At 45.6% G+C, this 63,572-nt stretch overlaps 2 protein-coding genes across 3 annotated transcripts in view; one reads left to right on the forward strand and one right to left on the reverse strand.

The window, feature by feature from the left end:
* The first annotated feature begins 4,578 nt into the window (after positions 1-4,578).
* On the forward strand, positions 4,579-43,373 carry LOC119168680 (ATP-binding cassette sub-family C member 2). The gene is made up of 7 exons (XM_075867660.1): positions 4,579-4,869; positions 6,384-6,629; positions 22,213-22,422; positions 25,034-25,192; positions 26,180-26,346; positions 31,260-31,454; positions 42,617-43,373. The coding sequence occupies exons 1-7, from the start codon at positions 4,594-4,596 to the stop codon at positions 42,771-42,773; spliced, it is 1,410 nt and encodes a 469-aa protein (XP_075723775.1). The 5' UTR covers positions 4,579-4,593; the 3' UTR covers positions 42,774-43,373.
* A 10,919-nt stretch (positions 43,374-54,292) lies between these two features.
* The window catches only part of LOC142764778 (uncharacterized), an 18,787-nt gene continuing 9,507 nt past the window's right edge, over positions 54,293-63,572 (reverse strand). For both annotated transcript variants that reach the window (XR_012883873.1, XM_075865306.1), the window contains 2 exons: positions 59,428-59,514; positions 54,293-54,445 (listed from right to left, as the gene is read on the reverse strand). Coding sequence is in view for 1 of the 2 variants with exons in the window: in XM_075865306.1 (XP_075721421.1) it covers positions 54,294-54,445; positions 59,428-59,514 (239 nt within the window). In the remaining variant the exon portion in view is untranslated. The remainder of the gene's footprint in view (positions 54,446-59,427; positions 59,515-63,572) is intronic.

Below are 63,572 nucleotides of genomic sequence, written 5' to 3' on the forward strand. Positions count from 1 at the left end.
CCATTACTACGTGTCTTCTTGCCGGATAGCCAAATAAACCAAGGTCCCCAATCAACTGAATTACCATCTTTGTATCGAGCCCTTCTGGCATTTCACCGACGTTTGGAAGCTACGTGCCCAGAGATAGAGGTGGCCGATTCTAAAGTGGTGGACACAATGGCCGCCCTTCTACGGTCTTTGGTGCCCCAGCATCGTCAATCTGTAATGAATCGCGCTTGGAAACCAATAACTGCCGCAGTGTTGCCAGGGCATCTCAGAGACTTTGTGTGGAGGTTGGGCTGTGGCTTGGTCCCCACGCGAGATCGGTTGCTGCGATGGAAGGTGATTCGCACATCCACTTGCCCCAACTGCATCATGGTAGAGACCAATCGACATGCGACGATTGAATGCGTGGTTTCCGCCTTTTTTGGCGTGCGGTTAATGCTGAATTTCGGGGACAGGGTGTGCGAACTGTCGTGTCCAATGGCCGATTTCCGCGTAGCCGCTTCTCCGCTCTGTTAATAGTTGCGGGGCTGCACAGACTTTGGAGAAACCGATGTGTGGCCGTAGCTGCCCATTGCCGCCGGCGTGCTTTGTGGCCGATACTGGTGAGAATGAGACGCGAGATCCTCGCGTTCCTCTCCGAGGAGCTTTTTTTCCTCGGGGAGCAAGAGTTTTTGCGGCATTGGTCGTGCCCTTTCGGCAAGGTGGAACACGAGAGGATACAACTCATCTTTCGATCGACTTGGTGCTAATCAGCACCCGTTGAGTTCTTCTATATGATTTAGTTTGTTACATATCGTGTTTCATTGCATCTATTGTAGTGTTTTACCATTGTATCATGATATCGCATTGATTTCTTGTGTACATATATGCCAACATTGTCTTGTATAATAGAGCGAACGTCTTCACTGTAACGTAGCGATGTTAGTCGTGAAATATAGATGTGCCGAAGTGTATGTGCCCTGTTACTGGAATGGTATGAAGCCTTTGTGTTCTGTACATGCTGTAAATAAATTTTTTCTAAACAAAATTTTTGCGTCGAGGTACCCCAAGATATACTATCGTCTCTGGTACAGTGTGCTCTCGTATCGTCTTTACTAGGGCAAATAAGAACACGGACACAGGAGTATTCGAACCAGGGTCCCCCGCGTACCAGCTTAGTATTCTTCCGCAGCGTGACGCTGGTGCTCGAAACTCGGTTGCAAACTTGCCTTAGGCAGGCTTGATGTCGGGAAAGACATCGCGTCAGTATGCGTGATAAAGCGCTTCAGAACTGCAAAGGAACAACAAGGCGTCATACAATGTGAATTACGTAGCGACTGGGTCACCCAATGCTCCGAGCAATTACAAGAGCTTGTTCTTTATCACCTGTTAACTGATGCGCATATCCACTTCGAGCATAATTTTTCATCGTCATCAGCCACTGCACAAGAGAGTTGCACAAAATACCTTGCGATTGTGTAGCGGGTACCACGCTTCCCCGAAGAATGAAGAAGGATAACACAGTGAATGCTCCATACCACACAAAAATTATGATTATTTATAGCGTAGTGGGCACTCTGCAAGTTTTCTTGTACCTTTTACCGAAAGCGTGTTCAGAAAATTATCTGAAATGTTGGTCTTTCAGCTTTCGTTGTTACTCTCCGGTGCGTGCCGCGCAGGCCTGTTTTTTTTTTTTTTGCTCTCCAAAAGCAAACTATGTATGCATCGGAAGCAATTGCTGTCGTTATCTAAGTCTGAACGCAAGGAAGAAAAGATCACGAGATGAAGCAGGAATATAGCAACCTGCCTACCTCCTATGACTGCATCACTTAAACAATGTGAGACTGAAATTTCACGGCCTTATTCCGGTAGTGTTATGAGATTTGTAGCCCTCCCTAGGACTTACGGGGCAATATAGCTATTTTTCATCATTTATTACAGCGATTGGTCACAGAAAGAAAAGAAAGAAGCAGTCGCGGATACAGTCACAGAGGATGAAGTCGAAACGTCAAACTTGGTACGTAAAGGTGATGACGGACCACAGGTTTTGTTCCTGCTGCTTATGGATCGGCGATAATGGGCGATGCTGAACGGATCTAAATTTTTTGCCTTACTCGAGCAAATATAGCCTGTGTATGCATGATTACATTGTGTAGGCTCAATTTAAACAATATGCTCCCCCACTTGCTGCTTCTCCCGTTTTAATTATTTCAAGGTTCCAGTGTATTTTACCTTCAGTATGCACAGCTTATTGCAGGGAGGATGGGCTATGCAAGAATACATCACTATATTAGTGGGAAGAAATGTCAAAATGTACAACAGGAGTTACAGAACATACCGGTACTACATAACCTACGCATAGGTAGATTACCGTACCAAGTAAATGCTTAACGCAGTTTGAAGTAGTGTATTACAAGCCTTCTACTACGAGCCTTATGGCCACAACTATTGGGCCACAAAAACATTGCAGAAAGCGCTTTATGATTGAGTGGCACGGCGTTCAAATATAGATAGTGAAAACCACCTACTGCATTCCAGGACAGTATGGACTTATTTTGGTCAATGGTGCGAATATGTGGACCCTGGATTACAGTATCCTGCTTGTGCTTCATGGCACGCGCATGCGCCGTCGGCACTTACTTGGTCTGGATGAAGGAGTGGACTGACGCAAGTAGCTCGCAGTGGAATACATCGCTCTGGGTTGGAGGACTTGCCGCTATTTGCATTTCTGACGGTTAGTATTCAGACGCGCTGCACATTACCTAACTATACATGCCTCAAATTTGTAGTTTGACACAATCTTGAGCATAGGAGCTCTGCATTAAATTATTTGTTTATCTTCACAGGGAAGCATGGATGTTATGAGTTCAACATTAGTCGGGGGTACCAGATCAACCTCGAGCACTTGGGGATTCTTTATTATCATGTAAATATATCTAAAGCTAGTGTTCTTCTACGTAGCACACTCTGATACATGCCTAGGCCCCTCTAATATAAGGATATTTATTGTGATAGTAATTGTATTGACCATTTCAGCGGTTCTTCGAGGTCACCGTCTTGTATGTATGTATGTATGTATGTATGTATGTATGTATGTATGTATGTATGTATGTATGTATGTATGTATGTATGTATGTATGTATGTATGTATGTATGTATGTATGTATGTATGTATGTATGTATGTATGTATGTATGCATGCATGCATGCATGCATGCATGCATGCATGTATGTATGTATGTATGTATGTATGTATGTATGTATGTATGTATGTATGTATGTATGTATGTATGTATGTATGTATGTATGTATGTATGTATGTATGTATGTATGTATGTATGTATGTATGTATGTATGTATGTATGTATGTATGTGTATAGAAAACTTGTGCATCCAGGACACAAAGCCAGTTGATTATCAAAAACGGTCATCCAAATAATTCAGATTTAATAATGAACTCTTTACTGACAAAGATAAGCAGACACTCTTGTATTGAAAAGCTGGATGCAGTCGTTTTCTGCACAGTCAAACTTGAAAGAATCCTTCTAGCATAGAGGTTTTGAGACATCCCACAGCAAAGTTTTCTTGCGGTTAACATGATTACGCACGCAAGACAATCAGCGATGGCTCAAATGACCTCCCCTTAGCGCCGTGGCAGCTACGTGCGTTTTTTATTTGGGCGACGTGCCCAAGGGCCAGGCATAGGTGCTAACCATTATCATTTTACTACCAGCTGGCGATAGCAAGCAATGACTGTTCATCGCATCAGCGAGAAAGAATGCTCGAATCGATTACATTTCTATAATTTATCTATTACTTTCCTGACACTGTTACTGACTGCTTGGATTGATTGCATTTCAAAGGTAGTAATTGTAACTGTAATCATTGTCTTATTTTTCGTAACATGTAAATGTCTATAAACGAAGTTGTTGAGCTAGTTTGTTGCTGATTTTTAGAAACAACATTAAAGCACAAAACCACGGCACAATCACACAGGCGCGCACCTAAGCACCAAATACGAACAGCGCCATTCGGAAGCGCTGTTCGTGTTTGGTGTCTGGGTGTGTGCTTGTGTGAATGTGTTGTGTGTCTGCGTTCTGATTATATTTTTAAAAGCGTACAAGTCTGTACAAAAGGCACCAAGTCTGGCGCGCGAATGTGCCCCGGCAGATTGTACAACACACCCCACTGTTTTCTATACTTCCTTTGGAGTAAGTATACAATGCAAACTCTCCAAAAACTCTACAATGCAAAATAAGTGTCCACATCTGAGTCATACAACAAGTATCGATATGATTGTTGAAGCGTGGCGTCTCATACGCTTCAGAACTGACGCATATATAGGATGTGAGAAAGGTCATTTTTCAAATCACAACGTTATCAGGCATTTTGTTCAAGATTTAAACAAACTTGTTCAATTTTCAAGCCCTTGCGGTAGACTGAAATTTCGTGTCAGCAAACCACTATGTGAGGTCTGCTCGGGACTCCTGCACTAGATTAACCAACTCGCTCAAATCAACAAGTCGGCATCAAATAACGTTTGTACTTGAATGCGAAAACCAGTACTCTGACCCTCTCTCAACATTCCTTCCCAGTGATCTTCGGTTGCCTAGGCGCCTTCACCCTCGCGATGAGCGCGCACAACCTGTCCTACCGACTGCACAATGCGATGGTCGCTCGGGTACTCGGCAGCCCTGTGGGATTCTTCGACGCCACTCCGAGAGGCCGGGTTCTCAACCGCCTTTCCGTTGAACTGGATGCCATTGACTCGCGCCTTTTTACGGGTTCCAAGCAGCTGCTGCAGTCGCTCACGGCGGGCGTCGCCAGGATTATTGTCACAGGACTAGAGCTGCCGACGGCAGCCATCCTGGCAGCGCTGGCCGTCACCTTCTATATTTTTACCATGGTACTGCCTCGTGCCATTTTTGTTGTTATTGCTATATTTTGTAAAAAATATGCAGAAGTACTTAGCACAAAGTATACTTACCAATAGTTGCTGAGAGTCTACCAGAGCCATATGCATCCTGCACTAACAGGAATTCAATGGTCGACATCGCGGTGTCTTGGTTCACGAGAGTTGATCAACAACAAAGTGCCTTAGGTACTAGCATTTGAGCACCGCATAGTTGCTCAGAGAACTGGAAGAATACCTCCTTCGTGTCTATTGTCTGCTAAGAATGCTCCCCCCACCCCAAAAAAAAAACAGCAGCTACAGTGGTCTCAAAATGTTGTAATATCTCCATAGGGTTGTTTTTAGTACCACGCTTTCACGTTATGAAATAATCTAGTGATTTACACTTTGACTTGTGGTAGAAAGCGTGAAAAAAGCATGTGCTTTTTGTTTCTAAATTTTTATGGTGATGCCGCGCACAGATATTTCACAGAAATTGGCTAGGCCTACTGCTCACTACTAGCCCACAAAAAAAAAGTTGCAAAACAGAGAATGTCACAAAAAGACGCATGCTGACGAAATGGCTGCTGAAGACTTGTGGACAAAATGCCAAGCAAATGCGGCAACTCAGAATACGCTGTGCACCTCTTTTTCCCATAAGAGCGGTTTGAAGTGAGCAAATCACAAGCTCTTTCGGAATCAGAATTTGGAAAAAAAAACAAATGACGGAGTAAGGGTGCTTGATTTTCCGAACATATCATTACGGGGCCAATGTTTTACCTCAAACAACCTTGAGGATCGAAACATCTGGAGCCCATGTGACTGTGTGCCGTGATTAGAGTGTTACTGGATATTAGACGAATTTAGATTAAATAATATGCCTTTTCAAGAGTACTGATTATCACTCAAAAAGTTTATGCTCTACTAATGTTGATGTTTGTTTATACGAAAAAGGAATGTCTTCACAAGCACTAAACGGTGGCTGGAGACCCTCTGGTGAGATGTAACAGGAGGTTGTAAGGCTGAGTAGCGGCAGCACTCCATCCATAGGACAGTTTGCAATATGCCATGACATGTGTATGGTTCTCGACGTGCGTGCAGCTGCTATGCAGATATAATCCTTTCCGTATGCCTTAACTGGTAGACTTTATGCCACATGGCTTCTCACTGAGAAGGGTGGAGTATTTTGCTGCAAAATAGGGTTATCGGGAGTATTGAGAAACCGGTGCTTCACAATTTAAGAAACATGTGTGATAACGCATCATCAGCAGCCAAGTATCAGTTGAGGCTGAAGTTCTTAATTGATCCGTATACAGATTTGTATGTGTTGTCGTGATGCGCAAATTTGTGAAATTACAGCTTTCATTTCAATTCACTCCCATCCGCTGACGATGCATATGTAAGTGTGGGGTGGGTGGTGTGCATGCAAAGCGTGCGTGCATGCGCGCGTGTGTGTGTGTTTGTAGACACAGTTATTGAAGCGTTTGTTCCTTCTGCATTACTCGTGGATACATATTCTTTTTTTGCAGCGAATTACGGCGAAAGCTTCCAATGCGGCGCGGAGGTTCGAGAGTGCCCACCTATCTCGCCTCCTCCAACACGTGGCCGAGACACGTGATACGCTGAGTGTGGTGCGCTCGTATGGCGCCGAGCACCGCTTCACCGCGCACTGCCACCGCCTCGTAGACACGGCGACTACGGGGTTGCTGACGTACGTCGACTGCCTCCGGCTCTCCCGATTCCTGGGAGGACTGTGCGGCTTCGTAGTCATTCTGGTATCCGTGATTTGCGCGATTTCTCCATCTGGTCGGACGGCCAACGTTGTTGACGAAGGAAGCTCGGTTGGGCTTGCTCTAAGTTCATCCATGGGGGTAAGCCACAGTTCCTTTATTCAAGCGTAAAATTGCATTATTCTTAATTAGAGATATAATCAGTCATCCGCTACACCCATTCTTGCACGCCGCAGCAAGTTAGCAGGTTACTTTTGTACCACACGAAGAAAACAGACGCACTGCAGAGACACACGTTGATTCTCGGGTGCCCGCGCCTAATTAACGCTTTAGCAGGGGCAAGAGATCAAGTGGAGAATAGATTATTCACGAGCTACACCTACATACAACAACTCAACATAACATCACAGCTTACGACTTAAACTGCGCTTAGGAATATAAATTCTGCTCGCACGGTAACCAATAAGTAGATTCCCTTCCCTTTGTTGCAAATAGATTCATCACACAACGAACGCTTCGGGCTAAACATAACAATTGCTGCTAAGGTGCGTCAAAAAAGCAGGATATGATTATGAATTAATCATCATCATCATCATGATCATCATCGTGGTCGTCGTCGTCGTCATCATCATGATCATCATCAGCATCACCACCACCACCACCACCATCATCATCATCATCATAATCATCATCATCATCATCATCATCATCATCAGCAGCAGCAGCAGCAGCAGCAGCATGAATATGTCTACTGCAGGACAAAGGCCTCTACCATGTTCTGCCAGTTAACTCAGTCCTGTGCTTGCTGCTGCCAATTTATACCCGCAAACTTTTTAATCTCATCAGCCTACCTAACCTTCTGTCTCCCCCTAACCTGCTTGCCTTCTGTGGGAATTCAGTCGGTAACCCTTAATGACCAGCAGTTATCCTGTCTACGCGCTACATGCCCAGCCCATGTCCAATTCCTCTTTTTGATTTCAACTATGATATCCTTAACCTCCGTTTGTCCGCTAATCCACTCTGCTCTCTTCTGGTCTTTTAAGGTTACACCTACCATTTTTCTTTCCATTGCTCGTTGCGTCGTCTTCAATTTAAGCTGAACCCTCCTTGTAAGTCTCCAGGTTTCTGCTCCGTAGCTAAGTACCGGCAAGATACAGCTGTTATATACCTTCCTCTTGAGGGATAGTGGCAATCTACCTGTCATAATTTGAGTGTGCTTGCCAAATGTGCTCCACCCCATTCTTGTTCTTCTAGTTACTTCGATCTCGTGGTTCGGCCCCACGGTTATTACCTGCCCTAAGTAGACATAGTATTTTACAACTTAAAGTGCACTATTACCTATCTCGAAGCGCTGCTCTTTTCCGAGGTTGTTGTACATTACTTTCGTTTTCTGCAGATTAATTTCAAGACCCACCTTTCTGCCCTCCTTGTCTAGCTCCGTAATCCTGAGTTGCAATTTGTTCCCTGAGTTACTCAGCAATGCAGTGTCATTGGTGAAGCGCAGGTTACTAAGGTACTCTCAGGTAATAGAGATATGCTCAGAATATAGCCAACCACTATACATAGGCTTCATTGATTACGAGAAGGCGTTTAATTCAATACAAACATCAGCAGTCATGCAGACACTGTGGAATCAGGGCGTCGATGATTATGAATTACGCCGTAATAAAGGGACCTAGAAATTTCGAGCACATGGGGCTCTTTAACGTGTACCTTAATCGAAGCACATGGGCCTCATGCATTTAGAGTTCATTGTAATGCAACCGCCGCGACGGATTCGCATTCCGGTGACCAGCGGCTCCGCATTCAGTCAAAGCAACCGTTACACCACCCGGAGGTTGGAAAGCAGAAGAGTGTCGGCAAGGCCAATGTGTGGGAGCAACCTCCTATGGAACTAAGGCCGATGTATAAAAGCTCACGGGCACTGCTCGTGCTTTAGTGTGCTTTGAGGAGACCCTGAGCAATTTCGCCATCTTCGTGATTGAACATTTGTCGGTATACTCTCTAACTGCGGTCTAGGTGGCACAACTCGGCGTACTCATTAGAAACTTGTCCACAGAAATCCCGACTAAAAAAAGCTGACGTTAATCTCTTCAGGCACCTGTGTAAACGAGAATGCTTCTAGCGATGTACTAGTCGCCAGGTCGTGCAAACTGCTCGTTTGTTTTGCCGCGTGCCCGTGGTAAATGTTTTCGCATATTGTTTTCTTTTTATTCTGCGATCAAAAAAAAAATATACGCTCGTACAACCGCCACTGCTGTGAAAATCCAGGCCAAAGTTTTAAGCCATGCGCGGAGTTGACCAGAAATGCGCGAAGAGAGCTTCTTCTGAAGACTTCCGATTTTAAACGGGACTGATAAGCTGTTTTCAAGCTACAGGAGACAATAATGAGATGTGTACAGCGCTGTCCCTATCTTCAGTTATTTTGTTTTTCGATTATATATAGCGTCACACTGTTAGCGAAATTGCTTCTGTAACTTTGTCAATTTTCAACACCTATAAACTTAGGCGTAGGTAAAGTGTGCTATGGGGTGCCTTTCAGTGTGAGCGGGTGTTAGCAGAATGCACAAAAGATGCGCATCAGGGCGTGGTCACTTTGGGCAGTTTCTGGCTGTAGAACAAGGCACATATAATTTTCACTTGACTGATTGCTATCGCTTCTAGGTACACAATTATGTACATAGCAAGACCAGCCCGCCTCCGAATATAGTAAGTTGGAGCCCAACTGTAGCACGTGAGCGCGAGGTGCGCTTACCAGTCGCTTACCGCGAGGTGCGCTTACCAGATATGCCGCAGCAGTGCACTGCCGAAGCTGCATGTTCTGATCGGTCTGAAAAATTTACATGGTTTCAAGCCCATGAGCACGTGCACCAGCGTGAGCGCGTGCAGAAAATTCGCTGTCGACTTGAAGAGATTGTGACATTTTTAATGCCTTAAATTTTGATAAGCAACTAGGAAACCTTTTGAACACGTTGCCACTCTCCGGGTGTGTTGGTAAACGTATCTCGAAAACAAATTCTGCGCTAACATCGACGTAACGGAGACGACAACATAATGTGATAACTTGAACAATTTACAGCACCAAACTATTCGTCTGTGGACAGTGACAACGCCAGTCTACTCACTAGCCAAACAAAAAAGCCCTCTTCCAACCAAAATGTCAATTGAAGGTGCACTCACACAAGCGTCTCTAATTCGAGAGATAGCTTGGATTCTATTGTCTGTCTCAAGTTTTTATTGTTATGATTCGCCTGCACCGCGTAAGAACCATACATTAGAGCAATGCCACATTCGAAACAATGACTGGTTTCCTAGTGAGTGGACAGGTGGCGCTATATACTGTGCATGAAAAAAATGGTTCTGTGTTTTCTTGAAGTAAAATTGTTGAACTTAGCGCATTTTTTTTTGTCGTCTCTCTTACTTACCTTCTTGACAGCACTCAATATGTTTCAACGCGAGTCAGTAGCGCAGTTTATACCTTTGCTGGACCGGTAAGTGCGCTGTAGAAATACGTCAACACGTAAAGCTTCAGCCTGGATGTCGTTATCAAAGTTATGCAGAACATATCAAAGCATCACCTGTGCGTGTTTAGGGCAATACACGCACATACATAGCTGAGTTGGAGCGAGAGAGGTTGGCAGCTGAAAGGGCGAAAGAAGAAAGAGAGGCAAAGGAGCGACAGCTGAAAGAAGAAAGAGAGGCAAAGGAGCGACAGCTGAAAGAAGAAAGAGAGCAGCAGTTGAAGTTGGAGCTGGAGAGAGAAAAGCTGGCCGCTGAGAGGGCGAGAGAAGAAAGAGAGGCAAAGGAGCGACAGCTGAAAGAAGAAAGAGAGCAGCAATTGAAGTTGGAGTTGGAGAGAGAAAAATTGGCAGCCGAAAGGGCGAGAGAAGAAAGAGAAGCGGAGATGGCTGAAAGGGAACGGCAGCGGCAGCACGAAATTGAACTCGAGCGGCTGCGTTTGCAACAGCGAAGTGAAGTTCCCGTCCAACCTAGAGTTGAAAGCAGCGAACGGGAGGATCATGGCTTCCGCTTGAACCCAAGCAAGTTGCTCGTGGCGTTTGATGAAAGGAAGGACGACCTTGACGCGTACCTTCACCGATTTGAGACGATTGCGAAGAGCCAGAATTGGCCGGAACATCAATGGGCAACTGCTTTGAGTACTTGCTTGAGTGGTGAAGCGCTCAGTGTGTACGGTAGGCTGACGCCGACCGATGCAGCCAACTATGCAAAGGTGAAAGCTGCTTTGCTGAAGCGATTTAGATTTACTGTAGAAGGATTCCGGGACAGATTTCGGACAGGAAAGCCAGCTGATGGTGAGACGGCTACGCAGTATGCCGCCCGACTTTGTCATTATTTCGACAGATGGATTGAACTTTCGTGGACAGCGCAGGAGTACGATGAGCTTAGAGAGCTCCTTATTAGGGAGCAATTTCTTACTGGTTGCCACCCAAGCCTGTCACTGTACTTGAAAGAGAGGAAGGCTGAGTCACTTGAAGGAATGCTTCAATTGGCTGATCAATTCTTGGAAGCGCAAGGTGGCACTAATTTGGCCAAAATCAAGAAGGATTGTCCCGATTATTCGAAGAAATTCGCTCCCGAAGAAAAGAAGCGTGCACCAGAGAGCATTCCGCGATGTTTTCTGTGCAACCGAGTGGGTCATCGCGCGAAAAACTGTCGAACGATCTTTACGAGCCCTACGGCAGTAAAATGTTTCAAGTGTGGTCAGACTGGGCACAAAGCAGACGCTTGTCGGAACGGAGTGAGTCAAACTCACCAGGTATCTTGTGTGCAAGCGGCACCGAAATCTGATAATAATGCCGTCACCGATGGATTCGTAGAGTTGAAGAATGGGGAGAAAATTCCTATTGTGGGTGCTGTAATGTCAAAACAGCCAACCGGTGTTATGAAGGGAATGCCAACGCTGCCTGGAAAGGTTGCAGGCAAGAAGATTACGGTTCTAAGAGACACCGGTAGCTCCACGGTTATCGTGCGGAGAAATTTGGTACGGGAAAGTGAGTTGACAGGCAGAACGAAACCGGTTTGCCTAATTGACCGTACGATTCGGATGCTTCCCGAAGCAGAGATTGAGGTGGAAACTCCGTACTTCAGCGGGAAGGTTACTGCTTTATGCATGACGACCCCACTTTACTACCTTGTCATCGGAAACATCGCCGGGGCGCGAGGACCGAATGATCCGGAATGTTTGGGAGAAGACCCTAAGATAGAGCCCTCACCAACCCAGCGACCGCGAGATACAGTGGAGGAGCATCCCGTGACGGATCTCACTAGAGCCCAAGGTGAAGCCGCGGCGCAAGAGACAGCGAATGAGAAGACGATCGTGTTGAATGAGTTCACGCGCTGGGCAGCTGGACGTACGTCGGCACGACCCCAACCGACCGACAGTGTAAAGGAGACGGAGTCAGCCAGCCAGGCCAAATGTAGAGACATGAACAAGCTGGTAAATAAACCGACCGGACCCGTCGAACCTCATGACCCGTTAGCAGGGTCGGAAGTGACAACGATGGCTGAGACGCTGCCTCAGATACCGTCGTTGGAAAAGGCTCGCCGAAAAAGAACAAGGAAAAACAAGAAGAGATCGAGCGAGCACCGCAAGAAAGGACGCAAGCGCAGCTCGAAATACACAGGATAGGTGCTGAGGTCAAATCAGAATGTGTTTGGCAGTGCAGAGTGCCATATGTTGTGTTAATGTTGTGTTATCCTGTGTCACAAGTGTCAAAGTGCCTGTGCTGTGATGTGATGTATAGTGTTGTCTGATGGTTGTAATGAGAGAACTTTGTACGTTTGTATTGTTTGGAATGTGTGATGAAGTGTTGTAGTCATGTACCTGTGGCTATATTTCATGTGTTGTGGAATTGAACTACAATGTATGATTGTATTGAGCGATCTATTGCGAATGTGAAGTGTCATGAGCGACAGTTTGTGTTACAGTCTTTCAGAGTGTGGGGTGACTGTTCGCGCTCGTTTGTGTGGTTTTGAATATTATGAGATAATATTCTTAAAGTGGGGGGCAGTGTCACAGAACGAGCGCTAAAAATGGGCGCGCCGCCAAATTCTTGCCGTAACGCGCGGAAAAGACGCCGGGAGGTCAAAAGAAAAAAAAAAGAAAACAAACATCCAAGGCTCCCCGGGCGCGCGCTCTCCCCTTGGAAGCGTGGCTTCGCCGACGAACCTCCTCACCCCACATCGGCCGCCGAGATAGGCCGCGAAAGTTCTAGAACGAAATAGGCGTGGTCATACCGACCTGAGTCATCTGCCGCGGAGGGCGTTCCAACCGTCTCGCCCTCTTCCCAGCCTTCGCTGCGTATCGCGCCGACGAAATGACGAGAACCGTCTGGAATGTCGCGCGCAAGGTATTTAAACAAGCAGCCGAGATGAGAGATCAGGAGAAGACGGAAGTTGCGCCAGAGTGTGAAGGGATCCCGCCGTGTAGTCGGCGAAGGTTTGTCCGTAGGGACGAAGCAGGAGATGAAGAGGATTTCCACCTGAGGGGTGAAGGCTCGAGCTACAGGCAAGAGCGTGTGTTTTCCGCTATCGAGCGAAGACGCGTGGCGACAGCTGCGTGTGTGAAGCCGACGTGTTCGGGCGAAGAAGTTTGAAGCTTGGAGAGTGGCCTATTGAAGACGGGAGGTTTCCTGGAAGAGAAACTTCGAGGGCGCGGAACGACAACAACGCTGGACTTTGAGTGAGTGATTCTCGGAAGAGTATCATTCAGACTTTTGTTCCATGGACTTTGGACTGAATAGGTTTTATATCTCTTTAGTCTTTAAGTGTCTTGGTTGTTCAATGCATGCGACTGCATTGTAGAGCGTATCGTTCGTTGTCTATGTCCGTTGTTTTGAGTGTGGCTGATTGTACTGTGTAGTACGTTGTTTGATTGGTGACGTATTGTATGTAACTATTGTGGAGTGTGCATACGTGTGTATTGTTTTGATTTGCCGTTAATGAGAATATAATTTTGTTTGTTTATCAACTCTCGGCTCTGACTTGTTCTTTGGACCACAGCCGGCGTCCGCTGGCGCGCCAAAAAGGACCACTTCTAAATTGTCCACGCTTTCGTGGTGCGGTTCGGGGGGCCGATACTTCGACCCTTTGAATTAGCCCGGCGATTGCCTCCCTGATAAACGGGACATGTGTGACAATTAATCTGGAAGCTGTATATGTGCGCTATATACATTTGTGGTTTTTGATGGTAACAAATTATGATTCAGCGCAATGTGAAAAACAGGGTTATGAAAATGGGATAGTTTTTTTAGGCATGGCCAACGCCTCACACGTAAAATATTAGAAGATGATAATCTACTACGTTTGGGTGGCCTTTTCGTTTGGGCATACCATAAATTGTCCTCACCATACAGGACTGTAATTATATTGCTATGATACGATAGACTGTGCGGCGTCGTGCGCTTGATGATAGTACGTTCAATTCGCGTATATATACTTCTGATAGTTTAACTTATAAAGCTTGATTGATGTCAGTGCCTGTGGTGCACCCTCTACCCTGTCCTGACTGAGAATTCACTGCTAACTTACGTCACTAATTATTTTGAGGAATAGCCCAATGAGTCGACATAGCAAATTTGCAATTATGACGAAAAATGCTTCCGTAGTATATTGCTGACCACACCTTACTCAATAAAATGTGTTTTTTGTGAATTCAGGAAAACGTACCGGGGAGCCTCTTAAACAAGCATGGTTGCTTTGATTCAGCTATATACGCTAATACCCTGATTCTGCGAGGCGAAGTAGCGTCCTGGTGAAGGCAGTTGTGTGGCTTACTGTGTTGCGAACTCTCGTGAATGTAATCGCTACTTGTAGACGCAAGATTGCAGTCGCGAAAAGACGGTGTTGCACCACAGAGAAATACAAAGCTAAAAAATGGTCGCGTCTTTCGTGGCTGAGCAGGCGAGAATCGGAACACCCGCCAGATGGCATGGCTATGCGTGCTGGATGGATGGATGGATTGATATGGCTGGACCCTTTGAATCGGGCGGTCGCCAACGCCACCAATCCATAATACTTAGTGAACCAAAAAATAGATTTATTTTTTTCGTTAAATAGTGAGGTTGAGGACTCGTACTTTGCAGTGAAGGGTTTAATTTTCACTCGTGTCTTGACTTTAGCCACCAATTAGATAACCTCTTTCTAGTTAATTCTACCCGCGTAAAGCATATTTTGCCCTTCCTGTTCCTAAACCCCAGTGCTTTGAAGAACTCTGCGCCATCATCCTGAACTATAGGGTGAAGCCCTTTACAGAACATTATAAAGTGTTTGGCAGTTTCTTCTTCCTCTCCACACGCACTGCATACTGTGTCTACCACTTCGTCTTTGGCTCGATATATCTTAGCTCGCTATACTCCCGTTCTGGCCTCAAGCAGTACAGAACTACCCCGAGTATTATCATAGATCCTTTCCTTTACAACTTCATGTTAAAAACTTCGATAGATCTCTAGTGCGGACTTTTTAATCATGCCGATTCTCCTCATATCGGTCTCAGCTTCCTTCACCGTGTTCTTAACCGATAATTCTTTTTGGTTCGGCCCCCTGCTGTTTTCCAAGTATTTACCAGTCAATTTTCTGGTTCGGTTCCTCCATTTTGTATCGACATTCTTCATGTACAAGTAGCCAAAAACTTTCCTAGCCCAACGCTCCTCCACCATTTCTCTCAATCTCTTCTCAAACTTCATCTTCCTGCTAGCTTCCCTGCCCTCAAATGATGTCCATCCCATATCACCTTGTACTCCCTGACTTGGTGTATTCCCGTGAGATCCTAAGGCAAGCCTACCTATTCCACGTTGCTTAATTTCTAATCTTGCGTGAACTTCTGATCACATGCACAAGACTGCATTGCCGAACGACAGACCAGGAACTATGTCTCTTTCCATAGTCCTCTCACAACATCATACCTATTGTAATTCCACAGTGCCCTGTTTTTCATTACCGCTGCATTCTTGTTACCTTTACTCGACACGTATATTTCGTGTTCCCTTAGGTACTCGGCCCCATTGCTTATCCATACGCCCACATATTTGTATTTATCTCTTATCTCTAGCATTACCTCCTGTATTCTAAGCTCACTACCTTCATTTTCATTAAAAATCATGACTGCTGACTTTTCCTTACTGAATCTGAAATCTAACCTATCTCCCTCATTACCGCAGATGTCCATCAATCTCTGCAAACCTTCCATGTTGTCGGCCATTAGCACTATATAATCTGCGTATATATATATATATATATATAATCTGCGATTATATATATATAATCTGCGTACATCAATGCTGGTAGTGCCTGTTCAATGAGTTTTCCTTGTTGAATGAAAGAGAGGTTGAAGCCCAGTCCACTTCCCTCTAATTTGGCCTCTAATCCTTGTAGGTACATCATGAATAACAGGGGTGACAGAGGACACCCCTGCTTAAGCCCCCGTTTTACCTCTGCGGGCTTGGATAGCTGTTTTTTTACCACCTTATAACTGCCTTGTTACCTTTATAGATATCCTTTAAAAGATTAGTGACTCCATCTTCCACACCTAGTGTGTCCAGTATTCCCCACAAGTCCTCTTGAACCACGCTATCGTATGATTTTTGATATCCAAAAATGCTAGCCATAGGTGCCTGTGTTCCTTTTCTGCTATTTCGATGCACAGCGTCAATGAGAACAGATTGTCTTCTAACCTCCAGTGTTTTCGAAACCCAATCTGCAGTTCCCCCAGCACCCCCTCATCCTCTATTCATGCCTGCAGTTTTTCCTTTATAATCTGTATCGCCAGCCTGTAGACCACTGATGTCACTGTTATAGGACGGTAGTTGTTTATGTCAGCTTTTTCCCCCTTTATAGATCATGTTCATCCTGCTAAGTTTCGATCCATCGGGGACTTCACCATCGAATATTATTTTGCTCACTGCCTCTCTCAAAGCCTGTTAGACTTCGGACCTATGTCTTTAATGTCAACCTTGTAAAACACCCACCAGATGGCGGGTGTTTTACAAGGTCGTTATAAATGGGACGAGCAGGTATCTGAACCTAGAGAGATATAACACAGGCTTCGACAGGGATGTATCTTGTCACCTTTGTTATTCATGCTGTATCTCCAGAGACTAGAAGCCAAATTAGAGGGGAGTCGACTCGGTTTCAGCCACTATTTCGCCAAGCAAGGAAAACATATTGAACAGTCATTATCAGTACTGATGTATACAGATGATATTAATAACCCGCAACAAGGAAGATTTGCAGGGATTGATAGACATCTGTGGTAATGAGTTATTAGATGGGTTAAATTTGAAGTTAAGCAGGATAAAATTGGCAATAATCATTTTTATTTATAAAAAATGCAGTGAGAATAAGATACAAAAAGTCACGCTAGAAATAGTGGATAAATACAAATACTTGTGTGTGTGGATAAATGACGGGGCTGAGTATATAAGGGAGCACGAAAGATACGTAATGACTAGGGAAAAGGAATGCAGCTGTAATGAAAAATGAGGCACTGTGGAACTACAATAGGTGTGACGTTGTGAGAGGGATTTGGAAAGGTGTCAAGGTCACGGGTTTGACGTTCGGCAATGCGGTCTTGTGCATAAAATCAGATCTTCAAGCAATATTGAAAATTAATGAACGGGGCATAGGTAGACTTGCTTTGGGAGCACACGGGAATACCCCAAATCAGGGGTACAGCGTGACATGGGGTGGATATCATTTGAGTGCAGGGAAGCTAGCAGCAAGATAGAATTTAAAGAGTGATTGAGAAAAATGGGAGAGGATCTATGGGCTAGGAAAGTTTTCAGCTACTTGCACATGAAGAATGTTGATACTAAATGGAGGAGGCGAACTCGAAAATTGTCATGCAAGTTTTAGACAACGGAAGAATATCAAGCCAAAAGGAAACGTTGGTTAAGATGAAGGCGAAGGAAACAGAGAGGCACATGGGGAAGATTGGAATGCTTACAAAATCATTACTGGAGACCTGCGGAACATTTAAGCTGGAAATTGCAAGAGAAAAAGATCTGAGATAATTCTCAGGGTAGTTCTCTGCTCTTCGAGGCTAGAACGGGTGTATTGCGGACCAAGAAGTACCGAGCAAAATACGAAGGCACAGACACGGTATGTAGTGCGTGTGAAGAAGATGAGGAAACGGCTGAACATTCGGTAACGTTCTGTGAAGGGCTCTGCCCTATAGTCGAAGGAAATGGAGCCGAACTTTTCAAAGCCTAGGGGTTTCGGGACAGTGAAGGCAAAATAGACTTTAAATGGGTAGAAATAACCAGGAGGAGGCTAACTGACTGGGGGCTACAATCGAGGCGCGAGAGAATTCAATCCTTAAATACATAGTGATAGTACTTGATTTTATGGCTAGGTGGCGTGAGCCAGCGCCCGATCAAAAGGGAACAGCCGGAACATCCATCAATTCATTCCTCCATCGCTCGTTAGTCAGCCCATCTTAGAGCCGCCTCTGGAGAACCACCGAAAGGCGACTTTGGCATCAGGGAAATAATTATACTGATATGTACTATCCGTCATGCGGGCTGTACACCCTCTTCTACCGAGGGCGTTATTGTACTATCGCAAAATGAAATAAATCCTACAAATAAATTGCTCTTTGTACATTCGTTTTGTACCAGTACAACGCAGCCACCTGGTTTAGAAAGAGTGAATTCAGAATCATCATTATCGATCCGTAGCGGACTGGTAAACACTCGACGCCGTTAAATCTAACCAAATGCAAATCGATGTCATTTTCCCGTAAACGCACCACTGTTCATCATACATACTTTATTAATTCGCTTCCTCTCGATTCGGCTTCGTCATACAAGTATCTCGGAGTGCACATGTACCCATCTCTTTCATTTGCACCGCACGTACAGTCCATCTGCTCAGACGCTCTGCGTACGCTTGGTTTTCTGCGCCGTAACCTCAAATCAGCATCTCCTGACGTTAAAAAACTAGCATACTTAACATACGTACGGCCAAAGCTCGAATACGCATCGTTCATTTGGAATCCATCCCAGGCATACCTCGTTAGCGAACTAGAAGCAGTTCAAAACCGCGCTGCCCGCTTTATAACCTCACAGTACTCCAGAGAAATCAGCGTCACCGCCCTAAAACAATCAATTGAACTGCCATCACTCGCGTCGCGCCGCCTCATCTCGCGCCTATGCCTCCTCCACAGTTTCTTTTTCCGACCCCAATCAAGACACGAACTTTTACAGCCCCCAAACAGAACTTCTTCCCGCATTAACCATTCAAACCCCATTGCACGAATTAACGGCCGTACATCCGCAATGAACGACTCCTTTTTCCCCCAAGCAATAACACTTTGGAATCACCTTCCCGACACCATTGTTGCCACACCTGACCGCACATCATTCCGCGCAAAATTGGAATCCCACTTTGATTCCACCCATTAACCCGTGGCTGTAAATATATTCTACCAACGTACTGTATGTATAATTTGCTTGTGCCTAGTTGTTTGTACTCTGATTCCTAGCCAAAGCGTTTCTTTTGTGTGTTATTTGATTCATTTTTGTTGTCATTTTTGACCAAACTACCATATTAGAACTGTACTGTCTATAATAATTTGTTCAACTTGAATTATACACACTCACAGCGTATTTTTTTGCCCCCCTTATGTAATGCCCTCGGGCCTTTTAGGATGCAATAAATGAAATGAAACTCGTATTCGGAGCATAAGAACGTGGGTTCGAATAACAATACCGGAATAAAATACTGTTTGTTTTTAACGCGGCGATAGCATTAGGGAGCTTGTGTCGCTGGAATTCTGATATCTGTGTCTGTGCCTTTCGTTGAGAGCGAAAAATGATGTTCTCCGTGTTCGAAAAGCTGAAAAAGATACAATTGAAGTAAGTAATAAAAGCTCACGTTGGAAGTGAGAGCTCCAACTCTGGCCGTCCGCGTGGTACGTAGGTGTTTTACCACAGAGCTGAGCCAATACTTGAAACTGCTTTGAAATAAGAAACACTATGTCAATTTGGCCGAAGAAGGCACCTTAGCACATGTAATATTGCACGACAGAATCATAGAATCGCTGCAGGCGTCAAAACATGTCAACTGTGCAACGAGTGCGTAGCTTTAAGCTGTCCACACATAAAAAGGTGTGCAGCCCCGCAAGTGAATGCGGCGCTTACAGACGAGTAGTGCGTACTTCGCCAATCAGCAAAAGGATGAATTACGTTATAGTGGCCTCTTAGCAACTGCACATGCAATAGCCTTTACAGGATAGTGTGGAACGGCCAGTGTTGCTCGCACAGAAGTTGCTTCCCTTGTGGCATTGTTGAAGGCATTGTGCTCGGGGGCTGATCACGCTATCGCCTCCATTGCTTGCACGCGAAGCTGAAGAGTCCTTTAAGTGTTATTTATTTATTTACTTATTTATAGCTATTACCTTCCCCTGTCTCGGAAGACATTATCAATATGACTAGCCGTTCGAGGCGCTGACAGCAGTGCAGTATTTGGGCCACGGGGCCCGAAGGGTACGTTCATTCCTTATGTAAATATTTTAGGTAGTAGTAGTATTACTAGGAGTTCGTAGCCACCTATCGTTTAGTCTTCGGTATGTCCGCCATATAGTGGTAGTTGTATATGATGAATATATGATGAAAGGATGAGACATGGCGGTACTTGGAGTGTTAACTCCAAATGGACGGGTGGATGGCCGGATGGGCGGCCAGGCAGACATACAGACGAACGGATGAATGGACGCACGGGCAGGTGCACGGATGAACGGAAGCACGGACGTACTGATGGACACTTCGCCCCGCTCATCATCATTCACTCCGTGGATGTACTGTGATTTTTTTTCTCCAACGCTGCCACTATACAATCGCTCAGTGTCCACAGTGCTCAGCCGCTCGCTATAACAGTGCGGGCTCGACGCAGGTCTCAGCTGCCGCATTTCAGTGAAGAGGAAAGCCTATAAACCTGTTTGTTATGCAATATAAGTGAACTTTACGAAACTTTTCATGCTGGAAGTCATTGAGCCTTTCCTTTATGGTGTCTCTCATAGGCCGAGTCAATTTGGCAAAGTTAATGATATGAAACAATCAATCAGGCCAAACAGCTCTGGAGACAATGTTCACCATGTAGGGAAATCGGTGACAATTATCACATAAATATTTGAAAAACGAATAGACGGAAACGAAATGAATATATGGTTGCAGCAGCACGTTCGAGATATAAGTAGAACAACATGTGTGCTACTACGAAAAAGAAAATTTAAGGATTTTTTTTGTGTGGATGACGCTTGCAGTAAACTAAAATATTATGGGTCGTGTATGTCTTAGAAAAAACTTGTGATCTTTTCGCCACTATGACACATGACAACGAGTTCTTGGTAGTCTAAGCAAATAATAATCTAAGAGGCAAATAAATATTTGGATAGATATCAAACGCAGTAAATATTTCTCTGATAACAGTATCATAGATAAATTCAGTAACAATAATCAACGCTTCCTCTATTTAGATGCCGGCCAAGTGAGAACAAAAACAGCTGCCACACCCTTCCCTCCTTCATTTTCGATTACTGTCGGTCTTTAGCGTCACCTGTGGTGGACGGTGAAACAACTCGACATTTTGTATAGCCTCCGAATTAGTCATGTATAGTTGCAGATCTCAAATGACTCTCGAGTGACGCGCCCTTAGGAGCCACAAGTAACAAACGCGGTGATAATAGTGTCGGTCGCAAGCGCCACTGCGCGGCGCTTGCTCAAAAATGAAAGCAACATGACTCCGCTGGTAACATGAGCCATTCGTCAGGCACCTTAATAAAGAAGGCGTTGCAATAATTAACATTCACCATGCTTCCTTTAACGGCGGTCGCTGTTTATTTAAACTGATGAACACTTACAGATGGGCAGCCAATGCCAGCAGTCATTTACTTTTTATTTCTCGACGTTACCTTGCAATAGCGAACGCAGTTAATGTTCATTCAAAGCTAGCCAATGTTCATTTACAGCCTTGAGTTGAACTCATAAATTCTCTTCGACAAATATTTACATTACACTTCTTTATTTGCCACAGATATCCCTTCTCATAATGGGGTCAACAGGTTCAGTTTTCTTTTTTCTTCAAGCACTTGTATCCTTCGAGCGGTGTCTTGAGTACACCCGCTTGCCACCAGAGGTGAGTCGAGTGAATACTTTTTGTGAAAAAATTATTATTTTTCTTCTTTTCTACAGGATGTTAAGATATAATCGCTACAAAACTGCACATGTTACTTTTAACGCTGTTATAGACTTATGGCTCAGCCCTATTCATCTTCTTTGCAGATGGCCTGTAGTGGTGGCTGCATCTTTGTCTGTTCTCTGAAGAAATGACTCATTTATTTTCATTCTACTTTATAGCTCACGGCACGTAAATTGCCAAAACATGTGTAGTAGAGTTTCCTAGTACAAAGAGAAGAGGTATGGCTATATTGAGTGTCAATTTTTAGCTTTAAAAAGGTTAAACGCCTTTCCATTTTTGGTATGCGCCACAAGTTGCTCTCGAGCTGTAATCTTAAAAAGCGGCCACTTTCCTTGTTAAGAGCACTCCTATCAGCTGGCGGTTGATTCGATATCATGGCTAAATATTCGTGAACTTCTTTTTAACAAACCAGGGAGATGACCAGGAATCGCAGAACGCCACACGCATTGCTCGGAGAAACACCAAAAGCTGCACCAAGGCTATCTGCATTCGTCCACTTGATGAAAGAGCGTGGCCTTCAGAAGGAAAGCTCGAATTCGACAACTATTCCGCGTCCTACAAGCCCGGAGTCTTGCCTGATGTCCTCATCGACGTGTACTTCGTAGCGAGTCCTCGTGAGAAGGTGGTTAACCTGAATGTAACGTTTTCATGTTCAATGCTTGGCGCCCAGAAGATTAGTGGGTACATAGAATCAGTCAGTTTGCTATAAAATAATACGAGTAGCATTAGGACTGGCAAAAACATATTTATTCATGTTGATTTAGCCATAGCCTGACATTTTAATTATTTGGGCACCACATACTGTTATAAGAGGGAAGCTCCTTAAGGCCTAGGGTAATACATACCTGCGGCGTAGCGAGAACAGCATATGAACAGACAGACAGACAGACCGACAGACAGACAGACAGACAGACGGACAGACAGACAGACAGACAGACAGACAGACAGACAGACAGACAGACAGACAGGCAGGCAGGCGGGCAGGTGGGCAGGCGGGTGGGCAGGCAGGCAGGCAGGCAGGCAGGCAGGCAGGCAGGCAGGCAGGCAGGAAGGCAGGCGGGCAAACGAGCAAGTGGGCGGGGGGGCGGGCGGGCAGGCAGGCGGGCAGGTGGATGAACGGAAGGACGGATGGAGGAATGGACGCTCACCCCACTCATCATCACTCCTTTCATGAATATGTTGTGATTTTATTACTGGTGACTGTTGCGAGTACGTGCTTCCTGCACAAAGTAATTGTGGTTTTGCAGGAAGCGCTAATACGCTTAGGTGTTTCCAATTTTCGTAATGATTACTTATTTTTAAACTTTTATGAGACGTCTCATCTTACGATGCAGGTGAAAGGGGCGAGTGAAGATGACCACAGCAGACATGTTTGCCGTTCAAGCCACCAATTGTGAATAATCTTACTGCGGAAGATTCCTTGTTACAAATATTATTATTGCATATAAGACGTAGGAACAACCTCTAAATAAAATACTACCTTGCGGTACTCCAGAGTGCCATAGAAAAAGTGGAATTTTTACGATATTGAAAAACCAGTGGTTAGTGAAAAGTTACAGAGCCATGTTAGACCTAGTTATTTGTATGTTTGCGCAACCAATGTAGAGGCACTTACAGTTCGCTTTTGTTTCCCTCGTGTGGTGCAATAGTTATGCTCACCTAAATCACAGCGTTAGAAAATCAAAGCGGACAAAAATGAGTGGCACAACACTAGGTCTCACTCTCAGCTATTTGAGTGGACGCTCAATAAAGTGATTTGCTTAAAAAATACTGCACTTGTCAGAAGTAATATTGTAAATTCCATACGTGTTTGTCTCTAATGTTTAACAATTCACCGTCATGTAGCAAAGTATGTTAAGTTTTAGATCATCATTTTTAGATATACTACACGCTTCCAAAATTTCTCTTGTGGTTTGAAGAGGATGCCGGCACAGAGCAGTTCTATTTTTTAACAGTGGCCGGTTGCAAGTCGATTAAGGACAGGGCGCTACAGGACATGACAATGCTGTACTTGAAGTTCTGCTCTACGAACCATTTCAAGACATTGCGTTGTCTGGCAGATGTACTACAGGCGTCCAATGAAACGCTAACAGCGGCAAGTCTTCACGATGGTATAGTGCGCGCCGTCCAGTTATCTCGTTTCACCGGCGCTCGCACCATGTTCGGGACTCTGCGCATATATATGCGGGCCTGTCTGTGGCGATAAGTGGGCAACGCGCACTACAACATCACGAATGCTTGCCGCTGTTCGGTTTTTCTTTGATGCACACGGTACTCTGACATGCCAGCGGTAGTTATGAGGTCAAGCGCATTACAGTGAAATATTTCTATGGCACCGTTGTCGTACGCAAGAAAATGGCAGTGGATGGGTTCATAAAAACACTTGTAGGTGCATCGGTACCAAACGCATCTGTGCGCGCCGTTTTCTAGTTATTGACGATGTCGAGGGTGTATGCTTGATCGTTTTCGATCGCCGATGCGCCCATGGTTTCGATATTTCATCACTGAAAAGTTCGACAGCCGATCGACAGACAACCCACTAAACCTTATCCGTCACATTACCTGAAAGGTTCAGGTGTGGCCTATGTGTGGGTCATACGTAGAACCTTATGGGAATGTGATTCTGTCAATGTGACTGTTATTCTGTCCTCCGACGTCCCTCGGAGAAGCATAGTTTTAGCCGATTGAAACGTGGCACATATAATTTTTTTGTGTAAAGAGTGGTAAAAGCTCTGTTGGTATAAGAGGGTGTTGATTGGTTCGCCAAAAATGCATTCGAATTTAATTGAAAACAAAATAACATGTATGTTTATTGAGTCCTATTTCATTATAAGGTTGTGACGGAATGGAAACTTTTTCTGAGTATTCGTTTCTTGTCCGTTTCACCACTTCACGGGATTCCGCACAACTGATCTTTAACATTACGCGTTCACGTGCTTTGAATTGTCGATGAACTCTCTCTCACGCTGCTATTTGCTAGCTCGCTGATAAGCTTACTTGCAAGAGCGACTGCTTCGGAAAGGCGTTAATCTCAAGTTAAATCTCTAGAGAAGTACGCACTTTTCGGCGAAATTCTTTCTGAGAGATGTGTATCAGCTTACCAGAAGTTTCTGGCTGGAAATGGATGATTGCCAATTTATTTTTCTTGAACCACCCGCTGCCTTGAGGAATCGCACAGAACTAACTTGCAAAATAACACTTTAACGCTTTTCCATCTTTCGCTGAACTTGCAGGTGGGCATTGTCGGTCGCACAGGTGCTGGTAAATCTTCGCTCTTGATGGCGGTGCTCAGAGTCTTGAAGGCGTCTACTGGATGCATCCGCATAGATGACGTCGACATAGCATCAGTGTCTTTGCGTCGGCTACGGTCAGCTGTCACTGTCATCCCACAGGCAAGCGAAAAATCTACACAATGCAATTCTGCCATAAACATGTAACTAGGCACATTAAACATCAAGAAATAAGGATGTGCTAGCATAAACAATACTAAGGTAGAATATCTTATAGCCCAACAGGTATTTGAAATAAAGCTTCTCAAGATATTATTTACTAGTCCTCATGAGTGACGCTGTGCTTTTGCAACGTGAAGGCAAGAGCATTATGAAGGCTTAAAAAATCTGCTAACATTCAGCCACTTGTGTTGTTGGCGACGTAATATAAAACAGTTGTATGGTCGTATCGGCTCCAGTGGTTTAGAGAAACGCCACACAGCAGCTGGTTTATATTTCGACCAATTTAGATCCCATTCACAGTCCTTCTAAGCTAGCGTTAGAAGTGCATAGGTCAAATGTTTGGTTAGAACGCGGTTACTGAACGTTTCCTGCTCTAAAATTGTTACTCGGAACACAAGAGATGTCTTTGGTCTCTCAGGCCTCCTTGTTGAGCCACCGCGGCGTTGGAGTGGTTGCAGTGCTCAGCTGTTTACCCGAAGGACGTAAGTTTGACCCAGCTGCGGCGTTCGTATTCAAATGGAGGCGAAATGTTGAGACCCTGGACTGTGCGATATCAGTGCACGTTAAGAACACTGGGTGTTCGAAATTTTCGGAGCTCTTTACTATGGCGCATCTCATATTTATATCAAGGCTTTGGGGCGTAGAACCCCACATGTTTTTACTATTTTTATTTCCCTTAACCTCAAGCAAATTAGAGCGAGACCTGAAATTAACCGGTACTCTTTATGGACCCACACCATGCGCCACGTAGCTGCAAATGCTTCGCGTGCTTGATTCATCATGCAACATGTGTGTTTAACCTAAAGCACTTAGGAGTTTTTGTTCATTTGCATTTATATTGAAAAAGAAGTTGTTCTTGATAGCCAGCAAATGTCTGATATACTGGTAATTTTCGCTTATTGACGTATGCTTTCGTGCATGAACCAGGATCCTTGCTTGACACGAGGTGCACTACGGGATGTTTTGGACCCGACCGGCAGCTACTCAGACAGCGACGTATGGTGCGCTCTGGCGCAAGCACATCTGACCGAATTCGTGGCACGCCACTCTCACAACATACGGATGGACGTGGGCGACAGTGGAAGTAACCTCAGGTAACCTCAGCCACTTCACTTTGTGGGTTTTCGCAGAACCGATTTGCAATATTTTGTGCGCATTTCCTTCGGGCTGTCTGAATCAGCCTCGCACTGCTACTATCCTGCTTGGAATAATTGGTTGATCGGGCGTCCCTAAAACGCATTGGTCGTTGGCACGGTCCACAAACAAAGACGAATTCGAACAGCGACTGTTTTGTATCACTGTGCACCTACCAGATAACTATCATCATCATAAACGGCTATGATGTGCCACAGATATGAGGCATGTCCTTCAGCTCACTACTGGTCCGAAAATAATGAAAGTATAAGTCAGGCCAACAAAAGGCAGTGAGCAGAAGACTGAATAAGTAAGTACAATCATAGAGCACTAAGGAAGGCAACGGCAGCTGCGAAAAGACCACGCAGTGATGAATGAGCTTCGTGCCCGACGGGGTCGCGCCTATGACTGTGTTGTTTAACTCAACCCTCTATGCATTGCCCCGCCGCGCGTGGTCTAGTGGCTAAGGTGCTCGGCTGCTTACTCCCTGGTCGCGGAATCAAATCCAGGCTGCGGCTGCTGCATTTTCGATGAAGGCGAAACTGCTGTAGGCCCGTGTGCTCAGATTTGGGTGGACGTCAAAGAACTCCAGGTGGTCAAAATTTCCGGAGCCCCCCACTACGGCGTCTCTCATAGTAATATGGTGGTTTTGGGACGTTAAACCCCACATATAAAAACCCTCTCTACGTTAAGAATCAGGGTTTGAATAACCTAGCAACCCTTAGCCAAAGCCTAGAAGCGACCACGGAACAACCTGCATCAATTATAGCTAAGACATAGAAGCAATCTTGACGCAGCCAAATTAGTCTTCACAATCGTGCGGTTTCGCTTTCTCAAGACGTGTGCCTTGGTGAAAGCTTCATCAAGCCTTTTTTCCCTCACGATCTTCATTTCAAAGAGTCCGTATTTCCTGTGCAGCTCCATACTGCGAGCGGGTCATCAAAATTATCTCTTTCGTAACCATTAGGCCACCTTGCGGATTTCCATGGTGCTCACTTGCAACCGCAGTAAAACCACTGAAGATAATGTTTGTTTATAGCGTTTCTTTATTTAGGTAGCAATTATAGTCGTACACTCGGTATATTTCAGCCATCACCGTCAGGTTTCGTATGAAGTCGAAATTGCATTGTAAATGCACACATGCATTGTATATTCTACACGCTTCTGAAAGTGTGCGAACTTGGAACTAACGCTGCTGCATAAGTGATGGAACAAGCCGGCCATCTCTGTCGCACGAAAAGTGCATACTTGTCGCCTTGCGTGTGAGGCCTGCCATCGATGGCTCTGCGCCCGCTTTTGGTGGGAGTTTCCCCAGCGACACTTTCGCTTCGGCTGCGACGCCTGTGACCGACTGTAGCTTGAGAACAACCACTGTAATTAACGAAATGCGAAGTGCATACAGACGCTCATTACATTCTTCAATGACCGTGTTTATATGAAGCATGTGAAATAAACACGGTGGCAAACTCAAGCTAAATATCTAACATTATTAAGAGGCTCGAACATGTATCCTACAATTATGAAAGGCTTTAGTGCAGCGTCGGGTTGAACCCACTGCATCGAATTGAACCCATAGGGGCCGCACGTTTTCAATTTTGTTGGTTAAACATTTGTATGGAGTGCTTGATTGATTGATATGTGGTGTTTAACGTCCCAAAACCACCATATGATCATGAGAGACGCTGTAGTGGAGGGTTCCGGAGATTTAGACCACCTGGGGTTCTTTAACGTGCACCCAAATCTTAGCTCACGGGCCTACAACATTTCCGCCTCCATCGGAAATGCAGCCGCCACATCTGGGATTCGAACCTGCGACCTGCGGGTTAGCACCCGAGTACCTTAGCCACTAGACCACCGCGGCGGGGCTTTGTATGGAGTGCTTGCGCGGTGATTTCTTATTTCGAATATAATGCGAAGCATTTCTTAGTGAACTTCGGCAACTTTGACCGTATCTATCTATCTAGCCATCTAAGCTCTCCTGGCCATTTCAATAATCGGATCTATGCGAAAACTTGTGTGGCATAACATGACCGTATGACAAGCACAACTGACTGAAAATCATGACACGCATGTCATGAATATTAAGATTTACATGTCATGCTCTTCCTACTGTCACACAGGTCCCGTTAATTCGGGACCCGATCGCCGGGCTAATTCCAAGGGCCGAAATATCGCCCCCCCGAACCGCACCACGAAAGCGTGGACAATTTAGAAGTGGTCCTTTTTGGCGCGCCAGCGGACGCCGGCTGTGGCCCAAAGAACAAGTCAGAGCCGAGAGCTGATAACAAATGAAATTATATTCTCAATAATGGCAGATCGAAAACAATACACAAGCATGCACACTCCACAATAGTTGAGTACAATATGTCACCAATCAAACAACGTACTACCCAGTACAATCAGCCACACACGAAACAACGGACACAGACAACAATACACACTACAATGCAGTCGCATGCATTGAACAACCAAGACACTTAAAGACTAAAGAGATAGAAAACCTATTCAGTCCAAAGTTCTTGGAACAAAAGTCTGGATGATACTCTTCCGAGAATCACTCACTCAAAGTCCAGCGTTGTTGTCGTTCCGCTGCCCCCGAAGTTTATCTTTCAGGAAACCTCGCGTCTTCAACTGGCCACTCTCCAAGCTTCAAACTTCTTCGCCGGAAACACGCCGGCTTCACACACGCAGCTGTTGCCACGCGTCTTCGCTCGATAGCGGTAAACACACACTCTTGCCTGTAGCTCGAGTCGTCACCCCTCAGGTGGAAATCCTCTTCATCTCCTGCTTTGACTCTACGGACAAAACCTTCGCCGACTGCACGGCGGTATACCCTACGCGCTCTGGCGCTAACTTCCGTCTTCTCCTCCGAAGTTTGTTTTCCAGGAAACCTCGCGTCTTCTCCTGCTTTGTCCCTACGGACAAAACCTTCGCCGACTACACGACGGGATACCCTACGCGCTCTGGCGCTAACTTCCGTCTTCTCCTGATCCCTCGTCTCGGCTGCTCGATTAAATACCTTCCGCGCGAGCTTCCAGAAAGTTCTCGTCATTTCGTCGGCGTGATACGCAGCGAAAGCTGGAGAGGGGGCGAGACGGCTCAAAGGCCGTCCGCGATGGATGGCTCAACTCGGCCTCGCCACGCCCCTTTCCATCTAGAAAGTTCGAGTGCTTGCTCGGCCGCCGTTGTGGGGTGAGGAGGTTCGTCGGCGAATCTACGCTTCCGAGGGAGAGAGTCGAGCCCGGGGAGTCTGCATGTTTGTTTTCTTTCTCTTTTTTTTTATCGTTGACCTCGCGGCGTCACTCCGGCGTTTTTTCGCGAGGAGTGGGCGGCGCGCTCTTTTTGAGCGCTCGTTCTGTGACACCTACTGTTTCTGTGGTTTCGTTTCCATCACATATTGCAAAACTGGTATGGTATGACATGACTGCATGGTGGCCATAAGTGACAGGCCCTAGCGGGGAAACCATAACATGCATGTCATGTAAGTAATGACTACACGCCACGCTCGTGGTGCACTCGCGACCGTTTCGCTAGCTTCACAAACATCAAATTTGAGTTTACGCGACTTGAATTGATAACAAAGGCATATGACTGGTGAAAACATGATAAACATGACATGCGTGTCATGCAAGAACAGGACTACATACCACGTCCATGACTCCCTTGCGGCCATTTTCCTGGCTTCACGTATACCAAATTTGGTATTACGTGACGAGAATGGACGAAGGTAAATGACACGTTCAAACATAATAATTATGGTATGCGCGTCATGTAAAATATGAATACATGCTACGCGCACCGCACACTCGCAACCGTTTCGCCAGCTTCACGAACACCATATTTAATATTACGTGATGCGAATGGACGACGAAGGTATATGACGCATCCAAACATAATACTCATGATATGCGCATCGGGTAAAACATTGCTACGTGCTATCCATGTAGTAACCGATCTGTATATTTTTTGACCCTCTCCTCTAAGAGCCTGTTAAGCATTGCAAAATAAAGAAGTAAATAAATAAATAATACCAAATTTAGTACCATGGCACTTGAATTAACGGCGAACAAAAACTTCAGGCACAAACATGATAATCATGACATAGAAGTCATGTACGGCAAAATTTACGCCCGCCTCATAATGTTGTGATAATTTAGAGTCAAATGTCAACCCTCCTCAATCGTGCTTCGGACATTACGGATTCCCGCTGTACGTGGAACCTGCCAATTTTTTGCCGTTTCAAGCTGTACGTGCTGGAAGTGATTACTACTTAAATCAACAATAAATTGAGTGGCAAAAAAAAAAAACACCTTAGCTATCAGTGGGTATCGAACCAACCTACAGCCTTGTATTGAAGAATCCAGAATACTAAGAATTGGTCTGTAATGGCTGTGTTCATGAGGATTCTCCCGTCTACTTTTTTGGATATATCTATGCAAGTTGCCCGGCAATTGTTAGCCAGTCTCATGTTTTGTCGAAAAGCTGAGTGTGAGACACATGGCGTAATCGACTAGTCACGATACTTATCACTATATTGAAGCTCTAACCTGTACAGTTAGGACACAGTGTGTTTTATTTTTAACTGCAAAAAAAGAAATGTACAAATTTACATTCCGCTCGCTGCACATATTCATGCTATGGGTATTACTTCGCGGGTAGCTGATTGCACAGCGTTGTTTGGGATTACATAAAGATATTGTGGCGTCTGGGCGTAATACGAACTCAATAAGGCAATCGATCATGTGGAGCAATGATCACTTATTGGCCGAAGCGAAGCAGTAGAGGAGATGAGTATTACGACAATCCTGTGTCACCGACGTCACTTTCTTCTCCTAGTCAAATTATGCTAATTGACACTTGAATATATTTTCAGTGCCGGCCAGCGACAGCTCGTGTGCCTAGCCAGGGCTCTGCTACGGCGGCCACGTATAATTCTAATGGACGAGGCCACATCACATATGGATGGCAACACTGACAGAATCGTGCAGACTACGCTACGAGAGAGCTTCGCCTACTGCACCGTACTCACAATAGCACACAGACTGGAGACGGTGCTAGACTACGATAAGTGAGTTGACTTCTTTGGTATATGTGTGTGTGTGCGGCAGCATGTCTGTTTCATGCGGCGCGATTCCGCCGAATATTTGTGTGCTCTTATGTGACACATATGCTACAAAAGACGCGACTGTTAGATAAGGTCCACCCGCCTGTAATATACAGCATACAGAAGCTTCTCTTAACGTCCTCTCTCGCCCATGACTGTCAGAAAAAAGGGGATGAGCGCATGGGCATACTACACTATATACATATATTAAGAAGGAGGTGGAACGTGGACATATAAACTCATGCACGAACGCATCTTAAGCATCATGCCAAACTACCCTTTAGATAAAAAGACAGCTTTGCAATAAAGAGGTCAGACTCTGGAGCTTTGCAGACATCTATCGCCACCTGTTGGTGCAGTATTAGGTAATACGAACTCCGACTCTCTTGCAGTTTGCTCTACAACCAGGTGCAACTGGTGAGGGCCAAACAACGATAGCCCTAAAGCTTGTGTGTTTGCACATGTATCATTAAAAACAAAGCTACGAATTTCTTTCCACTAGTAGGACGCGCCAATGAATCGCCACGAAATGCTTTATGGATCGCTCGCCAGAACTATGGCAAAAATATGTGTGGGTGCTATGAGAAAACACTGCAATCGACTTTACTGTAGCGTTGTGAATTAGCACGGAAGTGAATGAGTGAAAACTATAACGCTCAACTTTACTGATTTCCGTCGCACGAAACAGAACGGCGAGAGCGCTGGATACGGGCCGTTGCGAACGTTTTGGGTAAGCGGATTACTCGTGTTTTGCACAAGTGGTCGCTGAAGAAAGTGTGAGAATTTCGACGTCCTACTATTATTTTTAATAGCCTTCATGGAGAAACTTGAACCTCAGCAGAGCCTCTGACTGCGATGGACGCTGTGGAACAGTTGAATGCAAAATGTCGGAGTGCGCAATAAACTTAGCGCACGCTCCAACCTTTCTTGATCTGAACTGGTCATCACCACACAGGCAGCATTGCACACGAACGTTTTGGAGGCTCAAAGTTTTGAATTTAACTAGCAAATGCTAACACGTGCGTCATACAGGAAAATCTACAAATGTTAGTCGCAACAGCCATCCGTCAAGAGCCATGCGTCAAGAAGCTCCGCTTCAGTTAGGCCCACGAGGTCGTCATCAGAGACAACACTTCGAATGGTATTCATAGACCTATGTGGACTGACTGCGAGAGGGATATTTCCGAAAGATGTCAGATTCGGGAGGGCTTCATAATGCTTACTGTCTCACAGTTCAAGCAGAAGATTGCCGCTTGCTATCTTAGAGGCCTTATAGCCAGGTCCTAGTTTTTCTGTTAGGTTTATTAATTATTGCGTCTCTCATAATCATATGGTGGTTTTGGGACGTTAAACCCCACAAATCCATCCAGGTTTATTGCCACTAAAAATGAAGAGATAGCTCTGGTTTTTCCATCAGATGGTTCACTATGTATCACATGGTACTTTGGAAATGTTCGTTGGCCTTTGAAAAGAATGTGGTGATTGCTTCGGTGTGCAACCTTTTCAGGTTACGATCAGCTTTTTAAGAGGATGCGCTTAACATAACATGCCGTTTAAGTTCGGCAGTGGTGCCAGCCACCCAACACCGAGGCCAACAAGAGGACGTGGTAAGTGATGCTGGTCAAATTCTGTCAACGCCAGCTGTATAGCGCTGCTATAACCCATTATAATGTGGCCACGACTGGGCATCCACACAAGGTTAGCCCTTGCCGCCATGAAAGATCGAAAGTAAACAGAAGAGAGCAGATGACAGGACAGATAAAAAGTGAGAGATAAAGATCAAGATGTAGCGAGAGAGAGATAGGAAAAGGCGACTGCCGATTTCCCCTGGGTGGGTCATCCCAGGGGTGGCATCTACGTGAAGCCGGTGCCAAAGGGGTGTGCTGCCTTTGCCGGGGGGCCTTGAAGGTCCAAGCACCGAGCATCAGCTCAACCCCCAGGATCACCTTTCACCCGCACATGGCTCCGCCACGCACGGCTAGGCGTGGGGAGGGATTGAAATCTCCCCGTTAGTTCAGGTTCGTGGTGTCGTGACACACCAAAGGCCTCCTTGCACAGACGCCCCTGCGGGGGTTTTGCCGCCATCATCAGCGTCGATGACCGCCGTCATTCACCGTATGTGCATACGCATCTATATATATGAATACGCAAGAAAGATAATTCAGAAAATTATGGCTCCGCACGCGGAAGCGAACGCCCGACCACCAGCTTGCGAGTTCGTGGTGTTAGCCACTGGGCCACGAAGGAACATCTTCAACGTTGAAACGGCAAGCTATTTATACCTATTGCTTAGCGCTGGCGATGCCCGTCTCGGGGGAACCATGGCCTCCGAGATGGCGGGTGAACAGCGGGTTTCTTTCCGACCGTCCCAATCGCACGGAGAGAGCGTGTTTGCAGAGGTGGGCGTGGCCTGCTGTTTTCTCCGCACCGCGGCACTTTTTCATACAGTCAAAAAGGCTTCCACGCTGTTGGCGAAGCTTCCACGTGGCAAGAAAAAATGATTTTGGGCTTTTTTATAGGTTCACGCTCATTTGGGAATGTTGGGTCATTGGCTTTTATGGGCTTTTTTTGCTGCATAATTTGCGCCACCCCTATAAGAACACTTATAATTATGATGCCTCGGGAAAGATGCGCATGTGCTTGAAGCTTGCGGTACTTCAAAGTTTGCAGGCTGTATAGTATGGAGGGCATGGCGTAGAAAAAAATGAGAGCCCGATGAAGAAGCGAAGTTAGAAAAGTGTCGTTTTCTACGCTAACGGGTTACACTCGACAGAAAGGTTGATTTTTTTTCTTTCATGAAACTATCGCTACTTTTCATTGCGACGCCCTCTCAAGAAGCCTTCCGTCTAGCCGCAGAAGCAGAATGCAGAAGCAAGGGTGCAGGAGCTATGCGTCTTGACTATGTCTAGATTGAACGTCGGCGGTTCTGCGGCGACTACGCGTTGGTTACAGGTACCTTTTGGTCACTTATGATCGCTCAATCGCACTGTGAATTTTACGGCGTTCAGTGGATACTGTGATGTTATGTTTGGGTTAAGGGTTCGCCCCAGAAAAAACGACGCTGCACGCAGGTGAATAAGCACGCGTAGAACTTATTTACGCACGCGAACGACCTTAAAGAGAAGACTAACACAGTTGAAGCCCATATCCCATCCGCTAGACGCGGTGTCAAAACATGCTCGTATCTTGCTCGTAGCATGGCAGTACGAGCAAAACATGCTCGCGCTGCCGCGCTTTCTCGAGCCACACGCGCACCAAATCGCCGTCCTCTTCACCAGCGCAAGGCACATACATGATTCGCCCCCGCATGGCGCACAGACGCACACACGTTATCCCCGAGTCTCTACCACACGGCGCACTGTGTCGCTCTTGCATATCCGAACCCGCGCAACCAGATATCACTACATATACGTTGGGAAATCTAAGAACGAACATCGAAATGTTTTGGTTGTTCGAGACGTAAACAACACGCGTTGATGTCATGTACCTGGTATAAAAGACTGCGGTGTCACATTGCAGAAAAATTTGCACTTTTTAGGGGCGAAGCTCCTTCCGGCGTGGGTCTGTCGCTCCTCCGAATGTATGTATGTATGTATGTATGTATGTATGTATGTATGTATGTATGTATGTATGTATGTATGTATGTATGTATGTATGTATGTATGTATGTATGTATGTATGTATGTATGTATGTATGTATGTACGTACGTACGTACGTACGTACGTACGTATGTATGTATGTATGTGTGTGTGTATGTATGTATGTATGTATGTATGTATGTATGTATGTATGTATGTATGTATGTATGTATGTATGTATGTATGTATGTATGTATGTATGTATGTATGTATGTAGCCACCGGTCGCACATACCCGCTCTAGGGGTTGCGAGATGGGAGATGGTGGTACTTGGAATGTTCACTAGAAGGATGCAAGGACGGATGGACAGACAGACTAGCAGGCGGACGGATGGATGGATGGACGCGCGGACGTACGAACGGACGGACGCATGAACGGACGGACAGACGGATGGACGGAGTCACGGATGGACGCATGGATTGACGCGCGGATGGTCGCGTGGACAGACGGAAGCAAGAACGAATGGACGCACGGAAGCACGGGTGGGCTGACGTACGCTTCACCTCACTCATCTTCATTCACTCCATAGATATGCTGTATTTTTTTTTACTTTAGTGGTCTATCTCGGAGAATAATTAGTTTTCAGTACAAAGTTGCCGTTATGCTACATGTGCGACCCTTTGATTTGGATGCAGTCGAGAGAACAGTAAATGAGCATGACACTAATATTACCATTGTCATGTAGGAGTTATTAAACGTGGGGAGTGAATGTAGGGAGTGAATTTAAATGATCAGTCAGGATAGTAAAGCAATATGATTCTACAATGATAGTTAGCTCAGCTTTGCCCCATACAGGTCTCGAGAAAGGAGGATTGCTAGAATGCCCCTATAATTCTCAGATCAAGCTAAAATGAACTGTCATGCAATAAGTAGTAATACTGCCACCGACGAATTCATACCTTCTTACAATTATCTATCAGAAAAATAAAGCAGTTTGCCAGTTTCCATGCCTTTTTTCGTAATTTCAACCGAAATAGGCGAAGTAACAGAAAAAAAATGGTTCCAAATCTGCGTGTTACACCGCAAACATAATCGAAACACGATAGGTTTGCGTCTGGAGAGAGCGAACAAAACGTTTATTTGGTGTTCTGCGCAAGAAAATTGGTGAAGGGTAATCTGAAGGCGCTGCGCTAGAGTGCCTCGAGCATGTAGCGGAAGCGAACGAGCGCATCGAGGCACGTTAGACACAAGTGCTGTCTGGCCGTTTTCTTCGAAAACGAAGGCGTGCAGCCCGTGGAGAAAGATGCGTGCCAGTCCTGGAGGTGATAAGGTGTAGAACGCAAAGCGACGGGCAGGTGCCACCACAGTGACGTCATAGCAAAGTGATGGAAACACCTTTTTGAGCATCGCGTTGCACTGTCAGCGTAGCGCGATAAACGTTACATTCCTTAGAGTTGGTTGTGTGTGCCTCTTCTAGTATAAAGGCAGACATACAAAACTTCGAAGTGTTGTTATGGCGCCTCAGATATGCGCAATAATGGCTTTTTAAGTGTGAATACACTTTATAAGCGACCCCAAACCATCCACCGCCGTCGGCGGCGTCCGCAGTCTTCTCCCTATCTTTAAAAGAAAGAGGACTTGGCGGGCCGCAGCGCGACGCTCTACCGAATAAGCCACGGACGCGACGCTGATATCCCCCTTCGCTCGCTGCAGCTGCGCGCGCACCCCTCTCTCTCGCACGCCCGCCTTCTCTCTCAGTCTCCCGTCGAGAGCGGGTCGTGCGATGGATGTCCCGGAGGCAACGCTACCATCAACAACGAATGCAGTACAACGGAATGCCAGCACTGCACCCGTCGTTGGAGGTGACGGTACCGCGGTGGTTTCGCCGACGTTGGAAGACAAGGCGGCGCTGTGAAGGGCTCGTGAGACCGAACGTAAGCGGGCGAAGCGTGCAGCGGATGCCGAACTGCGTGCTCGCGAGGCCGAGTGCAAGCGGGCGAAGCGTGCAGCGGATGCCGAACTGCGCGCTCGCGAGGCCGAGGACAAGCGGGCCAAGCGTGCAGAGGATGCCGAACTTCACGTTCGCGAGGCCGAGGACAAGCGGGCGAAGCGTGCAGCGGATGGTGAACTGCGCGCTCGCGAGGCCGAGATGAGGCGTCAGCATCGAGCCGCGAACGCGGCCCAAGAAGCGGAACGACAACGCAAGCGTCAGGCGGAGAAGGGCGATGAAGGCCGGCGTCAAGACGCCGCTCGCAATCGTCAACGGTGAGTGGACGTTCCCGAAGCCGTTCGAGCCAGTGAACGTGCCGCGTGGGAGAGGGTGCGATCGTCCGGGGCTCGCATGCTATGAGGGGGAGTAAAGTTAAAATCCGTTGGCATTCGCCAGTGAGTTAACGTAAGCTTCCCCGTGTGATCAAATTGCGATTCCCAGGAACCATTACACCATAAAGGCACCATAGTGTGATTAATAAATATAATAGTGCGAATTAATAAATACCCCTCGTAGCATCACCCCATGCATTCGTACTCAACCATGTTCACCCTCGGGGAAATGCTTGGGAGTTTTTAATTGACAATCGCACAACTATGAACGCTATGCCTTGAGAAATATTGGTGGGCGCTGCGAATGGGGTTGGCTGTTCGATGCCGTTTGAGGTATCGTGAGGGTGGACAAACAGACAATTGTACAGACAGACAGGCAGACTTATTTTTTTTCCGTTGAATATCCCCAAGAAAGACTACCGTCTTTAAAATTCTTTCAGTTCAGTCAGAAGATTGAAACGATGATTCTCCCTCGTACGCGAAAAAAAAAACATGCACACGCTGGAATCCCGTGTAATCTGCTGTCTGCCGTGGTCTCCACCGCCGCCAGGATCCGCTCCCTTTTCCGTTAGCCGGGTGTGTGAGGTGATGCTCGTTCGTTTTCCTGGAAAAAGCGGTGATTGGGACGGCCGGAGGGGGAAACACGCCACACACCCGCCATCTCGGAGGTTATAGGGTAATTGTCGTGTTTTCAACATTACCAGCGATATGGCGCAATGAGCTTGTGTCGCCAGTTGGTCACGACGCGGCGGCGCGCCCTCTTATGGCATGTTCACACTTGGCTTCAAAGAGAGCGAAACCAGCGAAACTCTCCGGCTCGTTTAGCCACCTAAGCAGCCGGAAAACCATGCCGCGGGGCCGGCGCGCGAGAATCGGTCCGACAGTGATTTTCCCGCCACGTGAAACTGGATCTCGTTTCCCCTTCACAGCATTGGCTGCACTAGATCAAACCACGTGACCTAACCAGCCGGCCGCAGATTCAACATGGCGGCACAGGCGTCGGTGGTGGCTTGCGTCGGCTCAAATCGAAAACAACCCGTGAAGCACGACGAAGCTTCTTGGCCTCAACGAGGACGCATTGACCGAGAGCCTGACTCGGAATACGATCGCCGAGAAACCTGGAAGTATAAGGTGCAGCGGCAGTGAGTCGGCATGCCCCAACGTGTCTCGCGTTTTTGTACAGACAGCTGAATGAGCCGCCGCCGCTGCCGGAGCATTCGCTCGTGTCGTTTCTGCTGGCTTATTTTCCAAAACAACGTTTGAAAAGGTGCGAGCTGTTTCTTTTCAATACTTTGCGTGAATAACTAGAGTTCAGTTTGAACTTTAGCTTGAACTTCAGTTCGAAGGCGAAATCGAAGTAATTGTCAAGGTATCGACGGCAGCGGTGGTGGGATGGGCAGAACTAATGTGAACATCTTCGACGCGCGCGGTCGGAGTTTTCCGGCCGCTCTGGCGTTTTAGTTATCCTTCAACTCTCGAGTGTAAACGTGCCATTATCTCGCATGCGTACTTTGCCCCGCGGAGAGGGGATGTTCTCGCGTGCGCTCGCTCATCTTGTGGTGGGGACAATCGTGTGCTTCAGACTTTCACCGGAACGATTCTGCTGTAGATACCGCGCGCACGATGGCCACTGCGCCAACTCCATTTAGGAAAAAGGCGCGCTTTTCAGACACAGCGAAGTAACAACTGAGACGCTTATCCGCGTTCATCTGTACCTGTGAGTATGTTTCGGGCGTCATTTGTGCGTAAGCAACGCATTTTGATGGGCTTGCTATACTTCACGTGACATTCCAATTAGTTACAACTGCATTCATTGATTCGCCTTTGCGGCAAGGCTGTCAGTTTTCTCTTTCAGCTTTTCTTTCTCCCGGACAGGTGGTGGTGATCCCACGGGGGGGGGGAGGGAGGGGGGATGGCCGCTATTGTAGCTCAGGGGCATATAATCGGACGCGTTATTCGAAGGTCGCATAATCGGTCACTGCCGGTGGCAAGTTATCTTTTCGTCCACTCTCATTGAGACTGTAATTACCTTTATTAACGTACCCCATATTTTATCTGGTGCTTTTATCTGTTAGATCTCAATAATGTTGCGTCTAAAAAGAAAAAGGAGCCCTTCAATTTACACTTTTCTACATATCTTCTTTGAAGTTTTCCATAACAGAACACATGTGAGTAGTAAAAGAACAACGTCATCTCCACTAAGTGAATGATGATGAAGGCGCTTGCCCTGAAAGGGAGAACCCATCAATCCTTATGACAAGGCTCTTCTTGTAAAATGGCTTGTGAACAAGTCGGTTCTTGATGTATACGTCGAAGGGGGCGTCTTCGGGCACGTTACGCTGCATGCGCTGCAGGAAAGGAAACTCTCAATGGAGCACGGTAATGGCATTCGCCCGGGACTGGTCGCTGTGGATGGAGGCGATGGCAGTGAGGTTGTTGTCAAAGCACGAATGGTCGCATGCCTTAATGCCAAGGCAGAAAAAGCGATCAAGGAAGAAGCACTAGAAACGCGCGTCGGCGCCATCAACCTCAGTTAACGCCCGCTTTCGGCGTTCAACCGCGGCTCCCCGCAGCCGCTCCGGTTCGAGGTTCTCTGGGCGCCACTTGCATGAGACCTCTGCTTCGCGAACTCTCGCTTAGGAATGCGCTTGTTGACGAGCCCACTTAGCTTCGACTGCGCGAGTCCTCGCCGCTGCTGTCGCATCTGGATCGAAGATCATGCTGGCTTGATGGTGAGGGGCCCTCTAACGCTTGAAAACATTGGTGCCGACTGCATAACTCGTAGTGGCACTCGCCAGAACTACTGCGAGCGGAAGTGGCGCCAGATGGTTGCCGCGATATGATTGGATATATACGACGTTGATTGTGATTGCGGCATTGCACCAAAATAGGGATTACTATTGAATTTATAAAACTCTCCGACTTTTGCAGCTTGAAAACTGCAAAGCTGGTCAAAGACTGCGCCGAACGCCATGTGCTATAGAGGAAACGCGCCAGCGGTGCTCCTGGAGCCGTTATTTGAAAATCTAAAAGAAAAAAAATACAAGGGCGTTGATATATATACGTCATTGCAAAAATAAAGATCAGTAAAGCTACAAAACGTTTTAAAGGCGTTGACGAGCTGGCTCGTTTCGCACGTGTCCTTCTCTCTTCAAATACCACATTGGTACCACCGCAACGGCGGCCGTAATCCACTGGACGAAACAGGCAATATGTCACGCAAGCCTCCAGTATACGGCAGGGCGTTCAGTTCATTTCATTCGGCTGCCCTCTGACGGCAGAGGGCGACGGAAACACGGTAAGGTGAGCCCGCCAAAATCGAGTTGAGGGTACGCAATTGTTTCATTGTATTTTGATATCTCTATATACACTGACTAACTTTGCACTGCGTTGCCTCATCGCTGCCGTTCTTGCGGTACTTATATCTTGACCCGTCTGTGTACGCAACCAGCTAGAAAAGCTTGTTAAACTATGAAATCACGAAAAAGCGTTAAAGGGCCCCTTTAAGATGAGTATCTGCGTGAAGATGAACACTCAATGAGCTCCGGTGATGTGAAACGAATCGCGCCGAAAGCGTCGCGCTTACCTCGAGAACCAATGTACACGCAAAGAGGCATGCCTGAGCATAAGAAGCTTGGCGAGCAAGCTCCTAAAGAATATACTTTTGCAGTGTTTTAGGAGATGCTTCGCGTTGCAAGTGGTTTAACCAGTCTTGCACCAAGCGACAGGGTCACGCCAGCAACCTAATGGGGCGAACACCGCTATGGAAAAATGTATCAGCAGCCTGGGCAACCAGTTAACATCTGTGCTGGACTGGGCGCTCCTAGTTACAACACAAATATACCACCTGCATTGTTGATAATATCTAAGGTTTGTACGCCCCGTAACCTCGACATGAACATGAAAGAAGCCGTACTGAGGATTCCGTAAATTTTGACTATCTGGTGTTCATTATTGTGCACTAACATCGCAGAGTACACGGGCCTTTACTATTTTGCCTCCATCGATATGTGAGCACCTTGGCCGGAATCGAACCCGCAACCTTCACATCACTAGTCGAGCACCTTAGCCACTGTTCCACCGAGGCAGACATACCACCAGTAATATGTTTACCACATTTACGGCTTGACTGCTGTGCGAGTGTGGCGCACGCAAACCCTCAGTCGCCAGAAAGCTTACACGAATGCTGCAACGCGTGACCTGGGGTACTTTGACAGATGTCAGCCGCAAAGCTCGAGGTTCGGTTGCCTATATTACATTGGCGTGCTTGTATAGTGTGTCGGCGTCCATGGGTAACATCTCGGCAACAGAGCCCAAAACTACACGGCACCAGCTTCACTCAAACTGTTTCAGGACAAGCTGCGGAGCGTTCGGGTTAAGCATGCTGCCGACTGTACTTCCTTCTCCACTAGCAGCTGTACCAGAAACATGAACGCCACAACAGAGGTAGCCAAGTACGAGACGCCGTGTGCTGCGCCTTCTGCATTGTGAGTTGGTGGCGGGCCTGAAGTCTCACCTTACTTTGAAGGGGGCAAAATAATGTATGCGGGCAATAGAAAGAACCCATAGAGCGTTATTTAGGCATAATCAAATAAAAAACAAGATAATGGGCGCTAATGTCATCACTTGTTACAATTATCTACGAGCGGCTGCCTTGTTTGGCTCCTAAAGTGATGGCACTTTGTGATGTTCGCGTCCGCCGTAGTGGAGCACTGGTAATTGTGCTGGGCCGCAGCTAAACGTTGCGTCTTCGACCGCGGCAGTTGTGGTTACAAATCAGAGGAGGTGGAGAGGCCCTTGTATAATGCAGTGCACTTTAAGGAACATTAAAAATAAGGCAACATCTATGGAATATTCAATACAATCAAAATTTTCCCAGTCCTCTTCTATGGCATGCATTATAAATGTGGCGGGCTTTCTGCAAATAAAACGTCAAACCTTGTTTTCAGAATGCTTTGCTCTTTGGTTAGAGACCCCAAAACATACATTCATTCCTTCACCTGTACGTTGAAAGGTGACGATTCACACCTGCCGTGTTGTGTGGATTGAAACGCGGAAATTATGCGGAATTCCTTCTTTTAGACGAGGTTGTAGTTCACTTAGGCATATCAATAACTATGCCTTCAAGCGAATTGTATCGAAAATGAACACCTGCTTTGATTATGCTTAAAGAGTCTGCCTTCAGTTTGTTTTAGAGTGCCTCAACTGCTATTTTTGTTGTGCAGGATCCTGGTAATGGCTAAAGGCCGCACTGTTGAATTCGGACCCACGCACGAGCTCGCCAGCAATCCCGATTCCGCATTCCACGCTATGCTGCGGCAAGCCGGATTGGTGCCATCGAACAGTCCGGAAATTTGTGCTCAGCTGGCTACTCATTTGTGAGCGTAGCGACCGCTGGTGTCTGTACATACTCAAACATCACATGTGTGAGGATGCATTTATTTCGCATGAGCTAATAATAGAAACACAACTTTCATGACGATATAATAAAAGGAACAGATAAGACATGTCCGAGCTGTTCCTCCAAATTATCGGGAGTAACCTTGCATTTTCTATATTTCACTGAGGTCAAAGGTACCTTGATAGGTCGATAAGCACGAAGTGTAAACTTTACCTAGTGTTTATCACTTATTTTGATAGAGATATGCTGTACGGCAATAAGTATGTTTCTCTTTAGCAATATCACAATGTCGGCGCTAAGGCTAGTTGATTGTACATGACTGAAAATTGTCCGAGTGTGAGTTCCCCACATGCGCAATGTAAAGTCGGAGACTGCCTTTATTTCATCGACAGTATGGCCTTGTCTCAGATGGCATTGTGACGTTGCCATGTGATCCTAGGTACTAAAGAAAAACGTGCAATTCATTTTTGTTTTCACGAAACCCAAAAATGGGCCAAGCATACGCATTTTGTTGCCGTACTTGCTTTCAAGTTCTGCATAATCACAATACTGCTTTTTAAACGCTGATATAGTGCAAGTGTTACGGCTGAACGTTGTGTCTATAAAATATAGCTTAATGAAAAGCCTAATTACTGGAGAAAATAAACGAAAGCAAGATGTTTCTTTGCAGCATAAACGTGGTGATATATGATCCACTTATATTTATATATGCTTGTGTTGTTCTTTATTATGAACCAATTGTTTTCGGATATTTTTACACCGTATATAAAAACATCTGTTTCACATTCTTGTCTGCATTCGTTTCGTTTTATATTTCCTGTGGCTTCGCGAACTTTTTGAAGCGTTAGCAGAATTCAGCAGCTGACGTGTTCGTTTCCTCTGCTCATTGTTTATGTGTACGCAGTGTTTACAATGTGTTTATCGGCTATTGTTGAAAAGAAGTCGACGTTTTGTAGGTGTCCAACCTTTCATGATTTTTAAAAGCGGACCCGCTCAGTCATAGTATCATGCAAAAATAACTATGGCTTCTTTGTGCACTTTCATTGCATCGTACGTACGTGTATATGAATTTTGTTTATGTGCTGTCTAATTTCTTTTGATTCATGAGCATAAAAATGCAAGCATGGCTGTATTTACACAGCTGTGGTTCATGTTCATTATTAGATAAGCATTCCAGGCGTACCCTCAGTCGCTGATGTGTAAGAACGTGGCAGCCTAATGAAGCAAACTTGGCAGCTTTTGCAACAGTGTCATTGCAAAGCGTGACATAAACTACTGTCGAAAAGTGTGTATCAACTGAAATGTTTGAGTAATGCGGGTATTCTCATTACCTTCCTGGCTTCTATTGCAAAGAGGTAGGTACTTGGCGTTTCAAGGGAAGTGATTTCATGGGCACAGTCACAGAGATAACTAATGCGTTATTTTTCCACTATACCACGATTTGCCGCGGGCAACGAGGTTTCCAGCAGACTTAACATAGTAACCAGACAAACAGGTCCAAATAGACTGCCGGCCCAGTGCACACTTCAAAAATTTCTGCTCTTTAATGCAGTGCTGGAAACAAAGGACTCAAGAAGAAAAGGGCGGATAAAAAAACGCATGGCATGTTCTGCAAAACAGGTGTGTTAAGACTGTAAATAACATACCGTTTGTATATAGTCTCCCTTAAATTGGCCACAAAGGCCAATTTCTCAATCATTACTAAGGACACGATATCTCCACGCTTAAAGGCTCAGGTCACTGTAATTTCACTGGCCATCATGAGAAGAAGATGTCTCAGCCAAAACTTGAGGAGAGCAAGCTTTCAGGACTTTATGAAGAACAACGCACTGCTCAAGAAAGTGAAGTGCAGTAAATTCAACGACATGGTGGTTCTTGTGAAAGCATGCACTGTGTATTTCTGCAGAGAAGTGAAATATACATGCACTTGAAGTTTTACAGCTGGCCGAGACGTGGTTCGATATCGTCCGGTATGCCAGGGCGTACGCCACAAAGTCACCGCACATGACACCTTTATTTTGAAGCAAGAACAGAACACGGTGGCGATGGAGTCGTTCTAACGACGTAAAATATGTAGTACGGACACACGTACACTACTCACGGATTGAAACAGGACACTCATAGTGCGTGGCCACCACTACACGTAGCGCCGCTCGTGGGTGCTCCTGTAACTAAGCCGTTGCATTGTAGTATAGAGTGAGGTGGAGAACATCTACAAAGCAGCATTTCTAATTCCGGTCAACGATGATTTGGCGTGTAGTTCACCATGTGCACACTGCCAGCGTGGCGCCCTAAGGCGAGCCTTTTTCGCATGCCGACCGAACAGGCTTCCCGGTGCGCACCTTGCACTTACCCCGTGGCGCGAGCAGACGACTCGCTGGTTCTGCGCGCTTTAGCGATGTGGCTTGCAAGCTGTGCAAATAAAATACAGGATTCAGCTAAAATATTGCGCCTTAGGTGCGTTGGTAGATGTGGTGAACATTCCACGACAAATCCACACGACAAAGCCACGACAAAGAAAGAAAATAAGCAGTGAGAGGTCGGTCTGCATGCAATTGAAATTATGTGTTAGTACTTTGTCATTTCGCCGCAAGCTGCCACCACCACAGCCATTCTGCGTGGCAAGCTTTCATATAGGCTATCAGCCCCAGTCAACTGGGCCAACTTCTGCCATTCTTCTTCAACTGCCGCCCAAAGCTTCTCCGACGAACATTTGTGCAGTGGTTGGTGCGAGAGGTTCTTCCTAATTTCAGGCTATACATTTTCAATGATATTCATATTCGCCCCTTGGGGGGGGGGGGGAGGCTATTCCAACTCCATTATACACCTTTCCTCCAGCAGGCGCTTGATTGATACTGCGGTTAGAACGGGGCGCCGGTTTTGCTGGAATGAAAACAGGCCACCCATAAACGAACCGTTCAGAGTGTATAGTAGCAGCATGGTGTCCAGGAGATCGCTGTATTCTGCGGTGTTGAAGCGACCATCTAGGCGTATCAACAGGCCCAAGCCGTCTTTAGAAATGGACCCCGTATATTGACGCTTCAGCGGCCGCTGCTTGCTACGCGATGCAGATGGGATGAGTTAAATCTTGAGAAAAGAACCGGGAAGAACACAAAAATAAATGACTTTAACGCGATTTTTCTAGATAATGATAGCTGTGATGATTTCATTTCATTTCACTTTATTTTCAATTTCATCATGATAGATCAAAACACTGTTTGGACCCATAGCCAAAGGCTAGAATAGGGTCCAATGATGCGATACAAGATGCCACAGTTTCCAAACGATAGCACAAGGCAACAATAGCACATGTAACAAAACAATAGAACAAGGCATTGAACCAGGATACAAGATGCTAACCATTGCGGATATAGTAAAGAAGGTTAGCCATTTTACAGACATATATCGTCATATACTCGAACTTGGGTAAGATAACAGAGACATGTAATTTTTATACACAAACAAAAGAAAGGCAATGAGTAATACCAACTACGCAGTAAACTTTCACTGGACGTAGTGGTACTTATATACAAGAATTGAACGATTTTGCTACTATTAAGGGGGTTACAGAGACACATTAGGGATTGCAAGAAAGTGTTTTTTTTTATTTTCAGAGGAAAGTTAACAGCCGATTTTATATCCTGGGGCAATCTATTCCAGATTTGGTACCGACAAACTGCAGGCGCCGTTCTACATAGACGTTGTTCGTGGGAGGAAGGTTAAAATTACCGGCAGCAGTATTCCTCGTAGGGCGGGATGAAGAGCAAAGAATGGTCGAATAAACAGGACGGTTATACCTCATGATATTATTAATGGCGATGGCTGTTCTCCGTTGACGCAAACTGTCCATTGGTAAAATTTGTCGTCTACTAAACAGGGGCGCGCTGGCATGATCGTGGCTTGAGTGCGTTATTATTCTTAGTGAGCACTTCTATAGTTTTTGTAAAGGCTCCAGGTATGTAGTGTAAGTCCAACCACATGAATCAATGCAGTAGGACAGACGACAGTGGATGAGAGAAAAGTACAAGATCCGTAATATTGCAAGGTCAAAATAGTTTCTCGCTTGCAACAATGCATGACAGCCCGAAGATAAACTCGAGCACACTGATTTTATATTGTGTTGCCAGTGGAGATGGTTGTCGATAACTACACCTAGGTATTTAAATGAATTGATGCGTTCGAGTGCATAATTATTTACCTTTATTTGAATGCTGTCTAGATTTATTAGCATATGTCGGGAATGGATTATCATGCACTTTTTTTTTCGCGTTCACAAAACGCATCACGTATTCGCGCTGCAGTTCATGGACACAGAAAAAGACGATCTTCTTGAGTCGCCAACAACTACACCAGCACGCCACGATAGCGTTCGTCGGACTGTCGTGTGACGAGATCAAGCGTAGGCACGTCAGTGCAGCAAAACACACTGATCAAAACGGAGTGACTTCACAGCCCGGTGCCGACACAATGAGCAGGCCTGAAATTATCTAGGTGGCATTGGTTTGGCATAGAAAAGGGTCATTTCTTCCTTCCTCTGTGGCGTTTGTCTTGCTCGGCTCAGTGCACTCGGCTCCGCTTCCAGTGCTAGCTCGTCTCGGCGTTCACAGTTTTCATACTTCGCGCCGGCGGGATAAGTACCCGACGACAACCGGTTCTTGCCAAATAGTACGTCATACGTAGACAGTGCACTCGGTTAGGCGTCAGTTTCGGTATTGTTCCTTCTTGCCTAATATAATATTATTGTCAATTTTGCTGAGCATTTCAGCTATCGGGCTCTTGACGAAAGTGCCTCAGCACCATTACACTGACATAGCATCATAAAAGCACCATTACATCGACATGGTCGAAAAATCACCTGAGTTGGCCTTTAATAACTGCAGTTTCAATAGCGTTCAAAGATGCTTTGAAACAGCGAGTGTTACAGGCACAGTCGTTTGTTTCCCAATGACATGATGGAGGCACGCGCTGAGAACCGAAGCAGCTTACAGCTCAGAAGGCAATGCGTGCAAGGTCTGATTACGCTATCGCGACCGACTCTTAAAGGCAAAGCCCGAGCATCCTTCATTTTTTATTTTACATCGTTCATGCCAGCTATTCAATTTCGGTAAAGTAAGTTTTCATTGGGAAGGACAGTGAGTCAGTGTGGAAAAATGCATAGTGTTGTTTTTATTTCATAAATATATGTAATGCGATATTCGCACATTTTTATCTTGTTCCTGCTCTTGTTTGTCTTCCTTATTTTCAATGTATTAGTCGTCACACCCCGAGCATAAGGTGGTATCCCGTACCCAAACCTACCAGTGTGTTCAATGTGAAAGTGTCTGATATGCATCACCAGCATATCGAGGCTGCTGTGGCTATCGTTCAGGGATACCACGACTCTTTGATAGAAACGGTCACTCGCATATGTAGTGTGTCCATGAAATAGGATTGGTACATGTGTCCGGTTGGCGTAGAGGCAAGAGTGTGACACGCAACGATGCGTTTTTCTCGAGCTCGCCGGTATTGAGAGGTCTAAGCAGATTACATCTTCAAAAGCGGAGATGCATGGCGGAAATATTTCAACAAGCAGCGTTTTCTGAGAAACTCCGTTAACAATACGATAGCTCGCATCATTCGTAAAAAAGTGACAGCTGTGCCGCGAAGGCGAACCAATGAACGCGATAGCGAAAAATTGGAAGGTCACGTGCGGAATGGCAAGCAGATCGAAATGTGCCCCATGTTTCTCACGCACAAATGACGCACGAAACGTACTCACAGGTACAGATGCACGCGAATAAGCGTCTAAGTTGTCACTTTGCCATGTCTGAAAAGCGCACCCTTTTCAAAAACTGAGACTGTGCAATCATTTCAGTGACCTTTGTGCGTCCCGTAACTACAACAGAATCGTTCCAGTGAAAGCCGAATGTCAGCCAAGATGTATAATCTACCCACCGGGAGATAAGGGCGCGTGACAGATCGTCCAATCACCTCCTCTCAGCGGGCCAAAGTAGGCGTGAGAGATGACAGCCACCACGTGCGCATTGCGCTATCTTGCTGATAATGCTGAAAACACAATAGATTCGCCTGCCCCCCCCCCCCCACCCCCCGAGAAGCCCGCCATCAGCGATGAGTGGTAGATATAGATAGTTCGCCGTTTGACGAATATATGAGGCACCTTTCGGTAGATCAGTGGTTAACGCCTCGCATTCACGATTCCAAGGTCCCACGTTCTATTCCGCGCGTTGTAGTCTTTCTAATTTTTTTCTTTTTTGCGTTTCCCTATGTATATATACGTATACAACTTACGGTGCATGACTTCCACACCGACGTCGACGGCGAAATCCAGCCGTAGTGCCAATAAAGATTTGGCAGATCCCACGTACCTGGGAATCGACGTTATGCGAAACATGTGGAGGCAAGGTGACCATGTTGCAAATTTTTACAGGTGATAGTCTTTATTGAGGACCTTCGACACAAATATTTTGGTCTGTCTGTCTGTACGTTTGTCTTTTGGTACACTTTTAACGGTTCCGGGTACTCTAAAGAGCACCACCCGATGCCCCAAACGGCTGACCTCATCCGCAGCGCCAACCAATGTTGCTCAAGATTCAGCGTTCATACTTGTGTGATTGTCAACTAAAAAGCAATTATTGCGCATATCTGAGGCACCATAACCAGACGCATATATACTGTATGTGCGTCTTTCACTAGAAAGGCATACATTATTATCACACTGCGCTGACCAGGCAACGCTTGCATGAAAAGGCGAGTGTTTCCTACGCTTTGCTAAGACGACACAGTGACGGCACCTACCCGTCACCTTGCGTTCTACATCTTATCACCTCTGAGATGGGCGTGAACGCCCGTCTCAGAGCCACGCGTTTCGTTTTCCAAGAAAACTGCCAGATAGCGCTCATGTCTGACGTGTGACGTAACTCGATGCGCTTGTTCGCCTCCGCTGCACGCTCGAGGCGCTCTTACGCAGCGCCTCCAGAATACCATTCATTGATTTTCTTGCACAGAACATCAAATAAATGTTTTATTCACTCTCCCCATACGCAAGACTATCGTCTTTCGACGACATTTGCAGATTAACATGCAGATGCGGGGCCATTTTTTTTAATGAGTGACACCTAAAATGACGCTAAATATATGTGCAAACGTTGTACGCGCCAACATATCTTCAATAGTTGCAGATGTTTATATTGCCAGCTGTTTGCACTTGCGCAACGATGACAAGTGGAACATTATTAGCAACACCAGAAGCTGAGTATCAAGCGCTGATGCTCGCGAAGATGCTGGCCCTGGACACTGCTACATAAAATACACTTCAGCGCATGCCACCTAACCACAATTACGTCAACCCGACGTGACGGCTTCGTAATGTTGATAGAATTGGGTATGCAGCACTGCAACCACTACCGACTTTTCACGAATATTAGAGCCTATTTGGAAAGTAGTTCCGATATCTGGCGTAGCTCTGAGGTAAAATGCGTCATTGTCAAGCAGAATGCTTTAATGCTTTAGTTCGATTTCAGCTGGAACCCTGACATTTCTTCTATGTTTTCGCTGGGTCGGTGCTACCGATGTCGAGTATTGCTTAACGCTCACGCCTTAAAATCACCCATGTGTGTCCTCGTTGTTCCTAGGTAGATGCAAAGTGTCAATCACTTGTGACACGTAACCGCATGCCAGCGGCACATGTCCACCGTTGGGTACGTGTCTGGCGGGAAGCAGTTTGACGACGTACACGACGGGACTTTGACATTATTCTTGTCTTGACCAGCGCGTCATGTTATTGAAATAATCTTAACCTTCCGTGCGAATTTTGGTTCACGCCAAGTCAAGGGGGTAACGACGACATCACCCAAACAAAAGTGGCTATATATATATATATATATATATATATATATATATATATATATATATATATATATATATATATATATATATATATATATATATATATATATATATATATTTATATGTATATATATATAAGCCCTTCCCATTAACTTGTCCTAAACTTCAAAGAGGAACGAGCCGCCAGCGGACTATACGGAAAAGTGAAATACAAGAACGGCGGCACACTGCCCACTTGAGGAAGAGTGGGTGCAGGGGAGGTATTGTTGACAATGATGACATTGCTCATCTACCTCTGCCCTACTCTGTTGAGATGCTGCCCCTTCCAAAATACGCCGTGTCGGTCTAGCTTCTTCTCCTAGATTTTCTATATTTTATTTAATGTTTCTCCTCCTGTTTCGCTGTTTCTTCTTCTTTTTTTCTCTCTCTTTCTTTCCTTTTTTACTTTTCTTTTGACTCCTTCCCTCCTGTCTCGACAGGCTATAACAAGACATGGAACATGTGTAAATATCATTATGCCTTGAAAAAGACGGGGTTCCCGTCGAAACGTCGGCACAATAAACAGTTGTTATGTGAAAGCGCATCTACTTTCATATATATATATATATATATATATATATATATATATATATATATATATATATATATATATATATATATATATATATATATATATATATATATATGTGTGTGTGTGTGTGTGTGTGTGTGTGAAGTAGGAAGGCAGTGACTTGTAGTAGAAGCTGAGAAGGAAGAAGTGAGAATAGAATAAAGATGGCGTATGAGCCGGGCCACGTGTCCCATTCATCATAGCGTCACACGAGTCGACAGGATGAAGACCTGCCAGCCCCTTCATCAGTCACTCATCATCTACGCAGTTCTCTGCACGACACCCTGGCCACACATGGACTACCGTACAAGCGCCTAGTATTACGCATCGACCAGCATCATGTCAGAACCATGAGCTGACTTTGATATCCCCAAGTACACCGGATCAGCGGACGACGGACCCGTAGTAGACTGGTTCAACCTCTTTTAGCTTCACGCCACTGCTGCATCCTGGTCGGAACGGGAGATGGTCATCAACTTTACTGACTACATCTCAGGTGAGGCATTCAAATTTTACCTCACCCACATCTTCGAGAACGATGAGTCTTGGAAAAAGATCAAAAAAGAAATGATTACCCGTTTCAAAGAATACTATGAAGACCTGTCCACACTTCATCAGCGGAAGGCTTTTCCACTCACCCATCACAGTTAAGCGAAGTCTTCACGCAGTAAGCATATTTTTCAAACGAGATCTCAGAGAAAATATACCACCATTGTACCATCATATGACTCTTCCGAAAAAACGTCACGCATTCGAACACCGACTGGTAACTTGCACGTCGCAACAGGCAAGGTAAAGCCTCCGTATACCGAAAGAAATCTAGACTATTTCGCCAAAACACAAAACCTTAAGCCGGCTTTCCCAAGAGCAATGAAATCCGCATTTTCAACGTGTTCACTGCACAACACTTTACATTTTACTGAACCACCCGAATCTCTTGATGCTTCGTGTCACACACAAGGCCAAGACGGTTTCGAACGTGCGACGGAATTTAGGCGTGACAAGCTGGTGAATCCTTACAATACCAGCCCATACCCTGACGTTCTGGACAAGCGTCGTTCGACAGACAAAGTTCTCAGCCTAATCACGCTGCAAAAAGATAAACATACGCCATCAGAACCACCCGAAGCCATGTCTGTTGTGCTCTCATTGTCAAGTGATAACACAAATGTGAGTTAAAGCACTGCAGGAATTTCGAATCCACCAACGCCGGTGCATTGTCAACTGACAGAAGCATTTACAATCAATGATGACTCACAACTATCTTGGGAGCTTTCTTATCAGTCTGTCACGATGCTTTCATTGGAAGACAAGCTCAGCAGTACAGTATAAACCACAGGCTGTCTACTGATCACATCACCATGCGAAGAAAAGCAGACTCATGTTCCTGAAAGATGCCCATCTGACCAACATTCGCAACAAAACGAGCAATTTCAACAAAGGCAACTCCACGAACTCCACGAACTGCAACGGCTACTCAAACAAGAACAACGATCAATTGAAACCTCCTCACGAGTACACGTGTGACTTAAAGGTAATCAGAGACAACAGCAATTAAAGGAGCAAAGACAAAGTCAATGTCTAAGCCATCTTCGCAGAAAGCAACTTCGACAAAATTTTCTGCACCAGTCCTCAAGGCCACGCCTGCGATCCAACAAACTGAAAGAACGCTACAGGAAGTTACGAAAGAGACATGAAGCTACCACGTATACAACACAGAAAAAAGACATCGTCCCATCAGCCTTGGTTCTCACGCACGCCGACTACAAGCAAAGCGTCTGTTGCCACGACGGCGCTGGATACGATGCCAAAGACATCCGTCAATTCATTGCTACACAGATTTAAAGCCTTGTTCGTCCTTCACAAAACCTCAAGTCGTGTAATCGTCAGTGCAGAGGTGCAGGGCGGGCTTATGCTATCCCGGGTGCAACAACCAGCCTCGTCCACCAGAGCTACCCTAGATATGACCGGACTGCTGCCCTCTGCTGTGAAGCTTTTGTGCGAGTTAAGAAACTCCTTTCTGAAATCGAACTACTGTACATTTTGCATTTTTCACTTTATGCTTTTTGTTGTTTTGTTCATTGTAACGCGCTCAATCTTTCGGGTGAAGGGGAATACTGTGACGTAGGAAGGCAGTGACTCGTAGTAGAAGCTGAGAAGGAAGAAGTGAGAATAGAATAAACATGGCGTATGAGTGAGCCGGGCCACGTCTCCCATTCATCGTAGCGTCACATATCACACACACACACACACACACACACACACACACACACACACACACACACACACACACACATATATATATATATATATATATATATATATATATATATATATACATATATATATATATATATATATATATATTTATATTTATATACGCTGAATGTCACCGAACTTCGCTAAGAAATGCTTCGCATTTAAAAGCAAAAAATATATCGTGTGCATAGCCTCACCTTACGATATGCAATGAGCAAGCGTTTCTCTAATACGTCGGGTCACGAATGGAGCAAGAGCAAGATGTGCTGCTTTCCACCGGCTATCCCAGCTCGGTAAATGGAATATGCTTCGCGATTTTGCTATCGGCGGGCTGCTGGACGACAGCACTGCGTGTCAAAATTTCCGGCAGCGGCCACCGTTCATTTGCGCTAATCTTTTCTGTGGAGGCCATACAATCACAGAAACTGCATGTACAGATGCGCGCTACAGATGGGGTGAAATAGTTTGGTGGCTGCCTCGTGAAGCCAGGCACTGTGTACCTGACGCGTCACCCATGCTCCTAGAAGAAGCTACGGTAAAAAATTAAACTTAGTGTCCTTTAAATCAGTGCACACTTATTGCCAAACTTTCATTCTGGAAGCTACCAAAAGCTAGGTGTCTGTGGGTCGCGTAGGTTACTTTCTCAGTGTTCTCAGAAATGAATCAATGCTAATAAGTGTATTCAATGCGTCACTAAAAATGCTAAAAAGCTCTAGAATATCCAAGTGGTACAGTGAGGCAGGTGTCCCCATGCATCTTGCAGGAGAGACGGACTCAGCCTTAGAATTCACTTTAGAAGCAGTATATTATGACAATAAGCTTTGTATAGCTGCGTAACAACCAATTTATGCTTCGCTGCGATGTCGTAAAAGTATTTAACACATCGTTGCTCTAGGTTGCGCAGAGCGGAATTCCACACACGCAGCTCATGATAGGTCACTGAAAAGAAAGGAAACATTTTCAACGCTTCGGCTTGATCGAAACTCTCAATGATCCATGTGTGAGGCATGACTGTTTTCATCCAATACTTTTTTATTATTTTAATAATCATATTTATGAGCTAGTGATACGTGACTGGTCTTAAGGATTCTTTTCTTGATGTACCCCAAGTGGTGCCCCTGAGTTAAACATAACGATAGGACAAAAAGTCTCCATTTCAGAATTGACGTCCAATTGTCAGAGATATACGAAGCAGCGCTGTCTTCGTATGTCTCGCTGCAACCACTCGACCTGTTTAGGCTTCAGTCAGTCTATAGTGATCAGCATCGGTATGTTTCTTGAAAGTTCACGTCCAGTCTCTTTCAGCAATCCCCCACACCCGAAATTGTGAATATCCGTTGGAACGTCTGCTAATATTCTGATCAAACTCCCCTTCATCCACTCCTCGAACTTTTTTTGCTGTCCTGGCGGGCGAGGGAATTTCATGGCCGCAGTGGGTGTGAGAGCTCTGTGGGTGTCATACCTCTGTAGGGGATGACTTAGTGGAAGACAGAAAAGCATCGCTTTAATGATTATTACTCGAACAGTTCGCCAGATGGCCTTTAAGGAGTTGTCTACTTGATTCTTCCTCCTTGGAAAAGGTGGGCGTAAGCATTCTTTTATCCCAACAGTTTGGTTAAGCGTTTTTCTTTAATGTAAGCCCCTCACTCTGCGCAAGCAAGTAGTTGTATTTAAAACGTCATTTCACGCAAGTGACCTTTCACCAAGACCTAACATCTATGCGAAAAATATTTCACCAATTCATTGCACTCGAAACAGTGGATTAGGGTTATATATGCTTGAGATAAAATGTTTTTGGACACGTAGGAGCCCTCCCCATTTAGCAGAACGTTTCATGGGTGATAATGGCCAGAAAAGGCGTTCTGAGAGCATTTTTGTTGTTTTTTATTTCAAGTTCGCTTGAAATTGTGTAAGGTGTTCAAAGCTAAATAGTAGTACTGAATATATTCTGCGTCACACGCTCCCTGAAATGTCACAAAAATGTTGATGTTTTGCATTTTTCCTTGCAATAATGAGCAATCTATGAGTATCCCAGTAAGCCATACTTACTTTACGGGAGTTAATGATTGCGTTAAAACTATTTTAAAACCACTGACGCTCTCAAATATTACGAAATCAAAATCACGAATTTCTGATGAACTGTTGGTGCGCATTGGGACGCAGTTGACACCTTAAGGGGCTCGATTTGAAAATCAACATTATACCTTAACTGAAAGCAGATGAAGATTTCATCTTATCCGGCTACTTTCATCATTCGATGATCTTGATTTAAGAAAGAAAATACTTTTTTCAAGTTTTTTATTGGCGTCGGAGGCGCAATGAATAAGGAAGATAAAAAAAGAGTGAGAAGAAGGGCAAGGATCTTAGACAATTTGGCATAATTGGTATACTAGCTGAACGTGAAAAATGGATTATGGAGGTCGAAAGACGAGTAAAGGAAGAGAGAAAGTGAGGAGGAGAACACACGCACACGCATAATGACACAGTGCCGAGCGGCTGTCTTGGGATATACATAAGGTCACATTTTACCAGCCGCTTGGGCAAGTCTGTTAACCTTCAAAATTTTAGCGATGCCCTTTTGCTTGAAATATTGAGCACTTTTCAGGATGCCATTGCAAAATATTTTCTAGTGTGACCGTTCTGTTGTCAAGACGAGTGAAAGCGATTGAGGTGGATCGTCTCTGGCCAGCGTAGCGAAAACAGCAGCAAAAGTTTGCTGCAATATCTCCTCGGCACCGCAGGCGGCACAAAGAGCATTGTCGAGTAGCCATATAAGAAACAAACACGACTTCGTGAAAGCGGCTCCTAGCCATAAGCGGTGCAGCAGAATGGCCACTCTTCGGCGGAGTTCAGTAGGTATTTATAATTACCCCAACGCGTTTGAGTGGCATTGCCGATACTTTTGTCTCTTTGAAGTATTCTGTGTTTGCGTTTGTTTAAAGCATGGCAGTCGCATCAAACCTTGAAAGGGTATAACTATCATTTAAAGCGCACGAAAAACAGACATAAAGAGAGGACAAGCGCTTTATGTGAAGTCTTATGAAGGTAAGGAATCACTGATATCCTCCTATCCTTTCTGCTCTCTTCACGACGCTCCGAGTGATTCCCTTCAAATTTAAGTTTCTTAATCATGTTGTTACAAACTGACGTAATGACATCATTAGGATACCCTGCTTCTACTAGTTTCTTTACTTGACTATGAAAGCTCATTTTCATTCTGTGTTGACAGGACTTTTTTAGGTTATAGCCACTTCCTTGTCGCCTCGCAAAGCTGTCCAGACAGCGTTATCGGCCTGTTCGTTGCCAATCACGCCGTTTTGACTTGGCGACCATTTATGTATCACTTGGTGCCCCTTCTCAAAAGGCGTATAAATGAGGTGTCTTATCTTCAATACCAGCTGCTCGTGTGGCCCACGCCGCAGACTGACAAGAGAGATTCTGGGCTGCCTTGGAATCGCTAAAGGAATCGCTGCGGTTGTTCGCAACTGATAACACCAAAAGCAGCGCGAAGAGCGGCGAGTTACGCAACCATTGATGTTGTTGGGTGGTCAGTCTTAAATCTGACAGCTACACCTCTCGCTGGAGCAACCAATGCCTCCGACACACTTTGGATGGTTGTTGATCAGTCGGTTCAGCATGGGATCGGTCTATTTCTCGTTCAGAAGAAGCACAGACAGCTGTTTCAGGACAGGCTCTGGTAACGCGCACTGCCAAATGAATAAATCATGAGGTGGAATCCATGACTTAGATGCGGGGCTGAAGATTCAGGGCACGTTGGCAGAGTAGCTCGAAATGATTGCGTAGTATGATGATTGGGGTCGTTCTGAGGGCGAGGTAGCCAGGCGGTGGCTAGAAGCTCGATCAGAAATCCTGATATGAGCTCTAAAGGCTTCCAACGCAATGTGCGTTTTTATATGTTTGAGCCATAAGAACAAGTGTGAAGGTAATTGTTTAATTATGGCGCATTCTGTTGCATATTGTCCAGCAAACAATCGCACTACGCACAGATTTTGCTCTTAGCTGACCATCGCGTCATATAGTGCCTGAGCTCTACGAAGAGATCGCCTAGAGTCTTGGCTAGCCCGGTAAGTGTCGCTGCTCATATGCGATGGCATAAACTATAAGCTTATAGAAGTGCAAGAGGTTAAATGCCCAAACATAATGTTACATTTACAAATGGGTTTATTCCGCTGTGACACACCGGTAGACTCTAGGTGTGATGCACCACAGGTTTTTCTCGCTAGTCAAATGTCGTCTTCTAATCTCCCCGCTACCGAGACGCTCATACCCAAATCACATATGCAGTAAAAATATCCTAATAAAGCAGCTAATGTAGTGAAATGACCTTTATTATATCTAAGTAAGGCCGAAAACTGCTAAGCAGCTACTACGTGGAATTTCCCGGGTGACTTCCTAGCTATTGAAGTTCTTGCAGTTGCAGAACGAAACAGTGTTATATGTGCGGACTTAATATTTTACCTTGTGAATTATTGAGCCAGAAGCCTTGAATAACTCATAAAACGCGGAAAGTGACAATAACTCGTCAGAGTTGTTTAATGGCTTAGGCACTCGGCTCCTGACCTACAGGTCACGGGATCGAATCCCAGCCGCGGCTGCCGCATTTTCGTATAAAGGCAAAAATGATGGAGGCCCGTGTGCTTAGATTTAGGTGCGCGTTCAAGAACTGAACGTGATCGCAATTTCTGCAGCCATTCATTATGGCGTTTCTCATGATCATACGCTGGGGTTGAGGTGTTAAACCCAGACACTTATTATTAAACTGACGATTTCGTCTGCGGCGTGCATAGGAGAACGTCTCTGTGACGTCGTCACGCAGAGCTACGCCACACAATGACGTCATCGCATGCCAGCTGCGCGTAAGCACAAAGATGATATTTGGGGTTTAGCGCCCCAAAACCACTATATCATAATGAGAGACGCCGTAGTGGAGGGCTCCCGAAATTACGACCACCTGGGGTTCTTTAACATGCACCCGAATGTGAGCACACAGGCTTGAAGCATTCTCGCGTCTATCGAAAATGCAGCCACCGTAGCCGAAATTCAATCCCGCGACATGCGGGTCAGGAGCCGAGTACCTTAGCCACTAGACCACCGCGGCGGGGCGTACTCAAAGAGAGGCCGACTATGAAGGCAGTGTGCAGCACCACGTGCAGTGCAGCAAGCTCCCAAAGGAAGGGGGGGGGGGGGAGAGCATATATATGTAGTAAAAAGAAAGAAAAACAGAAAGAACTTCCACATGAAGGTCATTTCAAGCGAGCGCATCAGGTGCCCATTCTTTCTTTTTGAATGCCAATCTTTCCAGTGAAGTAGAATCTGATTTTAATTAAGGGTTTTTGTTTACCATGGATATTAGGTATCGCTTTGGCTGAACAAGCTAGTGGCCTATCATTTCCGTGTACGAATGTTTTGACTACGGCGTTCATTGACTACATACTTGATATTTTGAGTAAAAAATAGCTCAGGTTTACCTCTCGTAAATGTAGTTATCACAAGCGAAATATTTTTGGCTTGGTTTTACAAACACCATACACAGCGTTTTATAAAAGTGGGACGTATTTTTATCCTTGTTTATGTTGCTGAACGCCGCGGTCGCTGCGTAGCTTCGATCTCGACACAATTCAGCGCTCGGTAGTCTCGTTTATGGCAGTGTAACCTGGTCTGATTTCCGCTCCCGTGTTAATGCACGCACGTTGCTTCTGCTCAAAATTTCGCAGCCTTCTATGCGGCTGTATCTACTGATAGCCTTTCGTTGGCGCTAAAACGTACTTTAAGACGTATAGAAGGCTTGAGCACTTTTCAGAGCACTTAAACTCGTGAACAACTCTATGTGGATGGCGATCAAATACTTGGTCATCGCATGTGTTTTAAAGATATTTCCCGCTCTTCCTACATATACTCACGTCCAGAAGAGGTGGATATTATAAAAATACCGCATTTGCCATCTCTGCTTTTGTACTGCAGTGTTTCGGTTTCAGGAAGAGGAATGCCTGTGAGGACAGTAAAAACGCATGAATTAGGATCAGATAAAAAAAAAAAACTCCCGGCCTGCACGTAACGCCCAGTACAGTCACAGTGAAAGCTGGAAAAGCTGCCTTTCAATGCCTACTATAACATACTTTGGGTGCCTGCTACAAGCGCACTTGCTGGGTACCCACTACGCCATCAATAATAATTTTTGTGTAACAGGCCACCATTCACTTTGCCGTACTTCGTCATTCTTCGGAGAAGCGCGGTATCCGTTACACACTTGGAATTAGTCTTGTTCAAAAGTTTTTTGAAGTGGCTGATAACGGCGAAGAATTATGCCTCAAGCGCAAATGCAGCCCCGTTTACAGGAGATCCAGAACAACCTTTCATAACGGGTTGGAGAATCGGATCAGCCACTCGTTACGCAATTCGTATTGTGTGACGCCAGGTTTATTTTTTTCCCGTTCTAAAACGCTTTATTGCATAAAATAACGCGATTATATTCCCGAAATCAAGCCTGCCTAAGGCCAGTTTTGAAGCGAGTTCTGAGCACCGGAATAGCTCGGTGGTATAACACTAAGCAGACAAGCAGGCGCCCCGGCTTCAATCTCGCCGTAGAATTGGTGTTTTTTATTTACTGAAGTTATTTTTTTGTGTGCCATAGTGGAACGGACACTGGTGGCAGCGGCGGTGGCAGACAACTGCCGGGCCGCACGTGGCCCGTGTTCTGGTCCCATAACACCTTTCGCTCTAAAAGAACAGGTCCACGGCCAGATGCTTATGCATGTACGATTGCATTGCTGCTTCAGCATTTTCATTTGATCTACTTCATTCAGCGTATCCGCAACTCGCAAGCAAGTTGTATTTACACACCACTGCAGAGAGGTTGAGGATGGGGCTGTAGATATCAAGATTGCACGTAGTAATCGCTCAACATGCTCTCATCAGAAAAAAAAAACAAGCTTTCTTCTATAGTCATTGGTTTTAAAACCTTAAAAATATATGGTTGACTTTACCCTGAGGCTAATTAGGAGAATGGCTAACCGTAAGAGCCGGGTGAAAGCACTGGCTTTCGCGAAAACCGCAGCACACTCACATGTAGCGAAAGCTGGAGGAGTTACATTTCTTGACAGTTGTAGGCTATCTTGGGGCTACCAATTCAAGTATGTTAGCCAGGTACCCACTGTGCTATAAGTAATAAATTTAGTCAAGTTTCGAAGCACCCACTGCACCATTATTTATCATTTGGCAGAGAAACATGGTTACCGCTAAGCATTTGCAAGGCGTCATGAGCACTTTGTTGATGCGGTGACTGGTGAAGATAACTGCAGATTTATGAAGTGAAGGCTTATGATATAGAGTGAAGCTGGGTCCTAAGGTTCAGAATATCTACGATATAAAGGGCATATGGACAGACAGATGAATGGATGCACGTATAGATAGACGCACAAATTCATGGACGGACAGGTGAACAGATGGACGAGCAGACAGTTGTACGGATGGTCTATAGAGTAAGGTTCTTTTTAAAACGTATATATATGTGCGATATGAACGCTCTATGTACGGTGTATATAACACCCGTGTTTAGGTTCGATGGGAAGCAACGACAACGGCGTCAAAGAACATTGTGAAAGCCTAATACGCTTTACTCCCAAACGTTTTACCTGAGCCTATTGTGGCGGGTTGGAAGCATTCAACGACCCACTCGTTACGCAATTCTTATTGTGTCGAACGCCTGGTTGCAGCATTCGCGTTGTGTAACACCTGGCTCTTATTTTACTCTACTACGCCACATCACATATAGGTAACGCGGTTCCTTCCCGACATAAAGCCTCTGAACAGTATTTTTGCAGAGACGTTTCAAACATCGGCGTGGCTCTGTGGTCAAATACTTGGCTTCTACAGAGAGAGAGCTCATGTTAGAGCTCTGTTTCATGTATAAACTTGATAATTTGTACTTATTTTTTTTGTTTTTTCTCTTATTTCAAGCGATAGCAGTTAAAAACACCGGTGGCAGCGGCGGACAACTACTGTTAAAATCGGTCGTTGTTGTGATCTCATAACAGCTTTTTCTTTAAAAAGAATTCCTCCAAGCTGGCTCAGGCCTTTTTGTTTAGGAGAAATATTAAAGCGACCACTTATATGAAATTCAACTGCAAATAAAAATTCAAGTTCAAGGCGACGATTAGGCAGGTATACAAGACAGCCCTTGGACTTCTTAGCAATGCGTCCATAGAAAGGCTGTTAAGATTGCGCGTGCATGACACCCTGGAAGAAATATATGGGAGGCGCACTTAGTGATTCAGCACGTCTCGGAATGTAAGAACGAAGGCGGATCTGCGAAGCGGTGGTGAGCAGGCAGGCAAGCTTGGTCGCCTCTGGATCAGTAAAAACCAGCTCCTGAAAAGCTGCCGAGAAAGCGGCAATAACTAACCCTCAGTCTGACCTCGTTCTCTGTTTCTGAAAAACAGCTATCCGAAATGATATCGGTCACCACCGCACTACTTCTGCGTTGAGCTGCAGGAAAAACAACGGTTGACAGAAATCGTCTGGGTACCAGCACACTCTGGAAACCCTGAGAACGAGCCGTCTCACCTGAACTCTCGAGATTTCGCCAGTCGGGAGTGATTCAACTATTTTGGGGAGATCCGGGAGGCATAGATGGTGACATCTTAAACTAGACACTAAGGTGCAGGGAATACGCCTGTAGAAAGCTGCAGCAGCCGCGATGTATTAACCCATGTGCGTCGACCAAAATAAAATCTGAAGAGATTAAGCTGCAAAGGAAATGATGACAGGCCGGGGCAACGTACGGCCATACGAGTATATTGTGGGCATCGTAGTGCCACCGCCGCCGGTATCGTGCGTTATTCATCTCTCGTGGGAGTGGACCGTCGTGTTGACTGGCTCAGACCCAGTGATCGAACAAGGATAGTGGCGTGGTCCATACAGGTCACCGTCGGCCTTGGGTTTACGGCCCTCTAACACGAAATCGTTCGCAGCTGCTTTCCGGCGGATTGAAGTTTTCCACTAATCCATCCCACGCTTGAAAAAAAATGAAAGTGAAATCACAATATGCATTTGTTCCGACTTCACATGCTCGAATACTGGAATCGCACTCACACCGACGACACTTTTCTTCGATTTCAGGCTGCCGCAACTTGTTCCGTAAAATCGCTACTTGCTTTTGCACGCCTAACTACCAACACTTCGCACGCAGTAGCTCCATTCTCAGTCGCCAAGCTTCCCTGAGGCCTATACTTCCTAGGCCCATCGTGCGATTCGGGAGGCTTCAGGTGGACCCGCTCCGGAGCTATCTCTGCAAGTGAACTGCCACCACTCCATGACTCTAGCGGAGCAGCATGTGTGTGTGTTTGTTGTTCTTTCGCTAGGGGAAAGTTACAAAGACGTTTGGATACGCATTCCAAAACCAAGAAGCCTTTTCATGTTCAGGTGCATTAGGAGACGTGTAATGTCTTTTGCTTAATTCTACGTGCGTGCTGCTATCGTTACTCTGTCAAAACAGTAATGGTTTATGAGCCCTGGCATCATTGCTGACTTGTGTTGGAGAGGGAACGCCAAAGTGAACCCGAATAGTTGAGGATTAGGCAGCAGCACCCGCTTGAAGCACGCTTCAGCTTGTTCAAGATTGCGACGGAAAGCAAGGTGAGGTGCTAAGTCTGATGGCACGAGCAGCTAGCCATGAAAAAATTCGCCGCGTGTCTGCATGCTTTGCTGATAATGTCATCAAAAGATAGTGTCTTATGCCGACCGTACTACTACGGTTTGCCTTGCCTCAGACAGCTTTGCTTCTATGCTGAGTCGGCCGCATCTGGCTGGCATTGATAAAATAGAGAATACGCTGCGTTAGCGTAACTGTATATGGTCTCGACAGGACCAAAGTAGCGCAACTGTTTTCTAACATCGCCGGCACCACCAGCAACCATGCATTGCGGAGAAGCGGAAGCTCAGGCTGACTGGCGACGAATTATCACCACTCAAGTTCAAAGCTAATCTGGCTGGTCTTCGCTCCTTCGCTGAATGCGATTCATGGATACGTGCGGGTGAGCGCGGATCA

Source organism: Rhipicephalus microplus, chromosome 6 (assembly GCF_043290135.1).
Source record: "Rhipicephalus microplus isolate Deutch F79 chromosome 6, USDA_Rmic, whole genome shotgun sequence".
Classification (NCBI taxonomy): domain Eukaryota; kingdom Metazoa; phylum Arthropoda; class Arachnida; order Ixodida; family Ixodidae; genus Rhipicephalus; species Rhipicephalus microplus.

Coding starts and splice junctions, on each gene's coding strand:
- LOC119168680 (XM_075867660.1), top strand. CDS start 4,594: ATGAGCGCGCACAACCTGTCCTACCGACTGCACAATGCGATGGTCGCT. Junction 25,193..26,179: donor CTGTCACTGTCATCCCACAG/GCAAGCGAAAAA, acceptor TGCATGAACCAG/GATCCTTGCTTGACACGAGG. Junction 26,347..31,259: donor GACAGTGGAAGTAACCTCAG/GTAACCTCAGCC, acceptor ATATATTTTCAG/TGCCGGCCAGCGACAGCTCG.